Here is a 72089-nt window from a genome sequence, read left to right on the forward strand (position 1 = left end):
CAAACAGCGACTGACGTCTCTCCCTTATAAAGTCACATTGCATAGGCTCATCCACAACTGGGCAATTGGCTGCAATATGTCCCTCTTGGCGGCAGCGGTAGCAAATAATCTTTTTCGCTGCCTCTTGCAGCCTGGGCTTCCCGGGCTGCTCCCGCCAGACCTTAGGTAGAACTCCCACTCTCTCACTCTCTCCACCCTCACCCCTTGGAGTCATCTTACCCGCCACTGGGAATGATCTGGTCTTAGGGTGGAAAGTCCGTGAGTCCGTGGAAGAGGTGGTCAGGTTCTCTGTAGCCAAGTACCTCTCAACCAGATCCACAAGTTTATCTGCATTTTCTGGATCTCCATGGCTTACCCATTTTTGGATGGCAGTAGGAAGAGCTCTCAGGAAATGATCCATAACAACACGTTCCACAATGTTTGGTGCGGTCAAAATCTCTGGCTGCAGCCACTTCCTGCTCAGGTGAATGAGATCATACATTTGAGACCTGGGGGGTTTTCCAACCTGAAAAGTCCAATTATGCACACGTTGAGCCCGGACGGCCAGGGTGACACCCAGCCGTGCCAATATTTCTGTTTTTAGTACCACATAGTCTTTTGCTTGGTCAGGCTCTAGGTCATAATAAGCTTTCTGCGATTCCCCAGTTAACAGAGGGGCCACCAGTCCAGCCCATTGCTCCTTAGGCCACTTTTCCCTTTCAGCAGTCCTTTCAAATGTGGTCAAAAACACCTCCGGATCATCCTCTCCAGTAATTTTTGTCAGTAAACAGCTCACCCCAAAGGATGCGGTATTATTGTAACCACTTGCTTCATTGGTCTGCGGACGTTGCTGTATTAATGTCTCTGTTTGCTTTTGAAAACTCTGCTCTTGCTTCTGCAACAGGTCTATGAAGCGGGCTTCAGATTGCTGCTGGGCTTGTTGCTGAGCTTCCAGACTCTGCAGGTGAGCTTTCTGCTGAGCTTCCAGACTCTGCTGCAAAGTTGCATTTGTCTGCTGCTGATTTGCATTTGCCTGCTGCTGGGCTTGTTGCTGAGCTGCAAGGCTCTTTTGTAAACCCACATTTGTTTGCTGCTGATTTGCATTTGCTAGAGCCAGCTGTCTCAGTATCTCCTCCATGCTGGCCTTAAAAAAAAATAAAAAATAACTGCCAAAATTCTCCACCAACTGTGAGGGGTTAGCTCGGCAGCGGGTGTGTGTGACCCCCTGGATGGGTTCACAACACAAAATCAGGCACAGCAGACAGCGTTGTAGGTACAAAAAACAAAAGATGCGGTTTATTTATGCTACATGCAGTGAAACATATAACAGCCAAACAAAAAATAAAACATGAAAATAAATCCTGGTCAGCTTGACCTCTAATTACACACTTAGATTCCCTGTCTAACAACTGAGTGCAGCCTTGTGCTGCACCAGTCCCTGTCTCTGTTGTAGAGATTTGCCACACAGGCGTTAACTCACCGCACAGAACAGGTGTCACACTCCCCAGTCTATACACACAAAACTGGTTCCAGGATGGAGCATCTCCCTAAGCATGCTGGGGTTTTTTGTAGAGGTCTTAATGAGCCCACTTACTTCAGCTGGGCTCATTAACTCTTCCCCTCTAGTTGTACAAGTCTGCATAAAGCCTGAATCTAGGGCACACATATTTCCCATCCTGGATACAACCAGGTGACTTTACCTGCCTGCTGCCACAATATATATATATATATATATATATATATTAGTTAATGTTCACTCTTCTGCCTTGGCGTCACCATCCCCATGTGTTCTTTATTCACCTAATGAGTTTTTAATTAGGATTGTGCCGCCCCTTAATTGTTAGAAGGTGTGTATTAGTATACAAGTTTGATTTTATTGTTATTTTTGTATGCTACGAGTAAGGCAAAGTATAACATGTTTGGTATTTTAATGAAAAAATGTTTACTTTAGTAACACTTTAAGGTAAACTTTCTTTTTGTTCAGAGATATATTGTGTGTAAATGGATGTCAGCAAGTGTACCTGACTATGTGGATAAACGAATCAATTAAAGACCTACCTTTATCAAAACAGAAAACGCCCCAAAAACTCACAATCAGGTCTGTGGAGAAAGGTATCAAAACACAGATACACTAATAATTGTTATTAGCAATATTTCTTTATTAAGTGCAGTAATCATACTTTATCTTATGTATTTGAATATACATTGAGAGCAGCCATAACATTTTGATCACCCATCATAACTCATGGAGGCATGGTCTCCACTAGACCTCTGAAGGTACTCTGTGGTATCTGGCACTAAGACATCAGTAGCAGATCCTTTAAGTCCTGTAAGTTGCAAGGAGGGGCCTTCATGAATCGGACTTGTTTTTCCAGCACATCCCACAGATGCTTCATTGAATAGAGGTCTAGAGAATTTTGGGAGCCAAATTAACATCTCAGACTTGTGTGGGGTTCCTCAAACCAACTGTAACGCTTACCCCCAAAGGAGCAACTTGATGTGTCAGGTCTTCTGCTCCTGTGCCCATGACTCTGCAAACATCTCTGTACTCTCTGACACACCTGGCTGGCCTGAGCATGTACGGTAGTTGCTGATACCTGTACATGTATATTCTATGTCCCCAAAACACAGTAATGCAAATGCACCAGGAAAATGACAGCAAACTGTTTATAAAGTAGCAAAGCTTAAAGTGGTTGTAAACCCTTACAGACCACTTTGTGCTACAGGTAAGCCTATAATAAGGTTTACCTGTAGCTACCCAGGATATCTCCTAAACCTGCACAGTTTAGGAGATATCCCCTGTATTTGCATGTGCCGACGTCATTGGAACCTGTGCACTGACACAAACAGTGTCAGTAAGTGAGCCGCTACCACGCGTCATCACGGCTCCAGACAATCACAGCACCGGACCCGCAATACCCAGAAGTAACCCCCGGGAGAGATGTCTCCAGCTGGTGCGTTGTACAGGCACCGCAGCGAGGGGTTAGAGCTCAGGTGAGTATTACATAATGAGCTAGTATTCTATGCACACTAGCTCATTATGCCTTTGTCTTGCAGGTGTTAGTTTTTTCTTTTAAATGGGTTTACAACCACTTTAATGTGAAAGAAGATGAATGCGAAAGAGAAGTGTGCAGTGGTGAATCAACCAGAAAAATATTATACTATAATTGGTTCACAGTTGAAACATACACTATACCACAGCATTGAATCCACTTGATAACAGGCCACTTTCATCCCCTTCCTGCCCAGGACAAGTTTCAGCTTTTAGAGCTGTCACACTTTGAATGACAATCGTGCGGTCATGCAACACTGTAACCATATGACATTTATATAATTTCTTTTCATACAAATAGAGCTTTATTTTTGTGGTGTTTAATCAACGAACAAAGACTGCTAAATTTTATAACAGAAACTCAAAATTTTCTAATAAGTAGTTGTTCTTATTTACTGATGTGCGCTGATGAGGCGGCACTGATGAGGCTGTACTGATATGTAGCACTGATGGTCACTGATAGGCAGCACTGATGGGCAGTGCACTAATAGACAGCACTGATAGGCAGCACTGACGGGCACTATTGGAGCTGCACTGATAATCAGGACACCAATGATCAATGCCCTGATTATCAGTGTAGACATCCCCTGTCACTCTTGTGGTTACCGCCTCTCCTCATGTTGTGACAGTGTGTGAGGAAAGATATGCCGATAGCCAGCAAGCTTGTTTACCTGTTTTCAGCTGTGATTGGACACAGCTAATCACATGGGAAAGGGCCGCTGTGATTGGCCCTTTACCCCGATCTGTGGTCAGCTGTGTTCGAAGAGGCATGGGTGTGCAGGCTCACTGGAGCATTTAAAGAAATAGTGACAGAATCACTTTTAAGTTCCGCCTAACTTCTTTACCCTTTGGATTACAAATTATAAAGGACCATCATAGCTAGCAGAAGAAAAGAAGATTAAAGACTGTTTACTTTTAACAAGATCTTGCAACTAGCTATTAAAGTAGGGGGAGCTCCCTTGTGGTTTTACCTTGTAACATTGTTGTTTTGGGTTCATTGTTCTGTCATTTTACGTTAGAGTGACAGTACAATTATTTTAACCTCCTGTTTATCTTAATTACAGTAAAGTATATTTATGGTTAAGTACCTCAATTGTGTGGAGTATTGTTTTCTCCTAGCAGGTGGAGCCATCGGGTATCCTGGTAATAATACAGGTATATTGTATTGTGTATTGTGGGGTTATCTCTCACCATTTCATTACACATTCATATTGCACCACAGCTGTGTCAAAGGGACTTAGTCAAGTCGATGGGGGTTCCTTAGCAAAGTGCAGGCCCAAACAAAACCAGCAGCTCCTTCGGGGGTCAGTGCTCCGAATATATATATATATATATATATATATATATATATATATATATATATTGTAATGTTCGGGGGACCAGGTAGATCGCAGGACACAGGCTTTGCACACAACAAAGGGTTTATTAAACTTAAATCGCTTTACAGCAGCCAAAAACAAAAGGAAAAAGGTTTGTAGTCTCACCGACTTGCAAAGTCCAGAACAGCAGTCTTTATCAGAAACAGAGCTTGATCTTGATGGCAGGTAGCTTCCCCTGCCAGGAGCCTTCCAAACAGGACACTGCTGTCCACTTCAGCTGCTGCAACCCAAACAAACACCATCCACCATGTGTTCTCCACTCCTCCACACCCACCTACCACTTCCTGTCTTGTTTTTTAAAGGCACTCCCTTAACAGGTGGGTTAATCAACTTTATTCATTTAAAAAGACCACAACCCAAACAGAGGGGAAATATAGTGTCCTTCCAGGACCCAGCCACGGCGTCCTGTACAATATATATATATATATATATATATATTAGTTAATGTTCACTCTTCTGCCTTGGCGTCACCATCCCCATGTGTTCTTCATTCACCTAATGAGTTTTTAATTAGGATTGTGCCGCCCCTTAATTGTTAGAAGGTGTGTATTCGTATATAAGTTTGATTTTTTTGTTATTTTTGTATGCTACGAGTAAGGCAAAGTATAACATGTTTGGTATTTTAATGAAAATTTTTTTACTTTAGTAACACTTTAAGGTAAACTTTCTTTTTGTTCAGAGATATATTGTGTGTAAATGGATGTCAGCAAGTGTACCTGACTATGTGGATAAACGAATCAATTAAAGACCTACCTTTATCAAAACAGAAAACGCCCCAAAAACTCACAATCAGGTCTGTGGAGAAAGGTATCAAAACACAGATACACTAATAATTGTTATTAGCAATATTTCTTTATTAAGTGCAGTAATCATACTTTATCTTATGTATTTGAATATACATTGAGAGCAGCCATAACATTTTGATCACCTATCATAACTCATGGAGGCATGGTCTCCACCAGACCTCTGAAGGTACTCTGTGGTATCTGGCACTAAGACATCAGTAGCAGATCCTTTAAGTCCTGTAAGTTGCAAGGAGGGGCCTCCATGAATCGGACTTGTTTTTCCAGCACATCCCACAGATGCTTCATTGAATAGAGATCTAGAGAATTTTGGGAGCCAAATTAACATCTCAGACTTGTGTGGGGTTCCTCAAACCAACTGTAACGCTTACCCCTAAAGGAGCAACTTGATGTGTCAGGTCTTCTGCTCCTGTGCCCATGACTCTGCAAACATCTCTGTACTCTCTGACACACCTGGCTGGCCTGAGCATGTACAGTAGTTGCTGATACCTGTACATGTATATTCTATGTCCCCAAAACACAGTAATGCAAATGCACCAGGAAAATGACAGCAAACTGTTTATAAAGTAGCAAAGCTTAAAGTGGTTGTAAACCCTTAGGCCGCGTACACACGGGCGGACTGTCTGTCCAACTTAGTCCGCTGAAACACATTTCAGCGGACAGTCCGCTCGTGTGTGGGCTTCAGCGGACTTTTTCAGCGGACAGTCTGGCGGACTAAGTCTTTCGGAATTTCCGTAATATTGTCCGTCCAACTTTGGTTTCAGCGGACAGTCCGCTCGTGAGTAGGCAAGTTGGACGGACTAAGTATGGCGCATGCTCAGAAAGGATTTACACGGCCGAAGGTTGCATTGCAGTGTATTGGACGTCGTATTTCTAGTCCCGTCGTACGTGCTGTACACGTCATCGCGCAAGCTTTCAACGGACTGTCTGTTCATCGTGTGTGGTCAAGTCCGTTCATTCAAAAGTAGGACGGACTGTCTGTCGGATTGTCTGACGAACTTAGTTGGCCAGACAGTCCGCCCGTGTGTACGCAGATTTACAGACCACTTTGTGCTACAGGTAAGCCTATAATAAGGTTTACCTGTAGCTACCCAGGATATCTCCTAAACCTGCACAGTTTAGGAGATACCCCCTGTATTTGCATGTGCCGACGTCATTGGAACCTGTGAACTGACACAAACAGTGTCAGTAAGTGAGCCGCTACCACGCGTCATCACGGCTCCAGACAATCACAGCACCGGACCCGCAATACCCAGAAGTAACCCCCGGGAGAGATGTCTCCAGCTGGTGCGTTGTACAGGCACCGCAGCGAGGGCTTAGAGCTCAGGTGAGTATTACATAATGAGCTAGTATTCTATGCACACTAGCTCATTATGCCTTTGTCTTGCAGGTGTTAGTTTTTTCTTTTAAATGGGTTTACAACCACTTTAATGTGAAAGAAGATGAATGCGAAAGAGAAGTGTGCAGTGGTGAATCAACCAGAAAAATATTATACTATAATTGGTTCACAGTTGGAACATACACTATACCACAGCATTGAATCCACTTGATAACAGGCCACTTTCATCCCCTTCCTGCCCAGGCCAAGTTTCAGCTTTTAGAGCTGTCACACTTTGAATGACAATCGTGCGGTCATGCAATACTGTAACCATATGACATTTATATTTCAAAGAATTTATTTTCAAAATACATAGTACAGGAAAATATACAAATCAGGTGCCAACATCAGAACATAAATGCATTCCATAAAAGTCCGCCGTCTGAACATCTTAATTACAGGCAAAACCTTACAAACCCCTGAAACTATTAGAGGTCGACACTCTGTTCCCACAGTCTATAACCTCGGGGAATAACATGTATTCGATCAACATTAAAACAAATAGAAAGAAAAAGGGGAAGAAAAGAGGCGGGTACCCGGGAGCCAGGGAGAACAGCCCAGCACCCCTAATGGGAGCTCGCTGTGCCGGGCCGTCACCCCCCAAACCCCCAGATACCCCCTGTTCCCGATGCAAATCTAGGAAAGGCACAGAGCGGTAAAGAATTATGTGTAACTGGCTAAAGCTTCATGGGGAGGACCCCCAATTCAGTTGAGTAATAAAAGCTTGTATTCATCCGGGGCCCCTTCTGGGTCGACCGGAATAACTCGGCTCAAATATGGCAACACCAGCAACTACTTTTGTAAAAGCACGTAGAAAAGGAGAGAAAGAAGAAGAGAGGGGGTTGGGGGGTTCTAGATGGGAAGAAACATAGAGGAGAGGAAAAAGGATAACAGGGGGAGCCAGGGGGGACAGGCGGAACCCGACCAGTTCCTAAATAATAGTGTCAACGGAGAAGGACCACGCTAAGGGATGCAGAAATTTCGACCTGCGGGGAGGAAGGGGAGGGAAGGGGAGACAGGAAGCCAGGCGACAGGAATAAAACTGGGCTATGGTTACCTAGCTGGTCCTAGTTGGAGGAACGCCCGTTATAAGGGAGATGCCCACGTGTTGGGCCCAAGGTTCCCAAGTGGTCTCAAACTTCTCTTTGTAATTCAGTAAAACGCTCGTGACTTTTTCTTGTGTCATGATCCATGAGATCTTACGTTTAGCAGCACGAATTGAGACTTTGGGCTGTTTCCAAGCTTTCGCTATGGTGATCTTGGCCCCTAGCAACATGTAGTGAATCAACAAGCTAGTAGATTTGCCAGTCCGAGGGATAGGGCTATTTAGAAGAGCTACCACCGGGGTTCTAGGAACCTGAATGCCCGTCACCTTAAAGATTAAGTTAAACATCTGCCTCCAGAAAGGCCTAAGCTTTACACATTCCCACCAAATGTGGGCCATACCTCCCGTCAACTCACAGCCCCTGAAACAAAGGGGACTGGTTGAGGGGAACATGTGGGCCAATCTGGACGGTGTCAGATACCATCTAGTCAGCACTTTAAGATTTGCTTCTATTAGAGATATGAACCTAACCCCTTTATAGGCTTTGTCGAGAGAGGAATACCAGGACTCCAGGTCCCATTGAAATGAGAGGTCCCTTTCCCAGGCTACCATGAAAGAAGACTTGTTGTCGTTCTGAGCTAGAGCCTGGTAAATTACCGAGATTCCACCTCTTTGGTTCATGGCTTGTCCACACCACGCCTCATAATCAGTAAAGCGAGGGGGGGCCGGTTTCTCCTTCCAAAGCCCATGAAGGAAGTGTAGAATTTGAGAGAACCGAAAGAGTTCCGAATTCGGAATCTCCAATTTCTTTTTGCAGTATGATAGAGTGATGGGGCCTGATGACGTGAAAAAGTGGCCAATCCGGTACAGCCCCTTATCCAGCCACCATTTAAATGCTTTAATATCTAACCCTGGTGGGAAATCAGGGTTATTAAAGATGTGAGCCAGAGGGTGTGAGCTTGAGACCAAGGAAGAGTTGGGTTTCAATCGATCCCAGAGTGCCAGAGATTGAGACAGTATAGGAGAGAGGATGGGGGGCCGTTCCTTGTGAGGGATCCAGAGCAGATAATCTAAAGTGTACGTAGGGACCGCCTGTCTCTCTATATTCAGCCAGTCAGGTTTTTCGAGCCTGGAGTATATTGTGGATAATTGAGCAAGTCTGGCAGCTTGGAAGTACCAAGTCAGTCTCGGAACACCCAAACCCCCTTTTCTCTTAAGTCTATATAGAGAATTACATGGCAGCCTGTGTCCCGTTTTCCCCCATATGAAATGAATCATCTTTTTCTGAAGGGATTGCAGATGATCCGACCGAACGTTAATCGGAATTGCCCTAAATAAGTACAACAACCTGGGAAGAAACGTCATTTTGAGCGAGTGAATTTTACCCAACCAAGAGAGATTCCCCTGAGCCCAAGTTTGCAAATCTGCTTCTAACTTCTTGTAGGTAGGAGGGAAGTTGGCCGCATAAAGTTGTTCAACTTTGGGGGTCAGTTTGATCCCAAGGTAATCTAAAAAAGTGTCTTTCCACTCAAAGTCAAAACTGCTCCGTAGGGTGGAAACCGTGGACAGGGGAAGCGAAACATTGAGGGCGTGAGATTTTGAGTAATTGACCCAGAGACCTGATGCCCTCGAGAAGGTGTCAAGGAGACTGCAAAGATTTGGTAAGGATGTGATGGGGGATGTTATGAAAAGGAGAACATCATCTGCAAAGAGGCCGCATTTATGCGTCTGAGATCCACAGGAAACCCCCTGTATGTTGGGGTTAGTGCGGATGCCTATGGCAAGAGTCTTAATAGCTATAGCAAATATCAACGGGGACAGCGGGCAGCCCTGTCTGGTGCCCCTCGCTATGCTCAGTGATTGGGAATAGTGGCCCAAGAGACGAATTGACGCCGATGGGGTGGAATATAAGGAGTGTAGAATACCCATAAACCTGTTACCGAACCCACAACGTTCCATGAGTGAAAAAATATAAGACCACTTTATAGAATCGAAGGCTTTATGTAAGTCCATGGACAAAAGCATACCCTCTTGTTTGGGTCCTCCTTCCCAGTTGGATTGGAGGATCGATACTATATCTATAGCCCTTCGAGTCAGATCCGGCCCTTGACGGCCTGGGATAAATCCAACTTGGTCTTTATGTACATATCTGCTAATAAAGGAGGCTAGCCGGTTGGAGAGGATTTTAGTGAGAATCTTGAGGTCATTGTTGATAAGGGATATGGGTCTATAGTTCTCTACTTCTTCCCAATTCTTATTCGGCTTAGGGATGACCGAAATGTATGCAGAGTTCAACTGAGGGTCTAAGGGGGAGCCCTTAGTTAATGAATTAAAAAATTTAGCCATATGCGGTACGAGAGGGTCTACAAAGGTCTTGTAGTATGGCACAGAGAGGCCATCAGGTCCTGGGGCTGATCCCGTTTTGAGAGATTTTATGACGTCCTTGATCTCCTCAGCGGAGATTTCGGCTTCCATGATATCTCTGTGGTCTTTTGAGAGAGTTGGGATGGGCAAGTCCCTAAGTAAGGTCTCACATGCCTCCCGGTCATCCCCTGAAGTCGAACTGTAGAGTCTGGCATAATAATCCTGAAACGACTTAAGTATTTTGGTGGGGTTGGCAGAGAGGGCTTGTCCCGAGATTCTAATTTTGGGGAAAGAGTGAGTACGAGTCTTAGGTGATAATTTGGCTGCCAACATGGATCCAATCTTATCCTTCTGGTTATGAAATTTAGCACTGCCCCAACGGATTTCCTTTTTCCTTTTTTGTTCTGGCGGTTAAAGCTAAGTTTAACTCGAGTCTAAAGGCGTCAACTAAATCTGCTAAAGCCCTTGAAGGGTGTTGTTTGTGTTGTGATTGCAGTGTTTTGAATTTGGTTTCGAGGTTTTTGATGGTGAACGTACGTTCCCTCTTAATGCGCGAAGCTATGTTTATTATTTTACCCCTAATCACGACTTTGTGGGCAGCCCATAGGGTCTCTGGGGAGATTCCTCCCACTGCATTCAGAAGGAAGTATTCTTTCAAGGCGTTCTCAATGTCTTTTGATGAGCTGGGATCATTCAAAAGAGATTCGTTAAGCCTCCAATGGAACCCTGCCACCCTTGTCACTACATTGTGTACTGAGGCACATACTATTGAGTGGTCTGACCAGGAGACATCGAGAATCGATGCTTTGTGTATAGATGGGATCATCCCCGAGGGGACCAGAATATGGTCAATTCTAGCGTAAGATTGATGAGGGGGATAATAGTGGGTGAAATCTCTCTTGGTTGGGTTCAACTCCCTCCAGACGTCTATCAGGCCGTGGGCATGTAGGTTCCTAGCTATAGATAAGCTAACCCTGGTGGGGCGTGTAAGCTGCGACCCCAGCGGCCTGGATTTATCAAGCCCCTGATCAAAAGCGACATTAGAGTCTCCCCCAAAGATCACCTTGCCCTCGATGAGGGGCAGGAGGACCCTGAGAAGGTCCTGAAAGAATTTGGATTGACCCTTGTTTGGGGCATAATATGAAATTATGGTATAAAGGACGCCCTCAACCAGGCCCTTGACCAATATGTACCTGCCCTCGGGGTCTCTGATGGTAGAGGAATGTTCAAACCTACATGATTTAGCAAATAGGACTCCCACACCTCTGGTCTTATTCTCAGCGTTCGCTAAATAAAAATTTGGGTACCGTGGGTGGAGGAATTTGGGGCTGTACCGGATTGGGAAATGTGTTTCTTGTAGGAGGATAACATCTAAGTTAAGGGAGCGGTAATGTTCAAATGCTAGTTTCCTCTTTCTGGGGGAGTTAAGTCCCTGAACATTGTGAGAGGCAATTCTGAGAGGCCTCTTAGTGGTGTCTAAGTGGGTCATAGAACCTCGGTGGAGATAGGCTGTAGGAGTGGATATCTCTTACCCGTGAAGAACCATTTCCAATCAGGTCTGGCAAATGAAGGTGGGATGATCCGGGCTGAGATCAGGACCGTAGGTCGCGAACATCCTGTCGGCTGGCTCCAAAGGGGAAAGAAGAGGGAGGAGGAAAAAAAGAAAGAGATAAGAACAAGAAAATCAGACATCTTCAAAGAAGATCTACGGCGCCCAGGGGAGGATACCCCAAGGGTCCGCAGAGCAATAGACGTCGGCGTCTTTTATCCAAGAGCCGACTCCCCGACTCGCAGAAACAAAGGCCTGTCTCTGCGGTGAGGGTTGATGCGCAAGGGGATCACCTCTACCCCTTACTGAAATAAAAACCGTTGTGTATAAGAAAAAAACAGCCCCCCGGGATAAGCCCGGAACAGCACTAAAACTAAATTAAGAAAGATTAGTAATGACCATATATATGCATATAACAAGGCAGGTATTCATTAAACTGTAGTTGAGAGTAAACCGGGCCTAAACCCCCCTCCTCCCCTGGGTAGAGGTAGTGGCGGACCCATAAAGATAGACTAGACTAAACTAGAAGACCTGAAAACTACCCTCGAAGAGAACATACTACAGACCCGGCTGAAGTCTCCCACCAGGCATCAGGAGTAAGTATAAGGATTACAACCATTCGGAAGACTGAAGAGAGAGGGGGGGCCCCCAAAATAATAGGGACCCCACCCCCTCTCCACAAACAGCCTGCTATACCCATGAGCCCCCGGCCATGCATGGCAAAGATAACACCTCCCACAGTGACACTGAGTCTCGCAATAAACTGCCCTGGTGGGAGCTAAAGGGATTGCAGCCTCAAAAAAATGAAAAACCACAAAAGTTTGCAAATGAAAAAAAAAAAAAGAAATGGACCAAACTGCTACACGAATAGTCTATGAAAAAGAAAAATAAAAATGAAGAGAGGATCCCGCTGGGACAGGTTAACTAGTGGGGGCTCCGGTCCCCAACCTGAACGGAATAACCTGACCCAGGTAATCGATCCAGAAAGATTCCTGGGAAAAAACAGATGAGAAAAAATGAAGAAAGTCACATTATGGTGGTCTTCCCTCTCTTGATTTCTTATTCTTCCCTGAGATCCAGACTGGAGAGACCGGGCTAGATGGTTGCTGACGCTTGGCAGATGCAGCAGGATTAGCCGTTACTTCCATGGGTGCCTCATGGGAGATGAGTTTGAGATGGAGAAGTAACTTTTCGCCTTCTGGGAGACTGGAGAAGGCGTAGGAATGTCCGTTGTAGTTGAATCTGACTGCAAAAGGAAAGGCCCAGCGATACTTGATCTCCTGATTAGAGAGAACTGTAAGAAGTGGCTTCAGGGCTCTCCTCTTCTGAATAGTGACCGGGGACAGATCCGCGAAGATCTGGAGTTGGTGGCCCTGGAAGGCTATCTGTGGTTGGAGTCTGGACTGCTTCAGAATCTCCTCCTTCACAGCATAGAAATGTGGTTTAACGAGGACGTCTCTCGGGGAGCCATCCTTCCTCACGGGACCGAGGGTCCTGTGGGCCCTGTCTAACTCCAAACGATGTGACGGAATGTTCGGAATTAAGTCCTTAAAGAAATCTTGAATTGCTGCGGAAACATCCGTATAGGACTCCGGTAGGCCACGAATCCTGAGGTTATATCTTCTGGATCTATTTTCCAGGTCATCGATCCTGGATAGGGCCACGTCCAATTGCTCCTGGAGGGTCTGGATATGGGCGGCATTTTGGTTAGTGCGAGACACAGTAATGTCCAGTTTGTTCTCAATAGCCTCCATTCTGGAGCCTAAGTTTGCAAAATCTGATTTCATGTCTCCAGTGATCTGGGCTGCCGTGTTAGCCAGGCCCCTCTCCAGGAGTATTGAGAGTTTGTGAAATAGGTCTCCCTGCTGGGATAAGGAATCCTGGTCAGGCAGGCATGGAGAGTGGACTGCTAGGAGGTTAGGGGAAGTAGGCCCTGACGGAGTCAGGGCATTGTCTTCCGCATGGCGGCCCAGGAGAGATTCCGTGGAGGCTGTGGAAGGCGTTTGGAGGTAGTGGTGTCCTCCCTGGGTGACCTGGGAGTACGAAAGAGTAGCTGGGGCGATCACTTGCCTGTGGTCTGGCTTCTTTTCTCCGGAGGCCACGTGCGTCTGTGAAGCAGTCTGAACGGCGGCCATCTTGGTACACCCGTTCGATCCGGCCCTGTGAAAGTCCGGTCCCAGATCGCGTCTGGCCGCGGGGTCCGGCATCTAGAAACTGTCTCGCTTAGATCCCCTGTGCAGAGCGGGTGGTATCCGTGCTTTTTGATCGATGTAGCGGCGCTGTGGGCTATCGCGGGGTAGAGGTGATGCGGAGCACCCTGCTCAAGCAGCCATTACGGCGCGCCCGCGCATGCGCACTACCATATGACATTTATATAATTTCTTTTCATACAAATAGAGCTTTATTTTTGTGGTGTTTAATCAACGAACAAAGACTGCTAAATTTTATAACAGAAACTCAAAATTTTCTAATAAGTAGTTGTTCTTATTTACTGATGTGCGCTGATGAGGCGGCACTGATGAGGCTGTACTGATATGTAGCACTGATGGTCACTGATAGGCAGCACTGATGGGCAGTGCACTAATAGACAGCACTGATAGGCAGCACTGACGGGCACTATTGGAGCTGCACTGATAATCAGGACACCAATGATCAATGCCCTGATTATCAGTGTAGACATCCCCTGTCACTCTTGTGGTTACCGCCTCTCCTCATGTTGTGACAGTGCATGAGGAAAGATATGCCGATAGCCAGCAAGCTTGTTTACCTGTTTTCAGCTGTGATTGGACACAGCTAATCACATGGGAAAGGGCCGCTGTGATTGGCCCTTTACCCCGATCTGTGGTCAGCTGTGTTCGAAGGGGCATGGGTGTGCAGGGCGGGCGTGGTTCTGGGAGGATGTCAATAGATGCCCTCCCAGAAATGGACGACCATACTGTAGCCATCTTTTGGCTATAGTGTGGGCAAAAACTGGTTAAACAATTAAAAGAATAAACGACACCATGAAACAACATCACCCTCCCATTCCTAACCTGTTGTAGGGCATTGAAGAAGCAGAAGCAGAACAATAAGGTCATCCATCGTCTCTCTCCAAGTTTCAGCCTATTCTTTGACACCACATGTGAGTGCAGAATACCTGGTTGATGCCAAGTGCTGTGCCTTCTGATCAGGAAATTACTGAACATGGGATCACAAGCAGCTGATACAGAGTTAAATTGAGTAGTTTTTTATTAGTTGCTTTTAAATACACATAGGAGGCAATGCTTCCCACCATCTGAAAAGCAACTCATGATGGATCATTTTTTATAGTGCATTGTAGCAGCAGATGGTAGGCATTCAGGAAGCACTACTGGCACTTCCTGAGGCCTTTTTATATCCTTTTTTCAATTATCGAACAGCAAGTTTACATTGTCGGATCACGCCACAACTGTGAGTCAAGCGTTTGGCTTGCAGTTGCTGCACAGGCACCACTGATCTCAAAAGACAAGTTTGATAGGCAGTTCTGCAGCTCACGTTTAAATTGACATGAAGCAAAGAATAGGGACCATGGCATATGTACAGCCCTGTCAGGCTGTAATGTTAGCATCCCGGTTGGTGGACGGGAGGGAAGTTAAACCATGACTGAGCAGCCTGTCCCCCCTTCCTTCCCCCCAAACCAATGCGAACAAACTCTTAATTATTTTTTAAAGCGAAGCTCGACCCTAAAGTGGAACTTCTGCTCATCAGAACCCTCCCTCCATCCGGTGCCACAATTGGCACCTTTCAAAGGGGGAGGGGGTGCAGATACCTGTACAATACAGGTATTTGCACCCACTTCCAGGCATAGATAGCTGCAGAACTTGTGGGTATTTACGCTGCTTCCTGTCCCTACCCCACTGTCTGCTGTGAAACACACGGTTCCCACAGACAGCAGGGGCCGTCCGAATTGCGCATAGCGAAGATGGTGGCAGCAGCTCCTGAGAGCCAAGCAACAGATCGGCTGGACAGGTAAGTGTCCATATTTTAAAAGTCAGCAGCTACAGTATTTGTTGCTGTTGACTTAAAAAAAAAAGGCGGAGCTCCCGAATTAAGATAGATACATAACTGCATTAATTTGTGTTTTTTTTATTTTCCTAAATTCTACTTCAATATTGGACAGTTAACAAATTTGTCCAGGATATCCTTATTTTTAAAGACACAAAAGGGCCCTCATTATAAAGGTTCACAATAAAAGGATATACTTTGTCATACTATAATTATAAATGACTACATACTTTATTTTCTGGGTATCACCCACCATGGTGGACAGGAATCAGATTGCAAAGTTATCTTAAAATTATCCCTTTATCCCCCCAGCCAATCACAGCACCGGAGCCGCAATACCCGGAAGTAACCCCCAGGAGAGACGTCGCCGGCCGGTTCGTTGTACGGGCACTGCAGCGTGGGCTTTGAGCTTAGGTGAGTATTACATTATGAGCTAGTATGCTATGCATACTAGCTCATTATGCCTTTGTCTTGCAGTATATATATATATATATATATCTATATATATATATATAGTGGTGATTGGAAGCAGGCCTCGGAGTGGCCCATCTCTCTCCCGCACACACACACACTGGTTCTGTCCCGGTGTACCGGGCGGCACTGAAAATGATGAGGATCGGATCGATCAATCGATAGAGGGGAGGTGCCAGTGAGGTGGAGCCCACCTGAGTCCCAGGTCACAGATTGTACTGACCACTTGATGTGAAATAGAAGCAGGGAGCCGTGTGGCTACTATTATAGGGAGAGAGGTGGGAGGAGGAGGAGGCCATGATGATGATGAAGAGCTTACAATCTATTTAGCTAATCCCAGGCACACACACAGAAACACAAACCAGAGCTCATTTAGTTAAAAGCTAATTTTGCAGGTAGTGTGTTTTTCCCATTGCCAAAAGAAAACTGAAGAGGAAAACCACATAACCAAAAGAAGAACATATCAGTGACCTCCTCATGAATAATGCCCTAGAGAGTGTGATCCAGCTCTAAGCAATGCAAACCCATTTACTCACCCACTTACGCATAGCCAGCTCTCCTCAGCCCTTCCTTCCCTCCCTCACGCTGTTATGCTGGAAGACGGTGGGCGGAGCGCTGTGCAAATTGCTTGCCGCGAAGGCTGAACGCTGTGAATGCTGGGGCGGATGCGACCTCTGACACCACTGGTTGCTTGGCCAGTGCAGGAGAACATGCACACCGCACAGTGAACAGCCTCTGCTCTGCTCCACTCCCGGCCGGCCCTGGGGGAAAAGTTCAGGGGTGTGATGTGTACAGAGTGCAATATTTAGGGGTGTGCTATGTACAGAGTGCAAAGTTGAGGATTACACTACATTCCATTACATACAGGGTGAAGAGTTCAGGGGTGTGCTGTGTACAGAGTGCAGTGTTCAGGAGTACACTACATACGGGGTGAAGAGTGCAGGGGTGTGCTGTGTACAGAGCGCAAGATTTAGGGGTGTGCTATGTACAGAGTGCAGAGTTCAGGAGTACACTACAAACCACTACATACAGGGTGAAGAGTTCAGTAATGTGCGCTGTGTACCAAGTGCAGGATTTAAGGGTGTGCTATGCACAGAGTGCAGAGTTCAAGAGTAAACTACATACAGGGTGAAAAGTTCATGGGTGCGCAGTAGTTTTAGAGTGTGCTATGCATAGAGTGCAACTTCAACTCCCCCCCCCCCCCAAGTCTCTAGTAGCTCCTACCTCTCCCTGTGTAGGTGGCTCTCTGTACTCGTGTATTTGGTTCTGTTAAACCTCCCTGTGTAAGTAGCACTACCTCTCTCTCTCACATTCAGCAGAGCTGCCCCCACCGTGCCCTGCTGTGAGGGATCTGCAGAAGCCACTCAAAACAAATCTGTCCCTTGTAAACACAGAAGACTTCTGTGTTTATAAGTGACAGTGGGGTGTGGGAGCCAAGCATGAGAGCTGGGTGAGAGGGCCACATGACAAGGACTGGTGGGCCGAATTCTGCCTGCGGGCCTTGTGTTTGACATATGTGCTCTACACATGAAATATTTTGCATATTTTCTTAGAGATTTCCTAATATCTTTATTTCGTAGTGTATAAATAATAGGATTGATTGCTGGAGTGATAACAGTAAACAGTATGGCAGCTATTCTATCTTTTTCTATTGACGTTTCTGAAGAAGGTCCAAGGTAAGTGCACATGGCTGTCCCATAAAATAGAATGACAATGGTCAAATGTGCAGAACATGTTGAGAAAGCCTTGGATCTACCTTGAGAAGAGTGCATTTTTATGACATGGGCCACTATGTAACAGTAAGATAAGATGGTAAGAGAAAAGGTGCTTATACTTAGGAATCCACTGACGATGGTCATTGTGATTTCATTTATGTGGATGTCTTTGCATGCCAATCTTATTACTGGTTTAACGTCGCAGAAGAAATGTTTCACTTTGTTGTTATTATTACAAAATGGCAGCCTTGATGTCATGATTGCATTTATTAATGCAGAAGTGATGCCTGAAATCCAGGAAACCAGCACTAGTTGGATGCAAGTATTCTTGGCCATAATGACTACATATCGAAGAGGCTGGCAGATAGCTACATATCGATCATAACCCATGAAGGCCAGAAGCATACCTTCGGAACATCCCAAAAAGTGGAAGAAATACATTTGAGCGATGCAATTTTTGATAGATATTGTTTTTTCCATCCAGATTCCAACGAGCATTTTTGGGATAGTGTTAGAAGAAAACAACATATCCATAAATGAAAGATTAGCCAAAAAAAAGTACATAGGAGAATGAAGATTAGCATCTTTTATCACAAGGCAAATAATGGTGAGATTCCCTAATATGTCAAGAAGGTAAAAGGCGAGAACTGGGACAAACAATACCTTTTGGAGCCATTGGAGGTCAGTGATCCCAAGAAGAACAAACTCACTTATAAGTGTTGTGTTCAATCCTTCCATCCTCGTATTACAGAAAAGACTGCTAAAAGAAATTGCTTTTATTAGATCATTGAAAAGTACAACTTGCTCAACAAGCACCCCCAAAAAAACAAAAAACAAATCTAATACAGGAGTAAAAAAAAAAAAAAAAAAATACTGTTAATATACCATTTGATGTTATGTTGAAGATACACCTGCAGTGAATGTATGGTGAAACATTACATACAGTACTGCATATAATTTAATTTGTTGATAGCACTGAAGGATAAGTAAACTCAAAAAACAAAATATATAATATATTGTAGCGCACCAGTAATAGATGAGGTTGATAACATTTTCAACAAGTACAAAAATACCTGATGATTTTGAGCTGGAAGCACAAGACAACATGGCTCTCTCCACAGATGCAGTGGAAGTGTAAACATGGTCACCCAAAGACAGGAAGTAAATTATTCACAGAATTACCAGGTAATAATTAAGGATAATAGTAGGAAAAAAGAAAATTAATGCAGCCACCACTTTTAAGGACTGGTAATCGGCAATATATCACATTTACATTTTAAGTTTCAATACACTTTGGTAGCTTTAAAGACAAATTGCTTTAAACTTTACATTTAAACTATTAATTCAAAATATTTTTGTATTTAAAATCCATTCTTATAATTTTATATCATCACCTTACACTATGTGGTTGATTTACTAAAGACAAATATACTGTGAAGTTGCTCTAGAATAGGGGTCTCCAAACTTTCTAAGCAAGGGCTGGTTTTTACACTCCTTTAGGTGTTGGGGGGGGGGGTCTGATTATGGCCAGTGGGAGTAGAAAATGCCCTGACATCAGTGCCCCATCATTGGTTTTAATGGGAGGAATAGTGCCCCATTGATGGTGTCAGTAAGGGGAATGGTGCAGTATAATTAGTGTCAGTTGGTGGAATAATGCCCCAAGGGCCAGATAAAAGCAAGCAAAGGGCCACCGTTTGGAAATCACTGCTCTAGATCTTGTAAATCAGCAGAGACCCCCTTAATTTACTATCATCCAATTACATGCAAGCAAAAATGCTGCTTTTTTTACTTGCATGTGATTGGGTATTCTTTAGTAAATAAGATAAAGCTTAATTTTGCAACCTCTGGGGCAACTGTACTTGCAGTGTACAGTATATTTGCCTTTAGTAAATTAACCCCTATGTACACTATATTGTCAAAAGTGAGTTGGCCCACCCTTTGTAGCTATAAAAGCTTCAACCCTTCTGGGAAGGTCATCCACAAGGTGTAGGAGTGTGTCTATGGGAATGTTTGACCATTCTTCCAGAAGCGTATTTGTAATGTCAGGCACTGATGTTGGATGAGAAGAACCTGGTATAGAATACCAGGAAAAGGGTACTATGGTAACAGGTGGATCATAGTAGAGTAAATCTTAAAATATAATTTTTTAATAGGGCAAGAAATGGCAAAAAATTAAATGTCAGCCAAAATAATGCCACAACTTTACATATATAAAGGCTATATATATATATATATATATATATATATATATATATATATATATATATATATATATATATATATATATATATATATATATATATATATATATATACATACAAAGGCTGCAACTACAACGTACCATGTATGGAACACCAAAATACAATAGACATAAACATGACATACAACATAAAACATTTTAATTCATCCAGACTCCATGTAACAACACATGGCAGGGTCTTTGCGTAATACAACTTTTTGGTAAAAATCTGGATATAGAATCCTCAATGGAAAAAGGCATACCTTCTGTGTGTGGCCCCAGGACAAGGTAGGGGGGAAAGTGGACAGGGAAAGGGGAAAAGGGAAGCCGGCTGGTGTGGACTGGAATGGCTATAGCTGGATTGCTCAAATGGATGGATGAAGAAGCAGGAATGTTCAAGCTAAAATGTAAAGCAAGGGAACCAATAAATCCTGTTGTGCTGAAGACACTAGTACATGAGATGGATCTTCATGCTCGGCCTAAGACTCATGGTAGTTATTCGGGTCCTGTTATTATAATATAATTTACTCAATGACTGTGCTTAATAGCAGCAGGAAAAGTTCCTGTAGAGAGGTGGTGCACCTGAGTAGTTGCTGTAATATTGACCACTAGTGATGGACGAACTTCCGACGGGACGTTTCGCGAACGCGAAACGCGAACGGGCACAAACGTTCGCGAAAACGACCGTTCGCCGCGGGCTCCATTGACTTCAATGGGAGGCGAATTTCGCAAACCTTTAGGTCGAATTTGCGGCCACGGGGTAATTATTAGGGGGTAGCACGTAGTCCCACCACCTGGACAATAGCATAATACATGTATGAGGTGAATTTGGGATCGATAACTACAAGCATTTTTTTTTTATTTGGGAAATTGTTCTGACAATTCAGGACTATGGAGCTAATGAAGGCAATGGAGGAGAGGGAAGGTCAGGGACCAGGGTAGGCAAACAAGAGGGTGCAGGAGATACAGAGCACTGACAGCAGCACCGTAATACAGAGCACTGACATCAGCACCGTGACATACAGCGCTGACAGCAGCTCCGTGACATACAGCGCTGACAGCAGCTCCGTGACATACAGCGCTGACAGCAGCTCCGTGACATACAGCGCTGACAGCAGCTCCGTGACATACAGCGCTGACAGCAGCTCCGTGACATACAGCGCTGACAGCAGCACCGTGACATACAGCGCTGACAGCAGCTCCGTGACATACAGCGCTGACAGCAGCTCCGTGACATACAGCGCTGACAGCAGCTCCGTGACATACAGCACTGACAGCAGCTCCGTGACATACAGCGCTGACAGCAGCTCCGTGACATACAGCGCTGACAGCAGCACCGTGACATACAGCGCTGACAGCAGCTCCGTGACATACAGCGCTGACAGCAGCTCCGTGACATACAGCGCTGACAGCAGCTCCGTGACATACAGCACTGACAGCAGCTCCGTGACATACAGCGCTGACAGCAGCTCCGTGACATACAGCGCTGACAGCAGCACCGTGACATACAGCGCTGACAGCAGCTCCGTGACATACAGCGCTGACAGCAGCTCCGTGACATACAGCGCTGACAGCAGCTCCGTGACATACAGCGCTGACAGCAGCTCCGTGACATACAGCGCTGACAGCAGCTCCGTGACATACAGCGCTGACAGCAGCTCCGTGACATACAGCGCTGACAGCAGCTCCGTGACATACAGCGCTGACAGCAGCTCCGTGACATACAGCGCTGACAGCAGCTCCGTGACATACAGCGCTGACAGCAGCACCGTAAGCAGCCCCAGGAGGAAGTCAGCACAGCACAGGGATGGTGTGATCCCCTCATAATAAGAACCCCCAGGAGGAAGTCAGCACAGCACAGGGATGGTGGGAGCCCCTCATAATAAGAACCCCCAGGAGGAAGTCAGCACAGCACAGGGATGGTGGGAGCCCCTCATAATAAGAACACCCAGGAGGAAGTCAGCACAGCACAGGGATGGTGGGAACCCCTCATAATAAGCAGCCCCAGTAGAAATATGACACCGCTCAACCTCTTCAAAGAGGAGGGTAGGGGCATATAGTACGGTGTGCTTTTTTGGGTCAGGGAAGTGAGCCAAATGAATTAAGAAGGTCTGTGTGCTTGATTCCAAAAATTGTTTATAGACATATACATGGTCTACTGATCACATGTGTTGAATTCCTCCGAGATCCATGCCTCATTCATTTTTAGAAATGTGAGGTAGTTAACACTGTCGTGAGCTAGGCGAGTACGCTTATCGGTCACAATCCCCCCTGCTGCGCTGAACGTCCTTTCGGACAGGACACTGGATGAGGGGCAAGCCAACAGTTCGATTGCAAATTGGGCAAGCTCTGGCCAGAGGTCAAGCCTGCCCACCCAGTAGTCTAGGGGTTCATCACTCCTCAGAGCGTCCACATCGGCCGTTAACCCAATGTAGTCGGACACCTGACGGTCTAGGCGTTCCCTGATGCTGGATCCGGATGACACCTGTCGATGGGTCGGCTGAAAGAATGACCTCATATCCGAAGTCACCAACACATCTTCAAACCGGCCTCTTCTTGCAGGCGCTGTTGGATTGGTACCCGCAAATCCTTCTCTGGGAGTGGGAATTGCTCCTCTGCCAGCGCACGCAAAAGCAGAATGCAGCATTTCTCGAAGCAAGGCCTGGAAGTGCTGCATTCTGACAGCCCTCTGCGACGGCGGTAACATTTCCGCCATTTTGTGTTTGTACCGGGGATCTAAGTACGTTGCCACCCAGTACTGGTCCTTGACCCTCATGCTTTTTATACGGGGGTCCCTATTAAAACACTGGAGCATGAAGGCCCCCATTTGCACTCAAGCGGAAGGTATGTGGTGGTGGTGGTGTTGTTGGTGGTAGTGTCTTTGGGGGTGCACATAGCAGAGAGTGAAGAAGAGGGTGCAGATCGAGAGGATGAGGAGGGTGCAGAAGAATAAGGCTGAGTGAGCCACTCAACCAAGTCTGGTGCGTCCTTTAAAGTAATTGAACGCACCTTCTGCAACTTCCCACTTTGGCTCAAGGCTGTTGCTCCTGCCCTACCCCTACCACCCCTGCGGAAGGGCCTGCCTCTTCCTCTGCCTGTCATTTTTTAAATCACCCTGTGACAAAACTCTTAGTCCCTATACCGCTGAAGGACTGCTGCAGTATAGGGCAGCGGTCAGCAGTAGTGCACGTCAACCCTATGTATTGTGGACCGATAGCGGTCCTTACAGAACAGCAGACTGTACTGCACTCAGGCCTATGTACCGTAGCACCCTATACCAAGTTACCAGTCCTTATAAGAACTTTTGTGGACCAAGCAGGTTGTGTGTTAGTGTTTAGCAGACTGTGCGTCAGTCCCTATACCGCTGAAGGACTGCTGCAGTATAGGGCAGCGGTCAGCAGTAGTGCACGGCAACCCTATGTATTGTGGACCGATAGCGGTCCTTACAGAACAGCAGACTGTAACGCACTCAGGCCTATGTACCGTAGCACCCTATACCAAGTTACCAGTCCTTATAAGAACTTTTGTGGACCAAGCAGGTTGTGTGTTAGTGATTAGCAGACTGTACGTCAGTCCCTATACCAATGAAGGACTGCTGCAGTATAGGGCAGCGGTCAGCAGTAGTGCACGGCAACCCTATGTATTGTGGACCGATAGCGGTCCTTACAGAACAGCAGACTGTAACGCACTCAGGCCTATGTACCGTAGCACCCTATACCAAGTTACCAGTCCTTATAAGAACTTTTGTGGACCAAGCAGGTTGTGTGTTAGTGATTAGCAGACTGTACGTCAGTCCCTATACCAATGAAGGACTGCTGCAGTATAGGGCAGCGGTCAGCAGTAGTGCACGGCAACCCTATGTATTGTGGACCGATAGCGGTCCTTACAGAACAGCAGACTGTAACGCACTCAGGCCTATGTACCGTAGCACCCTATACCAAGTTACCAGTCCTTATAAGAACTTTTGTGGACCAAGCAGGTTGTGTGTTAGTGATTAGCAGACTGTACGTCAGTCCCTATACCAATGAAGGACTGCTGCAGTATAGGGCAGCGGTCAGCAGTAGTGCACGGCAACCCTATGTATTGTGGACCGATAGCGGTCCTTACAGAACAGCAGACTGTAACGCACTCAGGCCTATGTACCGTAGCACCCTATACCAAGTTACCAGTCCTTATAAGAACTTTTGTGGACCAAGCAGGTTGTGTGTTAGTGATTAGCAGACTGTACGTCAGTCCCTATACCAATGAAGGACTGCTGCAGTATAGGGCAGCGGTCAGCAGTAGTGCACGGCAACCCTATGTATTGTGGACCGATAGCGGTCCTTACAGAACAGCAGACTGTAACGCACTCAGGCCTATGTACCGTAGCACCCTATACCAAGTTACCAGTCCTTATAAGAACTTTTGTGGACCAAGCAGGTTGTGTGTTAGTGATTAGCAGACTGTACGTCAGTCCCTATACCAATGAAGGACTGCTGCAGTATAGGGCAGCGGTCAGCAGTAGTGCACGGCAACCCTATGTATTGTGGACCGATAGCGGTCCTTACAGAACAGCAGACTGTAACGCACTCAGGCCTATGTACCGTAGCACCCTATACCAAGTTACCAGTCCTTATAAGAACTTTTGTGGACCAAGCAGGTTGTGTGTTAGTGATTAGCAGACTGTACGTCAGTCCCTATACCAATGAAGGACTGCTGCAGTATAGGGCAGCGGTCAGCAGTAGTGCACGGCAACCCTATGTATTGTGGACCGATAGCGGTCCTTACAGAACAGCAGACTGTAACGCACTCAGGCCTATGTACCGTAGCACCCTATACCAAGTTACCAGTCCTTATAAGAACTTTTGTGGACCAAGCAGGTTGTGTGTTAGTGATTAGCAGACTGTACGTCAGTCCCTATACCAATGAAGGACTGCTGCAGTATAGGGCAGCGGTCAGCAGTAGTGCACGGCAACCCTATGTATTGTGGACCGATAGCGGTCCTTACAGAACAGCAGACTGTACTGCACTCAGGCCTATGTACCGTAGCACCCTATACCAAGTTACCAGTCCTTATAAGAACTTTTGTGGACCAAGCAGGTTGTGTGTTAGTGTTTAGCAGACTGTGCGTCAGTCCCTATACCGCTGAAGGACTGCTGCAGTATAGGGCAGCGGTCAGCAGTAGTGCACGGCAACCCTATGTATTGTGGACCGATAGCGGTCCTTACAGAACAGCAGACTGTAACGCACTCAGGCCTATGTACCGTAGCACCCTATACCAAGTTACCAGTCCTTATAAGAACTTTTGTGGACCAAGCAGGTTGTGTGTTAGTGATTAGCAGACTGTACGTCAGTCCCTATACCAATGAAGGACTGCTGCAGTATAGGGCAGCGGTCAGCAGTAGTGCACGGCAACCCTATGTATTGTGGACCGATAGCGGTCCTTACAGAACAGCAGACTGTACCGCACCCAAGCCTATGTACCGTAGCACCCTAGACAGACCAAGTTACCAGTCCTGATAAAGAGCTTTGTGGAACAAGTGAGTTGTGAATGATTAGCAGACTGCAGCAGAAGGGCAGCAGTCAAGTATAATATTCTTTCTATATTTGGAAGAAAGAATATTATACGTGTACAAGCCTATTACCGTACCACTGATACCAGTCCTGAAAAGAACCTTTGTGGAACTAATAGTAACAGCAAGTCTTTAAAATTATCCTCACTGCCTGACACACTGCTTCCTGCCTGTCCCTATACAAATTGGCAAAAAAGAGTAGGCTGGAACGATTAGCTGGAACAGCTCTTTTGTGGACCTGATAGTAACAGCTAATGATGATGATGATGATGATGATGAAGAAAGACTAATCTGGCTGAGCTGTCCCTAAAATAGCAGCATACAGCGCTCTGTCCCTTTATCTAAACTGACAAAAGAAACTCAGGCTGCTGACCTAACACCTATACCAGTCCTGAAAAGAACTTTTGTGTACCAAATAGCTAGCGTTTTCTCTGTCCCTACTCCACACAGGATCCTTTCCCTACAGTGACAGAAGAAAGAATGTAAAATGGCCACCGGATCGGGTGTATTTATAGGTTAGGGGGAATGTCCAAGTGTCCATGAGCTGTCATGTCTCAATTGGTTGTCCTGTAACACATGATAAACGTGTCACGAAAGGTTAAAGTTCTTGTATACATTAAACACGTAAGTCCGCCGGGGCGAACGACGGAAAAAGGCGTTCGAACCCGCGGACGGCGAAAGTCGGAAATTCGCCGCGAAACGACCGCCGGGCGAACCGTTCGGCCATCACTATTGACCACATGGGGTCAGTAAGTGCCAGCAAGATGTAGTTAAACAGATGTTTGCATATAGGGCTTCAGAGATACATGGAGATACATGGAGAGCATATTATGTGTGAACAGATCAAAATAGCAAGCTTCCTATGGTTGACCTGTATATTGCGTGCATGTGAGCGGTACTTTACCATTCCCATGCAGTAGTCTACTAGGAAAGATCTTTTTGGTGACCGGTCCACTCGTATCCTGTAATGCTGTCTCCAGTGGTATGCCCGGTGGAGATGAACAAACCACCATCACTAATACGTCGTATGGCTCTACGGGGTTTCTCATCTGCTTCTTCTGTCTCCTTCACACAGCCTGCTTACCCAGCAGGATGGGGCTTGCGTGGGTGGCATCACGTGGTAAATAGTAAACCTTTTCCTGGTGTTCTATACCAGGTTCTGTTCTGTTCATTTTGTATTTGGTTACAGTAACTACACCTCACACTGTAAGTGATCTTTGAGTGACCACCACCCGACGACCATTTATTGCTACACCCTTTCCTTGTTTGTTTAGTTGTTGGATGAGAAGGCCCGGCTCACAGTTTCTGCTCTAATTCATCTCAAAGGTGTTCTATCTGGTTGAGGTCAGGACAAGTTCCTCCACCCCAAACTCGCTCACACTATATTACATTAATGAATGTGTGTGTTCACTACTGTACACGAGCAAGTGGGGATGGGGGCATTTTACTTTTTTTTTCTATTATTTATTTATTTATTTAAAAAAAAAAAAATTTTACACTGTCCCTTTAAAAAAAAATGTTTTTGCCGATGCCGAATGGTTCCTGAGCTCACCGATTAGTAATGTTTAGCTGCAGCCATAACCCCGGTATTTAAGATCATGGAGTCATTTCCCTGGCAGTCGGCAAGTAGCTTTAAATAGTGTAAAAAGATGTATAGAGAAACATTTCAATCTTATGCAAATTAGAGATATTTGAAATAAAGTCCATGGAAAATAGGTCAGGTCATAACTGTCAGGTAGGCTGTACAATACCCATGATTTTTCATGGTGGACCTGCTCACCACACATAATCAGAACATCACACATTAGCTACCTGATTGCTCTCTACTTAAGAACCAGTTTTAGTTTCCAGTAAGAAGAATACAATTTGCTTGACCACTTACTTGGTAAATAAGCTTCAGATCCTCAGTCCTCAAATCTTCTCAGCTTTCCATGGTAAAATATATACAAAATCTTTTGTCTGCAAATACAGTCTCTGTTCATGCAAGACACATAAATTATTTTACATGTCAGCAACAGTGTCTTTGGAGCTAGAATTTAAAAAGACCAGCACAATTCCTCAGAGGACTGTCCTGATACTGATTGTGCATACAAGTCTCTGTGGACTGCAAATCATTCCCCACAAGATATCAACAGAACGAAAACAAAATCATTTTCAAAATATGAATGGTTTAACTCTAAATGAACAAGGGAGGTCATATCTAGTTCGGTAATCATTTGATTCTATTGGAGCAGACAGTGTTTTTATTGGGTGAAATGGGGTTTGGGGGATTTGGCTCAACTCCTGCTTACCTCCCCAACCCTCCCAGAAAAAGGGGAAAACATATTAGTCCTACATTCCTTGATTCCAGAAGTATTCCAGATGGACATGTGACAATCAAGACACCCTGACTAGTGTAGTCTGAATGTTCCCCTTATATTATTCCTTACCCATACCTTCCCCTATTAGAAACGAGACCACACCATAGGTTGGAGTAAACTGGCCACAACAGCCTTTATTAAACATAACTCAAAATTCACTCCAATAACTTGTAAATATGAAAATATCTAAATATATATAGATATATAAATATAAATAACTTTATTACCATTAAACCACATTAAATAACATTAACTGCCCATTCTGGTGATCTCTGACGGTGACCCCACTTAAGCCAATACCAAATCACTGCGGTACACCTGACCAACTTCCCAAAGGCCTCCACCTGTGACCGGTCGGAGACAACTTCCGCCAGTGAACATAACCGTATTCCCTCCAACGTTCAGGAATACCCAGAGGGGCCGATCGTTAGATGAGCCCCCCACACCCTCAGATCCCTTCTGAGTACCTGTCTACCGTCAGAAACCACCAGAAAACACACCGCCAACACAGGAAAACCTTCAGCTGCCGTGACAACCGACGAAACCTGCAAAAGAAGAAAAGACCAGCAACAAACGACACAACAAAACAAACACATAACATTAGGGCGGGAGGGCGGGAAAAACTGCCTCCTCTGTGTCACGCTGGGATCCGAATGATCCCCTAAAGCCACACCCCTCCCTTTTATATGACCCCTCCCCTACACTGAACTTGCTTCCTGCAAACCTTTTTCCTCAGCTCCACCCATAAAGCTTAACCCTCTGTGTCCCTCATCCACACTGTCATGTCCAGCACTCCTTATATCATTGCATTCTTAATCCGTGCTTCTCTTGACTAGTGTAGTCTGAATGTTCCCCTTATATTATTCCTTACCCATACCTTCCCCTATTAGAAACGAGACCACACCATAGGTTGGAGTAAACTGGCCACAACAGCCTTTATTAAACATAACTCAAAATTCACTCCAATAACTTGTAAATATGAAAATATCTAAATATATATAGATATATAAATATAAATAACTTTATTACCATTAAACCACATTAAATAACATTAACTGCCCATTCTGGTGATCTCTGACGGTGACCCCACTTAAGCCAATACCAAATCACTGCGGTACACCTGACCAACTTCCCAAAGGCCTCCACCTGTGACCGGTCGGAGACAACTTCCGCCAGTGAACATAACCGTATTCCCTCCAACGTTCAGGAATACCCAGAGGGGCCGATCGTTAGATGAGCCCCCCACGCCCTCAGATCCCTTCTGAGTACCTGTCTACCGTCAGAAACCACCAGAAAACACACCGCCACAGCCCGAAAGGGTGACCCCCTCAACCTTGAGGGCCACCCCACACCCTAAGAGCTTTTTTGTATACCCTCCTGCAGACCCAATGACCAAAGGTCAATACCCACGTCCGACCCCCATCCTGGTTTTGTTGATGCTTACCATGGACCTAGCCCACCTCCACACCGATCTGCCCACAATGTCCGACCAAACCAAGATGGTACCTGGGAAGCGGACTCGTAAGCGCAAAACATCCACCCTAACATCAGCTAAGATGTCCCTTTCCTTCCGTATGCCCAGGTTGTTGCCCCCTGCGTAAATGACCAACACATCCGGGGGCCTGTCCCTCATTGCAAAGCGCTCAACTTCCTTCATCACACGCTCCCACCGCATGCCCCGGAATCCCAACCACAGCAACCTAGCCTCCCGCCCGGGAATTCCTAATGGCCTGCCTGCCGGCCGAGCATCACCTCACCCGGCCCCCCAGCACACGTCCGAGTGCCCTAGGATCCAAACGAGGCGTGAGGAACCTCCATCTGGAATGAAAAAACATAACACAGAACATATAACAACCAACCAACGTAATATACCATAACATCTGTAACTCCCAACCCCATACTGCAAAACACTCCCAGCCGCGCCCCAGCTCACCCCAGGATCAACTGCGGCCGGACATACGAACGGAACCTCTTAGATTCCCAACGACCGATTTGGCGAACAATCGCCTCAGCCAGCCCCCATCGGGCAGCCTCAGTGGCCGCCCCAATACGGAAGGAGTGCGTCGAGTACTCCCGGTCGTCCAAACCCACAGTCCGCAGGCACCGTTGAAAACTGACACGAATTGCAACCTAGAGAGAAAAGAGCCCCCCTAATGCAGCAAGAAAGGCCCCCCCCCTCCAGCCGCACCGCCCGAAAGGCCCTTACCGCCTCCACAGGGCACACTGCCGAGCCCGGCAGGCAAACAGTATAATCACCACTCCCCTGCCCAGCTGGTCAGGCTTGGACCTCCGCCACCGTATACTCACCCGATCAGCAGCCACCTGTACATCCCGATCCAACAGCCCCTCAGCAACCCGTTGAGACCGACACACCAACTCCCCAGTCCCAAACGCCCCATAAAACGCCAACGAAAAAGCCGCTGTGAACAGGATGGCCTTGTAAGCGGAAGAACAAACTTCCACAAGCCGGGAACAAATCGCCACCAAGTTATCACACTCAACCAGCCTGCGCGCATCCCGACCTTTCCGTTGCCTCCTATACCCCTTCAAGGTTTGCCACACCCAAAATCTGCATTCCCGTCCGGCTCTCCCCACAGCTTAAACAAAAATGCCAACCCCGCCAATTTCCGAGCAATCGACGCAGGTGCCAATCCCATCTAAATGTTCCGTGCCACCCAATACAGCACCAACCAGCGCTGGTCGGACCCCCGACCAACCGCTCCAACCCAACCATTCTGACCACACCCTAGAATAGGCCGCCCACGTGGACTCACTCAAAGACCCCTGAATCCAACCTGCGGTGACTACAAGGGCATCCCCCACATCCACCCAGGGCAAGACGCCCTCGACTCCTCCGTTCTCGGCGCCAGATCCCGGAACTCGTCCCACTGAAAACGAGAGAGCGAGTTAGCCAAAGAATTCTCCACCCCAGGTATGTGCACTGCCGAAACGTAAACATTGAGCCGTAAGCACCGAAACACCAGCTGCCGTAGCAGCCAAATGGTTGAGGACCTGAACCACCCCCATGTCGTCTCAACCAATGCGCAACTTCATATTACGGAACTCCTCCCCCCACAGCTCCAATGCCAACACCACCGGGAATAGTTCGAGCAGAACCAGGTTGCCCAACAACCCCGCCACCTCTCAAGATCGCGGCCAAGGTTGGGCACTCCACCGTCCCCGAAAATACGCCCCATAACCCGCCGACCCAGCCGCGGCAGCGACCAATTCCACATCGAAATTGCTCACTGGCCCCGACATCCACATGTCCCGCCCGTTACAAGAGGCTAGGAATTCAAGCCACGCCCGCAAGTCTTCCCTGTGTTCCTTCCCGCAGACGCACAAAATGGTTAGGCACACTCACCCCGGCCGAGGCTGCCGACAGCCGTCTGCAGAACACCCGCCCCCATAGGGATGATCCGGCAAGCAAAATTTAGCTAGTCCAACAGAGACTGCAGGGCCCTCAACCGGACCTTCTACTATCCTTGCATCTCCGCCAATTCCATTTTCAGATCAAGTAATTTATTCTCGGGCAATCGACACTCCATTGCCCTCGAATCGATCACTATCCCCAAAAAACTCAAGTCCGTAACTGGTCCCTCTGTTTTATCCCCCGCCAACGGTACCCCGAACTTACCTGCAATGTGCTGCAACGTAGACAGAAAAAATCGCACCCACACTGGAGGCAGGCGGGGCCCACGCACAGAAAGTCGTCCAAATAGTGGATGACCGACTCCAGGCCCGAAACGTCACTCACCACCCACTCCAAAATGAGCTAAACGCCTCAAAGTAGGCGCAGGAAATGGAACAACCCATGGGCAGGCACTTACTCATATAGAACTGGCCCCGCCAATGGCACCCCACATCTGCCTTGGTCATAAGAGCCCCGCATCCAGAAAGCCTGACCCACCTCACCGCCGCATCAAAAGACGTGTATGAGACCGTACACGCATCAGGGCCGATGAAGTCATTGACCGACCCCCCCTTAGGAAAGGACAAGTGATGAATCAAGCGAAATTTCCCAGGCTCTGTCTCAGGAACTACACCCCACGGGGACACCACCAGGTCGCCCCACGGTTGCACTTCGAAAGGCCCACCCATCCGGCCCAACGCCACTTCCTTGCCCAAGTTTTCGCCTACCACCCCCAGGGTGTACCAAAGCCGATCGCAAGTTCCGGGCCACTGGCGGCACCTCCGCCAATGAACAAGGAATCCTGAAACCGTCCTGAAAACTCCAAAATCAACCCCAGCGCCGCCTCACCATCCGGATACTTACTTAGGAAAGGAAGCATCCTTTCCAGGGTTACCGGCGTCATCCCTTTCGTGAGCAACATCGCCGGAACGCTTTCCTTCCCTGAAACAGCGGGACAGTGCGAGGGCGCTGCCGCAGCCGGAGCACTCGTGCTTAAATCGGCACGCTCTCCCGAATTTACAAGCCCCCCGTTAAAGGGCCAGCACACACCCCCACTTTTTCCCGGCCGGCAGCCCTGAGGACAACACACTCCCGCCCCCCCCTGAAGAACCGGAGCAGGAGTCCGAGCCGCAGACATAAGCCTCATCCAGAGGCTGATGTCCTTGTGGTCCCAGCGTAGTTCCGGCCGCACCGCTTACCGCTGCCTGGACTGTGCGTCATAACGCAGCCATGCCACCCCCCCATACACCCGATAAGCCTCTCCAATCGCGTCCATATAGCAGAACAACGCCGAGCAATGCTCGGGGTTCTTCTCCCCAATCACGCTAGCTAAGCCAGCGAACGCCCGAAGCCAATTGGAGAAAGTGCGCAGAATCAGCCGATACCTACGCTTCTCCTCGTCGTCCTTTTTGAACTGTCCGGCTCGACCCTATCCAAGTTGAACTTCTCAAGGGGGAGCAAAGAGAAAATCTCCACATACTCACCCATGCCAATATTCTCCCGCACCTCCTGCTTCAGGCACGCCCCCACCGGGCCCTCGAATCAACATATACTTCGCACCGGGCAGCATCCGCAATCCTGACCACATCGGTCCACGCCCCAGGTTCCGTGACCACTGGGGGGACCCCCGTGCCCCCAGGCCCCATGTCTACCACCCCCCCAGAAGCCGCAGCGGTCGGGGGGTCCACCACCGGCGTGGCCCCGGACCCCCCTCCCCCCAACCCTGGGCCCGCAGCCATCCAGGGACCCACTTGCGGCGCCCCCGAACCCCCGGAAAACTTACCCACCAGGGCCCGCAGCCCCTCCAAGAAGGTCCTGCAGCTGTCCGTGGGCCCCCCCAGGGCGACATGCCCCACCCCCGCCGTCAGAACCAAAGGATCACGTGACTTACATGGCCGCACCGGGGCCTTGCCGACAGTCATGGTTTCGTGCGCTGCATGTGAAAATTCCTCCTCCTGCGACAGCTCACCCTCGGACTTGTCCTCCGCGGTGCGCGCTGGGGGTGCCGCCATCCCCCTGGGCAAATCGCAGACCTCCTGGTCAGCGCGTTCAGGCGCATCCCGCAGTGCCCGTGGCCCCCGACCACCCCCGGCATGCTGGTGTCCAAGACCAGCCCTGCCAGGCACCTCGGTGGCTCTCTTCATCCCACCCGCCCCATCCCGGGAGCTGCGACCCCCCCCCCGTGCCAAACCCTGCCCCCCCCACCGCGCGTGTCCCCATGCTGGAACCCCCAGTCCGAGGATCCCCCCCTTCCGCTGCACCCCCAAGGCGGCTGGACCCAGAGCCCCCCGCCCGTTCCCCCCCCCCCCGTTCCCGGGTGCCGGCCCGACCCGGAGCCGGCGCCATTTTGCCGCGAGGCCCCGCCCCCTCCGGTCGGCGGCGCAACGACCACCCGGACCAGGGAGAGCCAGGCACCTTCCTCTTCGCCGGGGGGACCGAGCGGTCGGCCCCCGGGCTCCGACAGTCACGAGGTGGACGAGGTGTAGGCCCCGGGGAAAAAACGCGCCGGAGGCCGAGACCTCCGCGCACGCAGCGGCGCCTCACCTGCATCACCGACATCCTCCGCGGCGTCCTCCAGGTCCCCGCTCGGTCCCGCAGCCACTCCGCTCCGCGCGCCTCCGCCGCCCGTCTCAACCACTTGAAAATCCCATCCAGGTCGGCCATTACAGAGGAGCAGAGAAAAACTGCCTCCTCTGTGTCACGCTGGGATCCGAATGATCCCCTAAAGCCACACCCCTCCCTTTTATATGACCCCTCCCCTACACTGAACTTGCTTCCTGCAAACCTTTTTCCCCAGCTCCACCCATAAAGCTTAACCCTCTGTGTCCCTCATCCACACTGTCATGTCCAGCACTCCTTATATCATTGCATTCTTAATCCGTGCTTCTCTTTCTTTATGGGTCTCCAAACTTTCTAAACAAAGGGCCAGTTTACTGTCCTTTAGAGTTTAGGGGGGCCGGACTGTTGCCAGTGGAAGTAGAAAATGCCCCAGCATCAGATTCCCCATCAATGCCCCATCATGGTTTTAGTGGGAGCAATAGTGTTCCATTGTTGGTATCAGTGGAAGAGATAGTGCTCCATGATTGGTGTCAATGGGAGGAATGGTGCCCCTTTATTAGTGTCAGGAATAGTGCTCCAAGGGCTGGATAGAGGCAAGCAAAGGGCATCATCCAGCCCCAGACCCGCAGTTTGGAGACCACTGTTCTACAGCATTGGCTGGTCTTCAATGCTACAGAGAATGGCACTGACATTGTGATATGTGGCCACCATTCATCATTACTACCAGCTTGATGACTCTGAGACCGGGCACTGTGTCAACGACAACCTGGGCTCACAGACAGACTTTACTTGTATGTTACGCTTAGCATCATGTAATCACTGGTGTAGTAAACTATGACCATAGTTTAACCACTTCAATACCAGGCACTTTTACCCCTTCCTGCCCAGGATAATTTTCAACTTTCAGCATTTTAATGAAAATTGTGCAGCCATGCAACACTGTACCCAAATTACATTTTTATCATTTTCTTCCCACAAATAGAGATTTCTTTTGATGGTATTTGATCACCTCTGGGGTTTTTATGTTTTGCTAAACAAACGAAAAAAGACTGACATTTTTGACATTTTTTTTTCTTCGTTTTGGTTATAAAATTTTGTTTTCTCCTTCACTGATGGGCACTGATGAGGCGGCACTGATGAGGTGGCATTGATGAGGAGGCACTGATATGTAGAATTGATGGGCACCAACAGGCAGCACTGATATGCAGCACTGATGGACGCTGAAAGGTGGCACTGATGGGCACTGACAGGTGGCACTGATGGGCACTGACAAGTGGCTGTGATGGGCACTGACTGGCGACACTGATGGGCAGCACTCATGATGAGGTACTGATGAGGTTCTGACAGGTGTTACTGTAGGGCACTGATTGGCACTGTGATGGGCACTGATTGGCACTGTGATGGGCACCTACAGTTATTTCTGATGGGGCACTGACTGACAGCTGATGGGTACCTTTTTGGCAGCTGTGGTGGCACATCTGATGGGGCTGTGCTGATAATCATACCTCCCAACTTTTTGAGGAGGAAACAAGGGACACCTATTAGCAAATGTATGTAGGCATAGGACACACCCCCTGCCACACCCCGTTAAAGGAGAAGTATACGTTAAAAAAAAAAGATTAGTTAACCCACAGGTGCTTTTTTTTTTTTTGCTTCTATTATTCTTTTATACTGGTTTTGAAATTTACCAATGCAGCAATTAAGAAATTGTATGAAAGGTTTAATACTGGGAAACACTTTTTAAAAGATAAAAAGTGAATTTTATATAAAACTATATAGATAAGACCAAAATGAGGGACAAATGAGGAGAAAAGAGGGACAGAGGGACATTGTTGCAAATCAGGGACAGTCCTTCGAAATCAGGGACAGTTGGGAGCTATGTGATAATCAATGTGCTGATAATCAGCACACCCCCCCCCACTCCCCCTCAAAAGGGAGAGCCGCTGAACGTCTCTCCCTGTCAGTGTGAACCGAGGAATGAAGAGGAATCACTTCCTGGTTCATATGACGCCCAGTCAGGATAACAGAACAACTTCCCAGCAGTCAATCTGTTATAGGCCAGGCGTGAAGTGGTTAAGGATAATTAACCATGTTTCTTCTATTATAGTACTTCTAGTACAGTACTCTATCATACATGTACATATAGTACATAGGGGTCAATTCACGAACATCTATCACATGCGATAGCATGGTCACATGACTCATTTGCATAAATTATTGCATGCAGTGATAAAAAGTAAATTAAAAAGAAAAAAAAAAGGATTAAGCAGTATTTACCACAAAATGAAAAATGTCATCATCAAAATAGCATGCGGTAAGCTCTTAAAGCAGAACTTCGGAAAAAAAAAACTTTTCCACATGTCCTTGTTGCTGATCTTCTACCTTCACCAAATATGCCATCCATGTTCTTCTGAGCTCTGTAGTTACTCTGCAATAGCCTGTTGATCATGCTGAAAAAACGTTATTGGCCAGAGGTTTCCTGTTTGTAAGACCGCTGGCTGCTATTCCTCCTGTACCCTCAGCCAGCGGTCTTGTCACTGCCCATCTGTAGTTCTCTGAAAGCGAGCAGGGACTTGTATTTCCGCCCTGCGCTCACTGTTGCAGGAAGGATTCAAACCTTTTTATAACATGTGCAATCTTGCGATTCATTATGCTTCCTATTCTACATCCCTTTCATTAAAAAACCTGCCACCGAGTTGTTGTCGCTGATGTCCCGACATGATTTGGCACAGGCGTAGTACGTTTGTAGGTTCTTCTGTCTTGTTTGTCATCCCATCTGCAAACATACGATTCATTTGTAGATCCAAGCCTCTGAGGCGCTGTCGGTCATTGTCCGATATCACTTGACATAGGCTTCACTGGTTATAAGATTCAGTGTCCATGGGTTTGCCATCTCATCTATTAAGAGATGAGCATGTATTGTTTGTATGGATTCTGTGGCTGATTGATGTGTTAATTAGATCCCCTGGTGCCTTGCGTGCACCTTGATTAGCCTGGGGGGTTGGGTGGTTGGTTGGGTTCGGTTTCAGAGCAAGGGGTGGCATACACTCTATAGCCAATTTGCATCAGATCCATTTATTACTATTTACTACTGACTCATATTGAATTTGTTTCATACATTTATAACCAATTCATATTGGAGTCATCTCACTTTACAAACCGATTCGTAGCAGACATCATTTCATACATTCAAACCATTGTCTATCATGTTCCCCATGCATAAAACTGTCGTCACCTCATGTCCTAAGTCCCTTGTCTCATTCTCACTGCTTCACAGAAATTTCACCCTATCATTCGAACGCAACGGCACAACGATTTGAAACCTCGGCCTTACATTACTCTTATCAAGCATAAACATACACGTCTCACTCTATCTATTTGTACATTGTTACGGTCGGGCATTCCTACATGCTCATATTCCACTACCTTTTGTTTTTGCCTTCCTGATAAAGCTGCTTACTTGGAATCATTGCAAGCATCTCTGTAAGGGGCTCAAATCGGCCACTCACCATCTCCAGTGGCAAATTGGCTGCTCACCTATTCTGTTGCTTCTCCCTTTAGGTCAGTAGAGTTCCAGTTGGTCTATCCTGCATCAGGTTTGGACGGTAGTCTCTCAGGTAGAAAAAAAACTGTGTTCACTCACACACTGACGACAGGGCTCGCACCTTCACCAGGGGGCCAGCCATGCCCCAAACAGTTCTTCATTCCATTCTTCATCAGTTCATCAGTTCTTCATCCTTTTCATCACCTCGGGTAGCCGCGGATGCTGCAGCCTCTACAGGCTTTGCAGCAATTTTTGGCCGTCATTGCTTGCAGAGCCATGGCAACCAGAAATCCTCCTGATCCTCAGGTTCAGTCAGTCCTTCTCACTATTAGAACTCTACCCCGTTGTGGCTGCAAGTTCCTAGCCCCAAACTCATACTGCCACATGCAGCTGGCTCTATCACATAATACCATCAGACTCTACGTACAGGACCCTACCATGCCATCCTTGTTCTCTGCCCACACAGTTAAAACCATCCTACGCGGTATCCACAGGCAGTAACCACAAAATGAATAGCAAGTGCCTACCCGGCACTAGCGCCATCTTAAGATACATGTCTACCATCATGTCACATTTTTCTTTGGATTACTGACACCCCTGGTCCTCCAAGCAACCATTTACCTGGCCTTTTATGGCTTCTTACGTCTCAGAGAGTTCACCGTCACTGGCCCAGACTGTCAGGTACTATGCAGACGCCATCAGAATCACGTCATCCTGCACCTCGTAGTGTCCACAAATGCAACAGCCCAGTCCCAGGCTAGATATCAATCTATTCCAGACTCACAATGCCTGGTGCACAGTGGCCATTCTAGACCAGTCATTAGGGATGAGCTTGGCGTTCGAGTCGAACACCAGCTGTTCGCTCGTTCGGCGAAGCCAGAACTCTGTGGGCCATTCGTGCCAAATTCACGTGGCGCTCATGTCCCACAATGCACTGTGCCATCACAGTGTATGCTTGGCCAATCACAGCGCCTGCAGCGAGGAGAGCCATGATTGGCCACAGACAGGATGCCTGTGGCCAATTATAGCTCAGGCTGTGTAGTACACGCCCCACACTATATAAGGCTGCCAGCACGGCGGCCTTGTGTAGAGTTTCGGCATCTGCAGGAGCTAGTGGGTGTTGTCTCTGTGCCTTCACCACAGTATACACCTGTATCTACCCTTTATTGTTGTTCTCTAATTGAGCCATCTGCCATCTGCAGGAGTTAGTGGGTGACTGGGTGTTGTCTGTGTGCCTTCACCGCAGAATACACCTGTATCTACCCATTATTGCTATTCTCTAATTGAGCCATCTGCTATCTGCAAGAGTTAGTGGGTGACTGGGTGTTGTCTGTGTGCCTTCACCGCAGAATACACCTGTATCTACTCTTTATTGCTGTTCTCTAATTGAGCCATCTGCCATCTGCAGGAGTTAGTTGGTGTTATGTGCCTCCAGCGCAGTATACACCTGTAGCTACCTATATTGCTCTTCTCTAATTGAGCCATCTGCCATCTGCAGAAGTTAGTTGGTGTTGTGTGCCTCCAGCGCAGTATACACCTGTAGCTACCTATATTGCTCTTCTCTAATTGAGCCATCTGCAGGAGTTAGTTGGTGTTATGTGCCTCCAGCACAGCACAGTATACACCGGTATCTACACTTTATTGCTGGTGTTCTCTAATACAGCCATCTGCAGGAGTTAGTGGGCGTTGTGTGCCTCCAGCACAGTATACACCTGTATCTATCCTTTATTGCTGTGTTCTATAATAAAGGCATCCACAGGAGTTAGTGGGTGTTGTGTGCCTTCAGCACAGCAAAATATACACCTGTATCTACCCTTTATTGCTGGTGTTCTATAATAAAGGCATCCACAGGAGTTATTGGGTGTTGTGTGCCTCAAGCACAGCAAAATATACACCTGTATCTACCCTTTATTGCTGTTGTTCTCTAATACAGCCATCTGCAGGAGTTAGTGGGTGTTGTGTGCCTCCAGCACAGCACAGTATACACCTGTATCTACCCTTTATTGCTGGTGTTCTATAATAAAGGCATCTGCAGGAGATAGTGGGTGTTTTGTGCCTCCAGTACAGCACAGTATACACCTATATCTACCCTTTATTGCTGGTGTTCTATAATAAAGGCATCTGCAGGAGTTAGTGGGTAGTGATGGACGAACTTCCGACGGGACGTTTCGTGAACGCGGACCGCGAACGCGGCCGATAGTTTGCGAACCGGAACGTTAGTGGCGGGCCCCATTGACTTCAATGGGAGGCGAACTTCGCAAACCTACAGGTCAAATTTGCAGCCACAAAATAATTAATAGCTGTGCAAACATAGTCCCACCACATGGTCAATGACATAACACATGTATGAGGTGAATCTGGGATCGACAACTACAAGCATTCTTTTTTTATATGTGAAATTGTTGTGACAATTCAGGACTGTGGAGCGCATGAAGGCAATGGAGGAGAGGGAAGGTCAGGGAAGGCAAAGAAGAGGGTGCAGGAGATGATCACCAGCAGCGTGACATACAGCAATGACACCTGCACCGTGATAGAGTCATCTGACACCAGCACCGTGATAGAGAGCACTGACATCAGCAGCGTGACATACAGCAATGACACCTGCACTATGATAGTGTCATCTGACAACAGCACCGTGATAGAGAGCACTGACATCAGCAGCGTGACATAAAGCACTCACACCAGCACCGTGATATACAGCACTGACAGCAGCACCGTGATAGAGAGTACTAACATCAGCACCGTGATATACAGCACTGACACCTGCACCGTAAGCAGCCCCAGGAGGAAGTCAGCATAGCACAGGGATGGTGGGAGCCCCTCATAATGAGCATAGCACAGGGATGGTGGGAGCCCCTCATAATGAGCATAGCACAGGGATGGTGGGAGCCCCTCATAATGAGCATAGCACAGGGATGGTGGGAGCCCCTCATAATATGCAGCCCCAGGAGGATGTCAGCATAGCACAGGGATGGTGGGAGCCCCTCATAATAAGCAGCCCCAGGAGGATGTCAGCATAGCACAGGGATGGTGGGAGCCCCTCATAATAAGCAGCCCCAGGAGGATGTCAGCATAGCACAGGGATGGTGGGTGCCCCTCATAATAAGCAGCCCCAGGAGGAAGTCAGCACAGCACAGGGATGGTGGGAGCCCCTCATAATGAGCATAGCACAGGGATGGTGGGAGCCCCTCATAATATGCACAGCAGAGGTACAGCCCCAGGAGGATGTTAGCACAGGGATGGTGGGTGCCCCTCATAATAATCAGCCCCAGTAGAAATATGACACCGCTCAACCTCTTCAAATAGGAGGGTACGGGCATATAGTATGGTCTGCTTTTTTTGGACAAGGAAGTTAGCCAAATGAAGAAAGAAGGTCTCTGTGCTCGATTAAAAAAATTGTTTATAGACATATACATGGTCTACTGGTCACATGTGTTGAATTCCTCCGAGATCCATGCCTCATTCATTTTTAGAAATGTGAGGTAGTTAACACTGTCGTGAGCTAGGCGAGTACGCTTATCGGTCACGATCCCCCCTGCTGCACTGAACGTCCTTTCGGACAGGACACTGGACGAGGGGCAAGCCAATAGTTCGATTGCAAATTGGGAAGCTCTGGCCAGAGGTCAAGCTTGCCCACCCAGTAGTCCAGGGGTTCATCACTCCTCAGAGCGTCCACATCAGCCGTTAACCCGATGTAGTCGGACACCTGACGGTCTAGGCGTTCCCTGATGCAGGATCCGGATGACACCTGTCGATGGGTCAGCGTGACATACAGCAATGACACCTGCACCGTGATAGAGTCATCTGACACCAGCACCGTGATAGAGAGCACTGACATCAGCAGCGTGACATACAGCAATGACACCTGCACTATGATAGTGTCATCTGACAACAGCACCGTGATAGAGAGCACTGACATCAGCAGCGTGACATAAAGCACTCACACCAGCACCGTGATATACAGCACTGACAGCAGCACCGTGATAGAGAGTACTAACATCAGCACCGTGATATACAGCACTGACACCTGCACCGTAAGCAGCCCCAGGAGGAAGTCAGCATAGCACAGGGATGGTGGGAGCCCCTCATAATGAGCATAGCACAGGGATGGTGGGAGCCCCTCATAATGAGCATAGCACAGGGATGGTGGGAGCCCCTCATAATGAGCATAGCACAGGGATGGTGGGAGCCCCTCATAATATGCAGCCCCAGGAGGATGTCAGCATAGCACAGGGATGGTGGGAGCCCCTCATAATAAGCAGCCCCAGGAGGATGTCAGCATAGCACAGGGATGGTGGGAGCCCCTCATAATAAGCAGCCCCAGGAGGATGTCAGCATAGCACAGGGATGGTGGGTGCCCCTCATAATAAGCAGCCCCAGGAGGAAGTCAGCACAGCACAGGGATGGTGGGAGCCCCTCATAATGAGCATAGCACAGGGATGGTGGGAGCCCCTCATAATATGCACAGCAGAGGTACAGCCCCAGGAGGATGTTAGCACAGGGATGGTGGGTGCCCCTCATAATAATCAGCCCCAGTAGAAATATGACACCGCTCAACCTCTTCAAATAGGAGGGTACGGGCATATAGTATGGTCTGCTTTTTTTGGACAAGGAAGTTAGCCAAATGAAGAAAGAAGGTCTCTGTGCTCGATTAAAAAAATTGTTTATAGACATATACATGGTCTACTGGTCACATGTGTTGAATTCCTCCGAGATCCATGCCTCATTCATTTTTAGAAATGTGAGGTAGTTAACACTGTCGTGAGCTAGGCGAGTACGCTTATCGGTCACGATCCCCCCTGCTGCACTGAACGTCCTTTCGGACAGGACACTGGATGAGGGGCAAGCCAACAGTTCGATTGCAAATTGGGAAGCTCTGGCCAGAGGTCAAGCTTGCCCACCCAGTAGTCCAGGGGTTCATCACTCCTCAGAGCGTCCACATCAGCCGTTAACCCGATGTAGTCGGACACCTGACGGTCTAGGCGTTCCCTGATGCAGGATCCGGATGACACCTGTCGATGGGTCGGCTGAAAGAATGACCTCCTATCCGAAGTCACCAACACATCTTAAAACCGGCCTCTTCTTGCAGGCGCTGTTGGATTGGTACCCGCAACTCCTTCTCTGGGAGTGGGAATTGCTCCTCTGTCAGCGCACGCAAAGGCAGAATGCAGCATTTCTCGAAGCAAGGCCTGGAAGTGCTCCATTCTGACAGCCCTCTGTGACGGCGGTAACATTTCTGCCATTTTGTGTTTGTACCGGGGGTCTAAGTACGTTGCCACCCAGTACTGGTCCTTGACCCTTATGCTTTTTATACGGGGGTCCCTATTAAAACACTGGAGCATGAAGGCCCCCATTTGCACTAAAGTGGAAGCGGTGTGGTGGCCTGGCTCCTGCTCATCATCCAGGATAATGTCGTCCTCTTCATTCTCCTCTCCCCATCCACGCACAACAACAGGGGTCCCAGAAAGGTTTAAAGCATGCTCTTCTTGCTCCTCCTCATCCGCCCCGGCACCATCCTCCTCTGACTCCTCTTCAGACTCCTGTTGTTGACTTGTCTCAGATAGAGTAGCCCCCCCTGGAAATTCATCCAGCATTGCGACTTCCTCATCTTCCCGCTCCTGCTCCTCCACAGCTGGATCAATGACACGACGCAATGCACGCTCCATAAAGAAGGCATAAGGTACCATGTCACTGATGGCACCATGGCTGCGACTGACCAGTTTGGTGATCTCCTCAAATGGCCGCAGAAGTCTGCATGCGTCGCGCATGAGCAGCCACTGGCGCGGTGAAAAAAAAAACAGCTCCCCAGAACCTGTTCTGCCGCAGAGTTCATACAGGTAGACATTAACTGCATGTTTCTGCTGGAGCAGCCTATCAAGCATATAGAAGGTTGAGTTCCTTCACGTCGGGCAATCGCAAATAAGACGTCTGACCGGCAGATTGTGTCACCGCTGAATGTCAGCAAGACGAACCATGGCCGTGTAAGATCTTCTGAAATGGGCCGAGATTTTCCTTGCCTGCCGCAAGATGTCCTGGACCCCAGAGTATTTGACAAGGAATCGCTGCACGACCAAGTTTAAGAGGTGTGCCATGCATGGCACGTGCGTGATTTTGCCCTGTTTCAATGCGCTAAGCAGATTGGCACCGTTGTCACACACCACTTTACCAACTGTCAAATTGAGCGGTGTTAGCCATTGATCTGCCTGTGGACGCAAAGCTGAAAGGAGTGACGGGCCAGTGTGGCTCTTGGCTTCCAGGCACAACAGACGCAGCACGGCATGGCAACGTCTCACCTGGCATGTCGAATAGGTTCTGGGGAGCTTGGGCGGCACAATGGAAGAGACGCTAGCAGTGGAAAAGGAGGAGTCAGCCGAGGAGGAGAGGGAGGAGGATGGAGTAGAAGGAGGAGGAGAAGAAGAGTCAGGCCTGCATGCAATCCGTGGCGGTAAAACCAAATCTACATGGGTGCCACGGGTTACATGCTTGACGGCCGTCAGAAGGTTCACCCAGTGGGCAGTAAAAGTGATATACCTTCCCTGCCCGTGTTTGCTAGACCACGTGTCTGTGGTTAGATGTATCTTGGCACCGACACTGTGGGCCAGAGATACATTCACTTGCCGCTGAACATGGCCATATAGCTCCGGGATGCCCTTCTCTGAGAAATACTTCCTTCCTGGGACCTTCCATTGTGGTGTTCCAATGGCCACAAATTTGCGAAAGGCCTCCGAGTCCACCACTTTATATGGCAGTAGTTGGCGAGCTATGAGTTCTGACAAGCCAGCCGTCAACCGTTGGGCAAGAGGGTTATCCGGCATCATAATTTTTTTACGCTCGAACATCAGGCCCACGGAAGCCTGCCTTTTTGCAGAAAAACGTGAGCTTGGCGTGATGGAAGGTGGAGTGGAGGACAATTGTGAGGAGAGAGGAGAAGGAGAAGTAGAAGACGAGGCTGGACGGTGAGAGCCTGGAGTGTGGCTTTGTGTGTTCCGTTGCTCCCACTGGGCTCGGTGATGGCTTCTCATGTGCCTTCTTAAGGCGGTCGTCCCTAGGTGAGTGTTTGGCTTACCGCCACTAATGCGTTGACTGCAAAGATTGCAGATGGCAACGCTATTGTCAGCAGCGGACGAGTTAAAAAAAGCCCACACTGCGGAGCCATGTGCCGGTGTCCTGGGAGCGCCAGATGTGACCGTACATGGTCGATGACTCGCTCCTGATACATTTGCAGTCTGCTTTTTCCCTCCTGTGCAATGTAAGTTATTCCTGCTTCTCCTCCCTATCTGCTGGTCCATATCTCCCTCTGAACTCCCCTCCTCTTCCTCTCTTGTGGGCACCCACGTGACATCACTAGACACGTCATCATCAACGTCACCTTCCCCACCGCTATAAGTAGAGATCTCGGAGTAGGCAGCAACACCGGGGACCAACCTCCTCCTTGGGCTGATCTGGGTACTGTCGTCAGACTGCTGAGTAGCGGTCGTTGCTACCTCCTCTTCCTGATCCAATACCAAGAGTGGCTGTGCATCAGAAATGTCCTCTTGATATGGATCGGGAAATAATTCCTGTGACTCAAGCGGAAGGTATGTGGTGGTGGTGGTGGTGTTGTTGGTGGTAGTGTCTTTGGGGGTGCACATAGCAGAGAGTGAAGAAGAGGGTGCAGATCAAGAGGATGAGGAGGGTGCAGAAGAGTAAGGCTGAGCGAGCCACTCAACCAAGTCTGGTGCGTCCTTTAAAGTAATTGAACGCACCTTCTGCAACTTCCCACTTTGGCTCAAGCCTGTTGCTCCTGCCCTACCCCTACCACCCCTGCGGAAGGGCCTGCCTCTTCCTCTGCCTGTCATTTTTTAAATGACCCTGTGACAAAACTCTCAGTCCCTATACCGATGAAGGACTGCTGCAGAATAGGGCAGCGGTCAGCAGTAGGGCACCTCAACCCTATGTATTGTGGACCTATACCAGTCCTTATAGAATGGCAGACTGTACCTCACTCAACCCTATGTACTGTAGCACCCTAGACAGACCAAGTTACCAGTCCTTATAAGGACCTTTGTGGAACAAGTAGGCTGTGTGTGAGTGATTAGCAGACTGTACGTCAGTCCCTATACCGATGAAGGACTGCTGCAGTATAGGGCAGTGGTGACAAGTAGTGCACCTCAACCCTATGTATTGTGGACCTATACCAGTCCTTATAGAATGGCAGACTGTACCTCACTCAACCCTATGTACTGTAGTACCCTATACCTTACCAGTCCTTATAAGGACCATTGTGGAACAAGTAGGTTGTGTGTGAGTGATTAGCAGACTGTACGTCAGTCCCTATACCGATGAAGGACTGCTGCAGCATAGGGCAGCGGTCAGCAGTAGTGCACCTCAACCCTATGTATTGTGGACCTATACCAGTCCTTATAGAATGGCAGACTGTACCTCACTCAACCCTATGTACTGTAGCACCCTAGACAGACCAAGTTACCAGTCCTTATAAGGACCTTTGTGGAACAAGTAGGTTGTGTGTGAGTGATTAGCAGACTGCAGCAGAAGGGCAGCAGTCAAGTATAATATTCTTTCTATATTTGGAAGAAAGAATATTATACGTGTACAAGCCTATTACCATACCAGTCCTGAAAAGAACCTTTGTGGAACTAATAGTAACAGCTACTGATTAAACTGACCCTCACTGCCTCACACACTGCTTCCTGCCTGTCCCTATATAAACTGACAAAACAGAGGCTACTGGAACAATAACTGGAATAGCACTTTTGTGGACCTGATAGTAACAGCTAATGACTAAACTGACTGTCCCTACAGCAGACACACCGTCCTGTCCCTTTCTCTAAACTGACAAAAGACACTCAGGCTGCTACAACAATCAGTAGCACAGCAAACCTATATCCTGAACTACACCTAACACCTATACCAGTCCTGAAAATAACTTTTGTGTACCAAATAGCTAGCGACCTGGGTCACTGCAATCTCTCCCTGCTCCACACAGCAACCTCTCCCTATAGTGACATAAGAAAGAATGTAAAATGGCCGCCCGATCGGGTCTATTTATAAGTTAGGGGGAATGTCCAAGTGTCCATGTGCTGTAATGTCTCAATTAGCTGTCCTGTACCCCATGATGGATGTGTCATCATAGGTCAAAGTTCTTTTACACAGTAAACACGGCAAACGGCGCCAATAGTTCCGCCAATCGGGCGGACAGCGAACAGCCGGAATTCGCCGCGAAACGACCGCCGGGCTAACCGTTCGGCCATCCCTATTAGTGGGTGTTGTGTGCCTCCAGCACAGCACAGTATACACCTATATCTACCCTTTATTGCTGGTGTTCTATAATAAAGGCATCTGCAGGAGTTAGTGGGTGTTGTGTGCCTCCAGCACAATATACACTATCCAATTGCTGGTTTTCCCATCTTCCTGCGGGCCATTACCATGTCTGGAAGGCCAACAAGGAGAGGCAGACAGGCACGAGCCAATAAAAGAGGGCAAGCAGGCTCTGTGTCTAAAGACAACAGTGCTGGTCGTGGACGTGGTGCATCGTCATCAGCACGTGGCCATGGGACACGCTTGTCTTTATTTTTGGCAGCTGGACGCGTTGAGCCGCATCATGCCGAAGACTTGGTAGAGTGGATGACCAAGCCCTCTTCATCCTCCTCATCCTCTCTCACCCAGGCTCAGGGTACTAGCAAAGCAGTTGCCAACGCATCCTCTTCCCTCGTCTCAATGTCATCATCAGTGACTCCTTCCCTAGACCCACCACGTCCTCCTGAGGAGTCCCCGGAACTGTTTGAGCACAGTGTTGGGTACATGCTCCAGGAGGATGCCCAGTGTTTTGTAGGCTCTGATGATGATACTCAGCTAGAGGAAGGCAGTAGCGTGAGCACAGAGAGAGGGGATGCTCAAGAAGGACAGCAATCTAGCAGTCATGTTCCACAAGCTGCAGCATACTGCCAGGTTTGCTCCAGTGATGAAGAGGTAGGGGATGATGAGAAGACTGACTCCACGTGGGTGCCTGGTAGGAGAGAGGAGGAGGCGGCACATCTCCAATGAGGCAGGATGCTCTCTGGGGGCCAGCTTAGGGGCAGCACACCGACTGAATCACACCGCAGAGCTCCGCCTGTCCACTGCGTTATTCTAAGCCCTTGTGCACACGGTCGGACATTCCAACAGAATGTGTCCGATCGGACCGTTTTGTCAGATATTCTGACTGTGTGTGGTATGCATCGGACAGTTTCCGTCGGAATATCCGTCGGACCAAATTTTCCAACTTGCCGGAAATATTTTCCGACAAACTGCTCCGATCGGACATACTCCGATCATGTGTAGCCTACTCCGACAGACAAGGTGCCACATTCAAATTCCGACACGGAAGCGCTCGTTCAGGTAAAACTACTGCTCGTAATCGATATAGCACATTCATCACGCTGCAATGTTAAAAATTCTTTCATGAAGCGCATTTTCTTGTTCTTTACAATGCTGCAAGAAAAACCTCTTTTGATGCTCATAGTCACACACACTTCTCCCGGACGTATTTCACGACTCTTTTTTAACCATTTCGGCAATACAATTTTTGTTTTCGTCACATCTACACAATTTTAGATTTTGTTTATTTTGGTTGGATGCTTTTTTTATTTTATTTCCTATAAATCTCCTTTAAAGACAGTTTGCTAATTTCTCCTTTTTTTGTGGTGTTTTTTGTGTGTAAACTTATCACAACAACATTATTGTATTTTTTTTCCTTGGTTTTTCGTTTTTAATCTTCAGGAGTTTGTTTAGTGTTGGTACCCCTTGTTATTCATTTCACTTTGTATTTTTGAAATGTACCTGCCTGCTCACAAATAAACTGGCCTTTTGGAAGGAAAACACATACACAAGTATTTCATCAAACCAAAAAAAACTTTATTTTGGTCGCAATAAAATAAAAATAGGAACGCAGCGCTGGAGAAACTTGTTACTTTGGTGCAGCCTCTGGCCCCCAGGGCAGACATGAACAAATTATAATAATAAAAATTGGTGGCCTGAGGAGTACATATCTTAGGGAGAGAAGTCTGGTCCAGAAGTCCTAGAGAACAGGAAATTATGATGCCATTTATGTCCCCAGGATGTGGTTCTTCAAGAGGCTGCATCTTCTGGCAGATCAGACTAAACCCAGGCCATCACTCTCTAGTCTTCCTTAGGCATTTCCCAGCAGACATCCTTCGAGGCTGTGGCTGGGCTCCTGTAGTTGGGGCAGGAGGAGGAGAACGTTGATCGACCTCCTGGCTGCCACTTGCCACAGCCTCCCCCCGACTGAGGTCTTCCTGTGTATGAAAAGGGGGCATAGTCGTCCCAATCATTTTTGGTCACTACTGTCTCTTGATATGTAAACCACTTTGTTAAATCACAACTTACTGTTCAATAAGAACATCTAGTTAACATAATTAAATGTAACACAAGAAATATGTTCAACAATGCAATACCTATCTCAAGCTGGGCCCCACCACATGTTGCTGCCTGGAAGGCCCAGGTTGGACGTTGGAAGCCTCAGCTGGGGGTGAAGGAAGCCTTGAAAGAAGACTGGAGAGTGGTGGCCTGAGTGGTGGCCTGGGTACCCCCTGGTCTACCAGAAAATGCAGCCTGTGGAAGTAAACCACCCTGGGGTAATAAGCGGCATCTGTATCTCCTGCTCTCAATGACTCCAGGTGCTTCTTTCTCTCCCTGAGATATGTAATCTTCATGGCCCCAATTTTCCTATTCATATAGGCCAAGTCTGCCGTGGGGACCATGATCCCCACCAAAGAAAGAAGTTTCTCCAGCGCTGCGTTCCTCTTTCTTATGTCGTAATAAAACTCGTTGTGGATCTGCCACAGGCAGGGCATCTCCTTGTACAGTTGGAGGAATAGCCCCATAAAATTGTGGTTTTGGAATGGATCCATCTTGTCTGCAAGACACAACACAAGACTGTCAGGTCACCTTGAGGCCAGGTGACAGATGCACCCCGTAGGGATTAGGTGTGCACCACAAGGTTGACCCTACGGCTGACTGCTGCGGACGGGGGTCAAGGTGATAGGAAGGCAGGGCCGCCAGAACACCAAGATGGATCCCACCGGGGTTAGAGCGTAAGATTCCCTGGGGCGCGGAGTCTAAGAGCCAGCAGGTGTTCACCAGAGCCTCAAGTGGCCTGGCTGCAACTGGCTCCAGGTCGCGACCCCCAGGGTCCCCCAGCTCACACCCACAGTAGGCAATAGGAGGATAGGGATGGTGAGGGACAAAGCCAAGGTCGGGCCACAAGCAGACAAGAATAGTCAGGGACACGCCAAAAGGTCAGGATCACAGGCAAACAGGGATAGTCAAGGACACACCAAAGTCGGTAACGGAATAACAGCAGAGCACACGGCAGGTAACAGGAAGCTAACACACAAAGTTTGATCAGCAGGGTTGGCTTGCAGTGCACAGGTTAATATAGAGTTCTCTGATAGGAGCTAGGGTGGAGCCATGCCAGAGGATGGATTATAAAAGCAGTCAGGTGAGGGTCGGCTGGTCTCTAGAAATGAACACATGGAGACAGGTAAGCAGACGAACTCTATTGCATAACCATGACAAAGACAAACCCTCAAATACTAATAATGCCATTAAAAACCCTCCTAATCTTGTCCCAACATCGGCCTAGATAGAAGCAGTCTAGTCTAGTGATGCACCAATTTAAAAATGTTACCTTTGTTTGCACGATCGTCGCGTCTGCACCTCACTCTCTTCCCAGATCATACGTACGACACACGCGTGTTGCGTTTTATATACATTGCGCATGCGTGAAACTCCGCCCGCCCATGACGTTCTTTCTAGACTATTCCCGCCCCTTCACTTTTGGCGCAGTGGGGAGAGCACATGGCGGAGAGAACACAGGTGCGCAATCACAGTTCCACTAACGAGGAGGAGGGTGAGGAAAGCCCGGAGCCTGAAACGTCCCGATCCTGGAAGAGAAGCTTTAAGGCCTCAAATATGTCTTTTGGAAAGATGTTGGAGATGGTGGACATATTGAACAGGACCAACTATGATGGGAAGTATGGACCTTACCCAAACCCAAATATCAGAAAGGCCAAGATCATGAATAAAGTTGTGAAGAGTCTTCAGAAGAATTTTGGGGTACGCCGATCCAAGGATCAACTGAGAAAACGCTGGTCAGACCTGAAACTGAGGGAGCACGAACAGTACAGAAGGATCAAGCGTGTTCTTCAAAAAAGTAAGTAGTTGATGTGTGTTCATATCATTATTCTTGCGTGCATACTGCTCCATGTGCTTTGATTTCATGTTGTGCATTTTAAAATGGCCACTTTCAAGTTCATGGTTTCATTCCTTCGTAAAAAACATCATTCTGCAGGTAAGTATTCCAGCTTAACAAAGTGTCCACAATAATGTTCTCACCTTGGAACTCGGCCAAAAAACACAATTGTACAACACTTCCAAGCAATGATTCATATTCCTATTTCTGCCCTCTGTGTGCTAATTATTCTTTTTTTACATTCTCATAGGGGAGAGAAGACTCGGCAAGTATGAGGACACCAGGGACCACACCCCTCCCAAAGAAGGGCAATCTTGAAAACCAGAAGCAGAGGAGCAGGAGCAGGAGGAGGAGGAGGAGGAAGGAGAGATCGTTGAGGTTGGGCAAATTGTCACCACAACAGGTGAGTATCGGAGAACACAGCTTCCGGTAGGCTCATCAATGTATCTCACCATATTTTTATGACATGGTGTGTTTTTTTGCTTTGTTTTGTAGGTGATGTGGAAGAAGATTCCCGTTTTACCAGTGAAAGTGCCCAGATCTTGATTGGGGAGATAATGGGGTGCAATCGGGATTTGGAAAATATACAGCAAAACATCAATGATGTTAAAAATAAAATGAAGAACATCAATGATGTTTTGGGGAGAGTGTGAAACACCAAAAAATAGCTAGGGTTTTAGTTTTGATATTTTAAAACATAACTTTTGTATTTTTTCAAAATCCAAATTTGGAAGATGCACAGAGTGTGTAAACATGCGCTAGCTCCCATCATGGGGGATCAATGTACTCGTTTTGTGTAAAGTGGCTGAGATGAAGGAGTTGCCCCAAAGCATGTACATTGATCCCCCATGATGGGAGATAGCACATGTTGACACACTGTGTGCATCTTCCAAATTTGGATTTTCCAGGGGTGACAACCCATGTGATGAAGGCAATATCAGCCCAGTTTGTACATACTCATGTCTGATATTATCTTCACTTTTCCAAGTTGAACTTTGTAAGTTCCTGTGTTCTGTATTTTACGCTTTCATACATGCCTGTTTACACCAAAACACCAAGTAAACCAAATTTATCTGAAAGTCTGTTTTTGATACACACAATTTCTTGGTTTGTTGTAAAAAAAACATTTCTAAACGCACATGTGAATGTGCTTGTATTGAAAAGTTAAATTATCAACAATGTGTGGCTTCCTTTTTCATTGTGCCAAACATGTATTTTGAGTAAAATTTTATTTTGCGGTGACAATGGGTGTTATTTACTAAAGGAAACTCCACTTTGCACTCCAAGTGCAGTTTCAGGTGTACTTTTGCAGTGCACTTGTAGTGCATAGTGGATGTGCCTTTAGTAAAAAACACCCACAGTGATGTGTAAATTTGGACAATCATGCCATTTTCCTGCCATGGTGCTGAAAATGAGCACGATTTTGGTCAGTAATGCACTACATACATTAGTTACCAAAAACATGGTGTGTGTGTAGCAGACCCACAACAAAATAAAAATAAAAATAGCATTTTAAAGTATTGAGGCAGGCCCTTGCACTACATGCTTAGGTGTATTCATCCGTAAATGTGATCATCAAAAAGGTAGGTATAGTGTGTATTGGGTTTGGTAAAGTCATCAGATAGAGCATTGATATCAGCTGAGCTAGCAGTTGGGGGGAGGGGGGTTCCTAATGAGTTTGGCACAACCCCAAAAATTAGAAAAAGTGACTCTGCATGAATTGAAGCACACACATAACATTTGTAGACATTGTAGGGGGTGTTTAGGGGAAAACAATACTATGAAGCTGACAAAAGACATTGGTAAGTGACTAGACTATAGTGTAATGGGCCAAGAAGATCATGGTGGGGAAGTTAGTGAGGCAAATATGCCTGAGGACAAAGGGGCAGAGTATATGAATTAGAACATATTGCAATGATGGTAATTAGGGAATGAGGAAAGAAATGCAAGACATTAGCAATCATGAAAGACATAGAATGTGATGTTAAAGGAAAAAACTTACCTTCATATAGTCCTTCTGCAGGACCTGAAAGAACAGGTCTCTGGAATAATGATCCCCAGAGCCTGGGGGAGATGCCTGTAGAGAACTTGAGGTCCTGAAGGCTTCTCCCTGTCGCCAAGTAGCGCAACATGGCGATGAGCCTCTGCTCCGGAGTGATGGCTTGCCGCATGCAGGTATCCTGCCTGGTGATATAAGGGGTCAGCAAAGCCAGCAGATGGTGAAAAACGGGGTCCGTCATCCGTAGATAATTCCTGAAATCATCAGGATTATTCTCCCGGATCACACCTAGCAAAGGCATGTGCGAGAACTGGTCACACTGGTGCAACCAATTCTTGGTCCACAAACGCCTCCCCTCCCTGTTCATGGACCGGGCTTGTGTCAAAGTAAGAACCCCAACACGAAGCCCCTGCACAGCACAAACTCTAAGACGAGTACGTAGACGAAACAGGGGCGGCTCATCAGAACGGACACCAGAAAGCACTGATAAACATCAATGCCTGAAAGAACGAACTGAATAGCAGAAGCAAGCAGACAATAAGAAATGCCTTTCAAAGTGTACTATACCAAGATATAGTCCACATTGAGAAACAAATACTTACTGACTGCACTCACTGATTATCAGATACGCAAAGACAAGCACAAACCGAAGAGCAGTAGCGATCTGAATCACAAATCTGAAAAGCGCGAATCGTCTCTCACCAAACTTCTACTAACACGAGATCAGCAGAAGGAGCCCAAAGGGTGCCGGACGTGGTGCTGAACTTCCCTTTTGTAGGCCCACTGTACACGGCTTACATCACCGCGTTCGTGGCAACCGCAAATTCCGACAACTTGGTCCGACCGTGTGTATGCAACATCACTTCTGGACCTGGTCCGGAATGAATCCGTCGGAATAACTCAGACGGATTTGGTCGTCGGAATGTCCGACCGTGTGTACAAGGGCTAAAAGTTCTTTGGTGTGGGCCTTTTTTGCATCCGATCGCACCACAGCTATTTGCAACATATGTCTCAAGCGTATCTCGTGTGGCCAAAACATCAGCCGCATGGGCACCACATGCTTGACCAGACATATGTTGACCTGCCATGCAGCTCGTTGGCAAAGACCCACACCAAAGAACAAAGCAGACCTCTCCTTGCTCCTCATCAGCTGGAATCTCCAACCCCATTAGACCTTCAGTCCTCTCTGAAACCTGCACTGAGAGGAATGAAGGTGTAGAATTAGGTGTGTCACAGTCAAGTGCTTGTGGGCACTCTGCTAGCAGTACACCCACGTCTGATTGTAGCAGGCAAATTTCCCTGCCCCAGCTGCTGGACCGTAGAAAGAAGTTCACTCCCAGCCATCCACATGCCCAGCGGTTGAATGCTAGCTTGGCTAAATTGCTAGCACTTCAACTGCTGCCTTTTCAGTTGGTAGACTCGGGCCCCTTCCGTGAGTTTGTGCAATGTGCGGTTCCTCAGTGGCAGGTCCCCAAATGCCCCTTTTTCTCATGGAAGGCGATTCCGGCTCTCTAGCGGCATGTGGAAGGCAATGTCCTAGGGCCGTCAGCAGTAAGGTGCATATTACCGCTGACTCATGGTCCAGCAGGCATGGACAGGGACATTACCTGTCTTTCACGGCCCATTGGGTCACTCTTCTGGCAGCTGAGAAGGATGCAGGACAAGGTGCAGTAGTGTTGGAGGTTGTTCCGCCACCATTCCTCCAAAATGCTACTACTGGTTGTGACAAACCTCTCTCCTCCACCCCCTCCTCTTCTTCTTCCTCCATGGCCTCTTCCAGTGCTCTGTCCTCGGAACCAGTGGTGCTCCGTAGGCGTTCAAGGGGCTACGCAAGTACGCAGGCAAAACGATGCCATGCCGTGCTTGCGCTGGTTTGTTTGGGGGACAGGAGCCACACTGGGGCAGATATTTTGTCAGCTCTGCAGGGGCAGGCCGAGAGGTGGTTGACAGGGACAACTGACCCATGTGCCCTGTGTGGCTCACGTCCTTAACCTGGTGGTGCAGCAGTTCTTAAGCAGGTACCCGGGCTTACAGGATGTCCTAAAGCAGGCCAGGAAAGTCTGTGTGCATTTCCGCCGATCAATTAATGCCAATGCTCAACTGGCTGAGCTCCAAATGAGTTGAACCTGCCAAGAACTGCCTTTTATGTGACATGCCCACCAGGTGGAACTCAACGTTGTCCATGCTGCATCAGCTGCACATGCAGCAGAGGGGCATCAATGAGTACCTGTGCAACTACAGCACCAGGACAGGGTCAGGGGAGCTTGGTTTTTTCTCACCATGCCAGTGGGGCATGATCAGGGATGCATGCACTGTCCTGTCACCATTTGAGGAGGCCACAAGGATGGTGAGCAGTGACAGTCCATGCATCAGTGACACTGTACCTCTTGTCCACCTGTTGGAGCATACGCTGGGTAGAATAATGAACAGGGCACTTGAGGCAGAACAGAGGCAGGAAGAGGAGGACTTCCTTGCCTCTCAAGGCCCCCTTTTATCCAGACAGTGTTCCTGCTGTCCCACCCATCACACAGGAAGAGGACAAGGAGGAGGAGGAGGATGATTGTGTTAGCACGGAGGTGGAGCCTGGCACTCAGCATCAGCAGCAGCAGTCTTGTAGGGATGATTTACAGTCCCAAGAAACCTGTGGACTTGTACGTGGCTGGGAGGAGGTAGCTGCGGATCATGTTGTCCTTAGTGACCCAGAGGACTCAGGACCGAATGCCTCAGCTAACCTACGCTGCATGGCCTCCCTGATCCTGCAAAGCCTGCGGAAGGATCCTCGTATTCTTCAGATCAAGGAGCGGGACCATTACTGGCTGGCCACTCTCCTTGATCCACAGTACAAGGGTAAGGTTGCCGACCTTATCTTGCTGTCGCAGAGGGAGCAGAGGGTGAGACATCTCCAGGAGGCCTTGCAGAAAGGTCTGTGCAACGCGTTCCCAGAGACTGGGAGGTTACAAACTCCTGGTCCTGGACAACGTGTTGCTGAGGCTTCGGTCAGAAGGAGTGGTGGAGAAGGTGGCCGTCTGACCAATGCGTTCAGAATTTTTTTTAGTCCGCAGCCCCAAGGTATGATCGGTTCAAGCAACCATTGCCAGCATCTGATTTACATGGTGCAGGAATACCTAGGGGCAAGGTCAGACTTGGACACCTTTCCCATCTAAAATCCTCTGGCTTACTGGGTCTTGAGGATGGATCACTGGCCAGAGCTTGCACAGTATGCAATTGAGCTACTGGCCTGTCCTGCATCCAGCGTTCTTTCGGAACACACCTTCAGTGCTGCTGGTGGCTTTGTAACCGATCACAGGGTTATCAAATATAAAATGTAAGCGCTAAACATATGCTGCTGTGATAATCAAACATAACAAGTGAAGACAGAAAAAAATAATGAGTATAAAAATGTAAGCAACATATGTACTGAAAAGGGAAAATATAAGAAACCCAATAGTATGTTCATGTAACTATAAATTTTTGTGAAACATGACCCCAAATATGGGGATATAAACTTCAAAAAAGGAATATATAAACAATAAAGTCCATATTTTGTCAAAATAAATGTATAAACATGAGTCCCAACAAATATTGGTGAAAATAACGATCCCAATCTGGTGTGACCATAAGCAATTCCACCACAGTGTAGCTCCCACCACCTTAAGAAGCACAGGCTTACCAGATGGAAATGACCCGAATAGACTTATATCTAAGGGGTCAGTAATAGCTTATAGTTCCAACTACTGAGGCACTGGTTCAGCATTCCATAGTTGTGTGGATCCAAAGACAAGTAGTTCTTTCAACATAATGGACTGTGTGTAGTCACCGTTTTTAGAGAGACAACTCCGGCATCAGCTCAGACATAAAATGGAAGGATAGAGCCAAGATGGTGTGATAACGTTTAAAAAAATGTATTTTAATAAGGATAAAATATCAAACTCACATTCCCATGGTTGCTAACAGACATGTCAGAGAGAATAGGCATTGGTAGAGTCTTCCCGACGCGTTTCGACCTATGGGTCATCATCTGGGGTGAACTACTACCACTGTTACACTGCCTTATATAGGTTACATACCTTAATGCAATAAGGTTCAATTGGAATCCACCCCTGTGTGTCCCAGGTGTCCACTTCCGGTGTGGGGAAAATGGCGGCCCGGCGTGCGTTTTCCACGCCTCTATCCCATTGCGCTCCACCCAATAAACCCCTGTGGTCAAACCGAACGTTTAAAATAACCACCCACTATGTATACTATGAGCCTGATATCACATCCCACAGTGAATGAATGGAACACAGACCATGCGACAAAACACTGAACCATGCAATTCGATTTGCATTCCAAGTATTGACAAAATTACATATCTAATGACACGGCGTCATTTCCGGTGAAACCGGAACCGGAAGTGTGCAGACGTCACTCCCGGTGACCTGTAGAGTTGATACTGCATCCCTTCGAATGGGGCAAAAACCGGAAGTGCGTCACGCCTCCCACGGCGCCACGGGAATGGAACGCAAACACTCGGGACCGGAAGTAAACAAAAGTCACTTCCGGTACAACGAAAAAGAGGCTTGGATGTCAACAAGCCTCCTAATATCGCTCCTAACATCAGGAGGACGAGGCTTGGGTACCAACCTGCATCATAACCTCTTCTCTGATGTCAAAAGAGACCAAAACCGGAGAACCTATAAAACAAAATATGGTATATAAAAACATATAAAAACTATAAAATTTTAAAAATAAAAGAATTTGTAAAGAAGGGGTCCTAAATATGAAAACATCTCCAAATGTGTATTATAACTGGAGAAAAATTCAGTGACACACTTGTACTGTCACTGGTCTTGTATGCAAGATGACCAAACTGTCTCTTCAAAAATGAATCAGAAAGGAGAGTGTCACCGCCTAACCAACCATTCTTACAGAATTGTATATACTAATACATTTGATAAATAGGGACCAGGGCCAATAAGAATAGTATCCCGCACCCAATTTTGCATGGACGAATTGTTAATTGTCATCAGGGCCAATCATGTATAGCCAATGAAATGTCCACTGAAGTGACACACAGAAGTGGAACCCACACAAAAAAAAAAAAAAAATAATTTATTATCCATAATTCACAAAAATTGTATTTCAGGAATCATCTATAAATGCATTGATATCCCACTCCACATTCATGCCGAATGGGGAGTGGGATTGGAGTTCATAAATCCAATACGTCTCCAACCTCGAGACCCCTCTTGTAAGGGCCCCCCTCTCCATGGTGGAGTGTACCTATCAATCACAGCAAATTGTGTACCTTGTGGATCACTATTGTGAAATTCCCTGTAATGTCTTGGAACCGTATGCTTGGATTCCTTGCTCTTAATCAGGGAAATATGTTCACCTACTCTAATAGAAAATGTTCTTGTTGTACGACCGACGTACTGTTTCCCACATGGGCAAGTTATTAAATAAACTATGTATCTTGTTTTACATGTGCAAAAATATTTATGGGGTATCTCCTCCTCTTTGTGTCTATAGACAAATAAATTAAGGAGATTAAGGACAAATTAAATACATATAAAGGTTCACCAGAGTACAACTCTCTTTCTTCCAATTTGCTCAACCATTTGGAAAAAGAGGATCGTGAACTGAAAAATAAAAAACAAAAGAAATACTCTCGGGATACCAATGATTATAAAACCAATGGGTGGCAGAAAACATTTCTAATTCCACCTTCTAATCAGGCCTCTCCCTCTATGGATACAGGGGTCACCTCTGACCTGGGTCCCTCGTCATCCCAGAATAATACTGTACCGTCTAGATCTTATAGTGAAGTAGTCCAAAGATGGTCTGACAAGGGAGCACAACAAAGAATACAGCATTACAGCCCACACACCCCAAATAATCAACGGAGGGGCAGGGGAGGCCAAAGAGGAGGGCGTGGTTACTCGAGGGGCCATTTGTACCAAAGTAACACCTCGACCCATAGGGACTATACCAACTCTCCCTAATACCCCCCTCCCAGAGAGTCAAGTTCTTCTAATTACCAGAATCGAGTATTCCAACATCAGGAAGGTATACCATCCAGGAAGTCACGTGATTGGTGACTATACGCGTCGGAATAGGAGGAACTAGGATACCGGAAGTGACGTCCATACGACGAGTGGAAAGCTCGTTTGGTTGTTTTTAAAGCTGTCTTTGTTACCCGTTTTGTGAGTACCTGTTTAATACATCTGTTTAAATAAATTTCCATATGTACTTCACTATTGGAGCATACTTCTCTCTTTCTTATGAGATCCTTGGGAAAAATATTGAGCAGTGAGATCTGTGTGGAAGCTATAGAGATACAAAACATCAGCCGTGGGGGCCAGCACTTACCCGCCAGGAATAGGGATATAATCCCTGGATCTTTCCATTTGTTTATTCTGCTGTTTACCTTACAGCAGTAAGGTAAGGGGCCACTCCACCTGATGTGCCGTGAAACACTGGAAATAAGGATTAGAGACACGGTTTTTGGCACCTTATCTGGAGAAGCACTGAATAAGTCACTGGTCACTTTATTCACTTCAAGCCCACATAAAGACTCTATTTTATGAGCGGTTTTGTTTTTGTTTTTTTGTTTAGTTTGCACGGTGTGTGCCACGTTTGGAATGTCATATAGTTTTCTTGAATATATTATTTTTGAGCTATTTTAAAGCACAAGACACCTTGTTATTTGTTTATTGCTGCTACTATATTTAAGCACTGGACACTTTACTCACCTATTTGATTATTCACGATTGTATTTGCTTGAGGCACTTTATACATTTTGAATTATTTTGTATACACTGTGCAATATATAATTGTTTAACTTATGGTCATTTTACTACACTTACTTAATAGGAAGAAACATTATCCCTTTTAGTTTATTATTTAGCACAACTGCTAATATACATTTATGCACAAAACACTATAGTATAATTTAATTTCTTAAGGTAGCGCAACACCATTTATTTGATTTTCAGATAACAGTGGTAGTAGTTCACCCCAGATGATGACCCATAGGTCGAAACACGTCGGGAAGACTCTACCACTGCCTATTCTCTCTGACATGTCTGTTAGCAACCATGGGAATGTGAGTTTGATATTTTATTCTTATTAAAATACATTTTTTTAAACGTTATCACACCATCTTGGCTCTATCCTTCCATTTTATGTCTGAGCTGATGCCGGAGTTGTCTCTCTAAAAACGGTGACTACACACAGTCCTTTATGTTGAAAGAACTACTTGTCTTTGGATCCACACAACTATGGAATGCTGAACCAGTGCCTCAGTAGTTGGAACTATAAGCTATTACTGACCCCTTAGATATAAGTCTATTCGGGTCATTTCCATCTGGTAAGCCTGTGCTTCTTAAGGTGGTGGGAGCTACACTGTGGTGGAATTGCTTATGGTCACACCAGATTGGGATCGTTATTTTCACCAATATTTGTTGGGACTCACGTTTATACATTTATTTTGACAAAATATGGACTTTATTGTTTATATATTCCTTTTTTGAAGTTTATATCCCCATATTTGGGGTCATGTTTCACAAAAATTTATAGTTACATGAACACACTATTGGGTTTCTTATATTTTCCATTTTCAGTACATATGTTGCTTACATTTTTATACTCATTTTTTTCTGTCTTCACTTGTTATGTTTGATTATCACAGCAGCATATGTTTAGCACTTACACTTTATATTTGATATCTCTGTGGCAAAAAAATCCTAGTTTTAGCGTGTTGGCAGCTTTTTCCTATACCTTCGGTACTGCGCAGTATTATTGTATGCATATACCGTATATACTCGAGTATAGGCCGACCCGAATATAAGCCGAGGCCCCCAATTTACCCCCAAAAAAACTGGCAAACTTATTGACTCGTGTATAAGCCGAGGGTGAGACATGCCTGTCCATCCCTGTGTGTGTGTCCGTCCATCCCTGTGTGTCCGTCCATCCCTGTGTGTCCGTCCATCCCTGTGTGTCCGTCCATCCATCCCTGTGTGTGTGTGTGTCCATCCATCCATCCATCCCTGTGTGTGTGTGTGTCCATCCATCCATCCATCCCTGTGTGTGTGTGTGTCCATCCATCCATCCCTGTGTGTGTGTGTCTCCATCCATCCATCCATCCCTGTGTGTGTGTGTATCCATCCATCCCTGTGTGTGTGTGTCTCCATCCATCCATCCCTGTGTGTGTGTGTCCATGTGTGTGTGTGTGTGTGTGTGTGTGTGTGTGTGTGTGTGTGTGTGTGTGTGTGTCCAGCCTACCTGTGTCCCGAGCCTGTGTCCCGAGCCTCCGTCCCGTGCCTTGCCTCCTTGCCTCCGTCCCGTGCCGTGCCTTGCCTCCTTGCCTCCGTCCCGTGCCGTGCCTTGCCTCCTTGCCTCCGTCCCGTGTCGTGCCTTGCCTCCGTCTCGTCCCGTGCCGTGCCTTGCCTTGCCTCCGTCCCGTGCCTTGCCAGGATCGCCGCTCTTCGTCGGCGCCTCGGCGGCCATTCTAAAATTCAAAAGCCGCGCCTCCGCCTTCGCCTGTGATAGGCGGAACACTGAATTTCCCAGCAGCCTGTGTTCCGCCTATCACGGACATCGTCTCATCCTCGTCCGTAGTACGAGGATGAGACGATGTCCGTGATAGGCGGAACACAGGCTGCTGGGAAATTCAGTGTTCCGCCTATCACAGGCGAAGGCGGAGGCGGAGGCGCGGCGTTTGAAGGGTAGAATGTCCGCTGTCTGTCTGCTCGACACGCTGATCGAGCAGGCAGACAGCGATGACTCGAGTATAAGCCGAGGGGGGCACTTTCAGCCTCAAAAAAGAGGCTGAAAATCTCGGCTTATACTCGAGTATATACGGTAACCGATCACAGGGTGCACCTGTCCACCAACTCGGTTGATCGACTGACCTTCATAAAGATGAATCAGTCTTGGATCACCACCAGCTACCAAGCAGCTGAAGCTGATGTAACCGAATCATTTTTTTGAAATATCACATCCCTTCAAGACTGCCTATGTTGATGCTGAGTGACTGTCCTGTTATGTTGACTGTCTATCCTCTTCCTCCTCCACTCATATCTTGGAAGAACATTTTTGGTTCTGGGTGATGCCACCAGCCCAATTTTTCAGCCCCTGTTTAACAGGGGCATGCAATTTCAATTTTTGATGCAATGCTTTGCAGCAGGGCTCATTCCTGCAATCCAACTAGAGTATGTGGTAGACGTTGCAGTGTATAGGCCCAATTTTTCAGCCCCTGTTTAACAGAGGTATGTAATACAATTTTTGATGCAATGCTTTGCAGCAGTGCTCATTCCTGCACTCCAACTAGAGTATCTGGGAGAGGTTGTAGTGTTGTGGCACCAGCAAGCAGTGCCTAAGGCCCAATTTTTCAGCTCCTGTTTAACAGGGGCATGTAATTACAATTCTTGATATAATAATTCACAGCAGGGCCCTTTCCTGTGCCCCCCCAAGAGTAACTGTGAGGACTTATAGTGTTGTGGCACCAGCACCACCACCACAACCACCAAAGGCCCAATTTTTCTACCACTGTTCAACAATGGCATGTAATTACAATTCTTGATATATTCGTTCACAGTAGGGCACTCCAGCAAGAGTCACTTTGAGGGCTTACAGTGTTGTGGCAACACCAACACCTTAGGCACCCATTTCTGCAGAGCTTATAGGGCAGACCCCTACTTTCAAACATCCAACTTACAAACATCTCCTACTTGCAAATGGAAGGAGACAACAGGAAGTGAGAGGAAAAAAGATGCAAAACAAATTATACAGGGGTGATAACCCTTCCCTATGTTTTCCTAAAAGCTTAAAAATAGATTTTTTGACTGGAGCTACACTTTAAAAATGTACCAGTTCAAAATTACAAACAGATTCTAATTAACACAACAAACTTACACAGTCTCTGTCTTGTTTTCACCGCCTGTATACTCCTGTTCTGAATATATAGGGCCTGGGGGCCCCACGTCTTTCCTTTTTTTAATATGGGTACGGGGTTCCCCTTAATATCCGTACAAGAACCAAAGGGGCTGGTAATGGGCAGGGGGGGCTACCTATGCCATTTTTCTCAATGATTTTCATCCGTATTGCCAGAACCAGATATTACATTAAAACCGCAAGTAGTTTTAAATGACTTTTTTTCCGTTAAATGTAATTTTGTGCAGGGACTGTTCTAAACACGGGAAACACATGCCACTTCACATGCATACTATAGACACCCCCAGGCACGATATTTAAAGGAATATTTCACTTTTTTTTCACTTTAATCGTCATTAAAATCAGTGCTCCCGAAAAAACGGCCATTTTTAAAAACATTTTAGGCATTGACCCATGTCCCCTGGGGCAGGAGCCAGGTCCCCAAACCCTTTTTAGGACAATATCTTGCATATTAGCCATTAAAATTAGCAGTTTTTATTTCAAACTTACGAGTCCCATAGACTTCAATGGGGTTCTAAAGTTCGCACAAATTTTCTGTCGGTTCGAAAGTTCTAGTGCGAACCGAACCGGGGGGGGGTTTCGGCTCATCCCTATCAGTCATTATCTCATCTGCCCAACCTGTCCGAGTCTAGCCCATTGCTACCTTTCCTTACCAACCCTATGAGTGGTAGCCAGTTCACCAGACACATTAGGATCCTCTCACTTAACTTAGGCCTTGACCCTGGCCAATAATCTGTATATTCCTTCCGGGTTGGAGCAGCGTCAGCAGCATCACAACACAGGGTACCAGACCATGTCATCAAGAGAATGGGCAGGTGGAAATTCCGCTTGCTTTGCCCGATACATTCTGAATCCGCAAGCAGAAACGTTACAAGCCTGCAGCAAGCTTGCTCAGTAGTACGTTATCAGCTCAAATAATTGCCTCCCTAACGAAGTGTTTTGCCCCCTTCTTGTATACTTTGCATACTTGCATCTTGCGTACTTGCATACTTCTTGCATACTTTTTTGCATACCATCCAGCAGACCAGGGCACACTTCAGGTCTACTCTATGTTGTTAGCCTTGTGACGTGTTTATGTGGTTCACATCTCTCCCAAAGATAGGGCTCCAACCATAAATATATATTTATGGTCAAAGCTCTTCAGCCGGGATGGATGTGAACCACATAAACGCACCACAAGACTTATATCATGAAATGGACCTGAAGTGTGCCCTGGTCTGCTGGTTGGTATACCAAAAAATGGGGAAAAAACATGCGGGTAGGGGTGAAAGCTCTTTATTGGTTTAGTGTTATTTACTGTTGTTTGTCTTGAAAATATGGATGTTGACCCCGAGGCCAGTTTCCCGGATTTTGGATACTGCGAGGTGGAGAATGAAATGATCTTGGAAGTGAGCCGTACCTGGCCGGCAGGGCTATTACTGGTAAACTTGCTTAGGCCACAGAAACCGTAGTAGGCCAAGTAGATGGCCGCTTGAATGGCCAAGCTGGGAAGAAAGCCAAACAGGGAACGAGCGAGAATGGCGACATGTCTCTGAAGATGGTACTCACAATAGGCAAGCATTTGGAGATGGGTATGGGCTGCTGCTTCTGAATGCCACACAGTAATGGCTCAGGTCACATTGGGTTGCGAAGGAGGATGGCTTTATGAAATCCTGTAAGGCCAGAAAGTGTTGAATGCTGGCTAAGTATAGTCTGATGGTGTTGTGTGATAGAGCCGGATGAGTGTGGCAATATGAAATGAAAGCTAGTATGTGCTTAGTGTCTGTTAACGTTGCCACGGGGCAGGATGCCAGAAACTTGCAGAAGGCATTCCAAGCTGTGTGGTAGGCCTTGAGTGTGTTGTGGGATAAGGATTGATGAGCTGAGTTGTGCTGTGAAGGTATTGCTTTAATCCAATGTCAACTGACACCAAGGTGGGATAAGAGATGGCGTTGGGTCGGCTCCGGGTTTCTGCTGGAAAAATGAAATGACGTTAAAACAGGACAGTGCGATGTTGCACTTGCCCAGAATGTATGTGCAGTACATATTGAACTGATGTTGCAGGGATAATTGTACCAGCCTGTGTAGGAAGGACATAACAGGAAGGCTAATTAGGAAGACTGGATGAACCCAGGTATTAGGAGTATCTCTGGAGGCCACGGTCCTGCAAACCAATGATGGCCAAAAATTGCAGCAAAGCCTGTGGAGGCTGCAGCATACGTTACTACCTGCGGTGATAAAGGCGATACTGATGGTATGAACATGGATATACCATTCCAACTAGTAAGGAACTCATCCCGCATAGACAAATCCGCTACTGCTGCTGTGTCTAGTCAAAGGATTTGATCGTGGTCCTGTGTCTAAGACAGGAAGACCAAGAGGCATGAAATAAAAGCTATTTCTTAATACACCCCTGTGCACGGGTAAAATCATGAAGAACCGACCTGATACGGGTCTGTTTGTCTGGGGGCAGGCTGGCCTGCATGGAGCGAGTGTCAAGGTTGACCCCAAGGAAGGTGATAGAGCCGGGCCTTCCATTTTGTGTTCTGCTATGGACACATTGAGATACCCAAACACCATTCTTAACCTATCTAGGTCTCCTGGAGGCACACCAGGCTGTTCTATTAGCCAGAAGTCATCCAGATAAAAAATGACTGGGCTTGGTGTGACAGGATCCAAGTGAGCAACTGTGCAAAGGTGTCAAAGAGTCAAGGGCTGCTTTTAGAGCTAAAGGTCAGTTTAGTGGCAAAGTAATATGTCTCTTTCTATTTAATGCCATGCCAGCACCAGAGAGGCGGTTGGATGGGTAGAAGCTTAAATGCGTCTGATATGTTGGATTTAGAGAGCCAGGTGCTTGTGTCTATTTTGATAATGACCTAGATCGCCATGTCAACTGAAGCATATTTGAAGGAGAATTCCTCTGAAGGAATTAAGGAATTTAAACTTGGGATGAGGGAAGAAAGAGGCGCAGACAGGTCGTAGACCAAACACATTTTTTGTGAAGCTGAGAAATGGCCGAGGACAAGGACTGAAGAGACGTCTGCTGAGTACTGGGCCCATCTGTCGCTGGTGGTGGCAAGAGGAGGCTGAAGAGCTTGGCTTTCCTAGCTGTAGTGGGGAAGGGCAGGCCCCTGCATCTTAGTTCCGCTCTAACTTGGGGATGGTCTATCCCCTGGAGGGATTACACGCTACTGCTCTCTGAAACTGGAGAGGGTGACAGAGGGGCAGATGTAAGGTCTTTGCTGCCAGCCTGTGACATGGCTCTGGCTGACTTGTGTCCTAGTTGCAAAGTCCTGTTTTTTTAAAGTCGCAAGCTCAGTCGACCGGAACATGGGGGAATAATGTCCAACCTGGTGCAGGATGGAACTACCTGGTTGTGACATTTGTGACATGCCCACCAGGTCAAACTCAACGCTGGCAATCCTGCCGTGGCTGCACACACAGCAGAGGCCCATCAATGAGTACTTGTGCAAGTATGGCACCAGGACAGGGTCAGGGGAGCTTGGCATCTTTTTGCCATGCCAGTGGCTACTGATCAAGGATGCATACACTGTCCTGTCACCATTTGAGGAGGCCACAAGGATGGTGCGCAGTGACAATGCATGCATCAGTGACACTGTCTCTCTAATCTTCCTGTTGGAGCACACGCTTCATGAAATCATGGACAGGGCACTTGAAGCAGAACAGTAGGAGGAAGAGGAGGATTTCCTTTGCTCTCAAGGCCCCCTTTATCTAGATAGCATTCCGTCTGGTCCGCCAAACACACAAGAAGAGGAGGAGGAATATTGTGTCAGTATGGATGTCGAGGATAACAAGGGATGGTTTTCAGTTCCCAGAAACCTGAGGAGTTGTACGTGGCTGGGAGGAGGTAGTTACGGATAATGTGATCCTCAGTGACCCAGAGGACTCAGAATTGAATGCTTCTGAAAACGTACGCAGCATGGCCTCCCTGATTCTGCAAAGCCTGCGAAAGGACCCTAGGATTTGTGGTATTAAGGAGAGGGATCATTACTGGCTGGCATGAAACATCTTCAGGAACCCTTGAAGAAAGGTTTGTGCAACGCATTTTCAGACCCTGAGAGGCTACAATTTCTTGGTGCTGGACAACATGTTGCTGAGGCTTTGTTTGGTCAGAGGAAGAGTAGTGGAGAAGGTGGCCAGCTGACCGATGCCTTTAAACAATTTTTGAGTCCTCAACGTTAAGTAGGGATGAGCTGAACACCCTTTGGTTCGGTTTGCACGAGAACATACTGAACAGTCAAAAAATTCACAAGAACACGCGAACACCATAAAAGTCTATGGGACACGAACATGAAAAATCAAAAGTGCTAATTTTAAAGGCAAGTTATTGTTATGAGAAGTGTTTGGGGACACGGGTCCTGCCCTAGGGGACATGTATCAATGCAAATTTTTAAAAATGCCCATTTTTCAGGAGCAGTGATTTTTTTTTTTTTAATGCTTAAAGTGAAGCAATAAAAAATAAGTATTGCTTTAAATATCATGCCTGGGTGGTCTCTATAGTATGCCTGTAAAGTGGCACATTTTTAGAAGGGAACCCCGAACTAAAATTTAAAAAAAGAAAATTGTGCGGGGGTCCCCCTAAAATCCATAGCAGGCCATGGTATGGATTTTAAGGGGAACCCTGCACCAAACTGTAAAAAAGGTGGCATAGGGGTCCCCCCAAAACCCATACCAGACCCTTATCCGAGCATGCAACCTGGCCAAACATGTCCAGCAATATAAATTCATGCTGAGGGCTTCCCCACTGTGTCAGAGGGGGCGGGGTCACCCATTTACGTCACCCGGTGGCCCACCTCAGCTATATAAGAGCTGTCACCCACAAGAGGCGTCATTTGGTGGGAACCTCCCATGGAGGCGAAACGGTTGCGTTTTTTTTGTTTTGTCTTTTTCGCTCCGTCGGGCGGCATGAATTTATATCGCTGTACATTTTTATTTTTTAATAAAGGTCTTGTCCCAAGCTGTCTCTTGTCTTTTTTTTCAAATTTTTTTACCCTTTTTTGTGAAATAGGAGGGGTACAATGTACCCCATTACCAATTCACATGGGTGCCGGGATCTGGGGGTCCCCTTGTTAAAGGGGGCTTCCAGATTCTGATAAGCCCCCCATCCGCATACCCCCACAACCACTGGGCAAGGGTTATGGAGATGAGGCCCTTGTCCCCATCAACATCATCATGGGGACAAGGTGCTTTGGGGGGCTACTCCAATGCACCCTCCCCATGTTGAGGGCATGTGGCCTGGGACAGTTCAGGAGGGGGCACTCTCTCGTCTCCCCCCTCTTTTCCTGCAGCCTGCCAGGTTGCGTGCTCAGACAAGGGTCTGGTATGATTTTGGGGGGACCCCTACGCCATTTTTTTAAAATTTTGGCCCAGTGTTCCCCTTAATATCCATACCAGTCCTGAAGGGCCTGGTATGGATTTTAGGGGTGACATCCATGCCACTTTTTTTGGTATTTTTATCTATATTGCTAGGATCTGACAATACATTACAGCTGTGGATAGTTTTAAATGACATTTTTTCCTTTAGAAATGTAATTTTGCTGTGGCACTGTTATAAACATGGGAAATATGCGCTATTTTACAGGCATACCAAGGACATTTGTTCTGACTCAACTACAAAGCCATAAACTTTATCTCCAGCTTCATATAGGGCTTACATGACCTGGTGTTCTATTTATAGCTTGCATCAATTCAGACATCTTAACTCAATGAATAACTCACTGTACGGAGACAGATGATGAATCCTTTCGAATGTTCCATTTAATGATCGATATTCATAGATAGAAAAACATTGGTGGTGTTGTAAGCCACATGTAAAGATGTTACAGCAATGATGGTATACTGAGCACAATAAATCTGAGAGAGGAAGGGGAGGGGGATAAGCAGAACTACGGTGGGAGAGAGAGTTCAGTTAGACAGAAAGGAACAGAGCTTAAAGACACAGAATAATAATAAATTACATAGTGTAACACAGCGCTCCCCGTCTGGAATCTTTAGATTTCATAACCATAAACTAATATATATATTCAATAAGTCCAATACTGTTAAATGTCCTGGAACCTTAAATGAAAAACATGCAACAAGCAAGCATAAACATAAGTCCAACAGGATTGAAAAACATGTAGTCTGACATATGACGTCTTCAAAGAATTCCAAAGTTCCGAGTAGAACCAGTAGATAGCAGCAATGTACTCCCCACCATGCCAACAGCATGGGTAGTTCTTGCATAAGTCACTCACCTTGCAAAAGGAGTACTAACTCTGTAATTGGTCGAGTAAAGGTTTGTGTCGATCCACCCTTGGTTACCGTGACTCCTACCTTCCAGACTTTGTTATCATCACTGGGCATAATTTCAGTAATAAGACCCATAGGCCACTCATTATGACAAACTTCCTTGTCTCTTAAAAGGATGAGATCTCCAACCTTAAGATTAGGCTTAGATGTTTGCCATTTATTATGACCTTGAAGGTGATGAAGATACTCCTTCCTCCAACGATGCCAAAACGCATTGGCTAGATGCTGCACCTGCTCTCATTGATGCCTGTAGATATCCTTGGGTTCGATCTCACTTGAAGATACTACAACACTCCCAATCTTTTGAATAAGAAGCGAAGCTCGAGTAAGGATCACTGGAGCATCAGGATCTGAGGATACCAGCACTAAAGGTCTTTTAGCGTTCACTATGGCAGACACTTCAGCGAGAAAGGTAGACAAAGTATCATGGGTGAGTGGTAAAGACTTGTGTGCAACATGGAGTCAATAGGGGGTGAGTAGGACTCCTCACACAAAAAGCTTGGAGGTGACAGCCATAAGCTGTCCTGATTCTGAAGAACAGCGGATGACCAGGCTCTGGTCTCACAGTCAGCTGGGTTGAGTTCAGTGGGAACGTGATGCAATTGACTTGGTAGAGAGAATCTCTTAATACGTTCAACCTTGTTGCTGATGTACACATAAAACAGTTTTGTTTGGTTGTATATGTAACCAGGTACTACCTTACTATCTGTATAGAAGGTGAAAGAATCAATTCTAGTGTCCATTTCACTTTGACGTCTGCAATTTCTCCTGCTAGCACGGCTGCACAAAGTTCAAGTCTTGGTATGGTATACGCAGGTTTGGAAAAGATTTGGCCTTGCCTGGGACAAAAACTACAGTGTGATTCTCCATTCACTTCAAAGGTCTTCAAATAGGCTACTGCAACAATAGCTTCAACTGCTGCATCAGAGAAAATATGAATTTCTCTCTGGTTAACAGTTGAAATGAAACCTGGAACATAGCAATGGGAGATCTGAAGTTTTGCTAGTGACTTTAAAGAATATCTCCACCTTTCCCATTTGTGTTGATTCTCATTAGGAAAAGGAGTATCCCAGTTCTCTCTTAGCAGAATCTTACCTTGAATGGTAACTGGAGCAAGGAAACCCAGTGGGTCATAGATGCTATTCACCACCAACAGGACTCCTCTCTTAGTGAAGGGTTTGTCACAAGTTGACACTTGGAAGGTGAATGTGTCTTTTTTTCATGTTCCACAATAGACCCAGACTTTGCTGTACAGGAGGCACATCTGTACCTAAATCAAGGTTTTTTAGACTAGTGGCATAGTCCTCAGAGTGAAAGGCATTCATAAGTTCATGGCTGTTGGATATAATCTTGTGCAGTCTAAGGTTTGCTGTAGACAGCATCTCCTTTGTTTTGGTGAGAAGATCAATTGCTTCTTTAGCGGTTGGAAAGGACTTGAGTGTGTCGTCAACGTAGAAGTTTCTTTCAACAAATTGATGAGCATCAGATCCATATTGTTCTTCTTCAGTCTGAGTTGTTCTCCTTAGCCCATAAGTTGCCAATGCAGGGGAAGGACTGTTACCGAAGACATGTACCTTTATTCGATAGTCTATAACTTCCTTGTTGATGTCATTGTCTTTGTGCCATAGAAACCTGAGGTAGTTTATGTTGTCTTCTCTGACAATGAAGCAGTAAAACATCTGTTGAATGTTGGCCATTACCGCTACAGGCTCTTGTCTGTGATTTACTTGCAATGTGTCTAATTCCATGTCATCACTGTATAAAATGGGAAAATGTCTTGTGATAATAATCTTTATTTCTGAGAATTGTGAACTATAATTGGTTGAAAACACTGGTTGATTTGATGATCTTATATCTCGAGGGAAGTGATTGGTTAGGAGGTTAGTTCTATTAAGGCTTCTAATTTGATGGCAAACTTTTTTGACCAATGATTTGCAATAGCCTCTTTCACAAAGTCTCTGTTCGAGTAGACGTGCTTCCTTGTCATAATTGGTTATATTGGAACAATTTAGTTTCCATAATATGTTATTAAGAATATAGAATGTGTAAATACAGAGAAAAAAAAGTGTTGAAAATCCGAAGTTACATTGACCCAACGGCCTAAAGATATACATGTATAATATAACTGCAACAGTGTATGATCATTTAATCCAGCTATAATACCAAAAAGTTATATAACAATAGTGTTATGTGAGGGATATACAGGTGGGTAATAAGGGTTATATAGTGGAAATGAGCTTTGTATCTCAGAGGCCTGGAGGGACCTGTTTTTAGAGAGAAAGAGGTCAAGTCCAATTTGGAATTGACTACCTTGTGGCTTGAGCTGGTTTCTATACACAAGAGAAGTTTAAGAAAATCTCTGTAGGGTGATGAATGGAAGTAGTCTTCAAGGTTGGCAAATTATATAGTGCAATATTTGCAAGTGTCTAAGGGGGTTTCCAAGGTTGACAGACCTGCCAGCAGCCTTGGTTAGATCCATTAGTTCGTTTTGGGTTTTGATGGAGAGTGGTACAGGGGGTGGTGGAAGGGAAGAGGGGATTGGAGAGAAGAGTAGGAGATGGGAAGGGGTGTGGATGCATAAGTTTTAGGGGATTAGGGAGGAGAAAGATGAAACAGGGGGACGTGTGCCTCCTACCTGACCCTGGTTTACGGCCTATCTGATTCTGGCTATCCCCAGATTGTTCTGTAGGATAGGCCGGTGTGTGGGATCACCAAGAAAAAGGACATCCTGGATGTTGTCCCTAATCATTTGGATTTGGAATCTATGGATTGATTGTATTCAGTGGTGGTTTTAAAATTATACCAACAAGACCATTGGGTAATGTGTTTAGAGATGTTGTCATGGAATATGGCAATAAGCTCCTCCATTTTGGCTATTTTATCAATTCTCTGAAACCATTCTTTGATTAAGGGGCATGAGTTTTGCCCCACAACACTGGAACACATAGTTTAGAAGCATTTAGCATGTGTATAGCAAGGGATTTGAGGTAAGAATGTCTGGATGTGGAGGTGTGACGTAAGAGGAATTGTGCGGCAGAAAATTCTAATGTGAGGGTAGAGACCCTTGAGATTATGCTATGGATCTCATTCCAGAACTTTTGACTGATAGGACATGACCACCAGATGTGGGTGAAAGCCTGGTTCAGATTTACATAATTTGGATACTGATTGTGCAAATTTGTGGATA

The 72089-nt window shown here is 46.8% G+C and overlaps 1 protein-coding gene across 2 annotated transcripts; it reads right to left on the minus strand.

Annotated features, from left to right (window-relative positions):
* Window positions 1-17241: 17241 nt before the first annotated feature.
* LOC143943367 (olfactory receptor 12D1-like) lies at window positions 17242-27554 on the minus strand. Of its 2 annotated transcripts, none has more exons than XM_077465097.1 (2): window positions 27432-27554; window positions 17242-18515 (listed from the first exon to the last, which is right to left on the minus strand). In XM_077465097.1, exon 2 carries the CDS (start codon window positions 18494-18496, stop codon window positions 17408-17410), a length of 1089 nt encoding a protein of 362 aa, XP_077321223.1. In that variant the 5' UTR covers window positions 18497-18515; window positions 27432-27554; the 3' UTR covers window positions 17242-17407. The 2 variants fall into 2 exon arrangements, with proteins under 2 accessions (XP_077321223.1, XP_077321222.1); XM_077465096.1 differs by having other exon boundaries at window positions 17242-18518.
* Between the last annotated feature and the right edge of the window lie 44535 nt (window positions 27555-72089).

Source organism: Lithobates pipiens, unplaced genomic scaffold (assembly GCF_037356315.1).
Source record: "Lithobates pipiens isolate NorthernLeopardFrog02 unplaced genomic scaffold, aLitPip1_a1.2 Scaffold_30, whole genome shotgun sequence".
In the NCBI taxonomy this organism is placed as follows: domain Eukaryota; kingdom Metazoa; phylum Chordata; class Amphibia; order Anura; family Ranidae; genus Lithobates; species Lithobates pipiens.

What these genes read in the sequence shown, in the direction of transcription:
- LOC143943367 (XM_077465097.1), bottom strand. Translation starts at nt 18,496, where the DNA reads ATGGAAGGATTGAACACAACACTTATAAGTGAGTTTGTTCTTCTTGGG.